The 72,089-nt window shown below is 36.9% G+C and overlaps 1 long non-coding RNA gene across 1 annotated transcript; it reads right to left on the bottom strand.

The window, feature by feature from the left end:
- Window positions 1-20,344: 20,344 nt before the first annotated feature.
- LOC138808704 (uncharacterized) lies at window positions 20,345-49,009 on the bottom strand. The gene is made up of 3 exons (XR_011366584.1): window positions 48,922-49,009; window positions 45,581-45,628; window positions 20,345-20,422 (listed from the first exon to the last, which is right to left on the bottom strand). It is a non-coding gene; the product is annotated as an uncharacterized lncRNA (long non-coding RNA).
- Between the last annotated feature and the right edge of the window lie 23,080 nt (window positions 49,010-72,089).

Here is a 72,089-nt window from a genome sequence, read left to right as displayed (position 1 = left end):
CTTTCCGTCTACTGGATTGGGGTTTATCTTGCTGCTCTTTTTCAAGGAGGTTTAGATGTGTCATTAAATTGTTAGTTTCGGATCTCTCCAATTTGTTGATGTAGGAGCTCAGAGCTATAAACTTGCCTCTGAGTACTGCCTTTGCTGTGTCCCAGAGGAGCTGGTAATTTGTGTGTTCATTTTTGTTGAATAGCATGAACATTTGAATTTCCTTTCTAATCTCTTCCATGACCCACTCTTGATTCAGCAGTGTGTTGTTCAGCCTCCATGTGATACCGGACTTTCTTTGGTGGCTTTTGGTGTTGAGTTCTAATTTTATTCCCTTGTGGTCAGAGAGAATGCAAGGTATAAATTCAATGTTTCTGAATTTAGACAAGTTTGCTTTGTGGCCTAAAATGTGGTCTATTTTAGAAAACGTTCCATGTGCTGCTGAGAAGAACGTGTATTCTGATGCTGCTGGGTGAAATGTTCGATAAATGTCTGTTAAGTCTAGTTGATCTATGCAGCTGTTTAGATCTGCGGTTTCTCTGTTGAGTTTTTGCCGAGTTGATCTATCTAGTGGGGAGAGTGGTGTGTTAAAATACCCAACGATTAATGTCTTTGGATTTATCTGGGATTTGAGGGAAAGTAGTGTTTCTTTGATAAATTTGGGTGCTCCATTGTTTGGCGAATAGATATTTATAATTGTAATATCCTCCTGAAGGAGAGATCCTTTAATTAGTATTTAGCGACCTTCTTTATCTCTTCTCACGAATTTTAATTTGAAGTCTATTTTATCTGATATTAGTATTGCAACTCCCGCCTGTTTATGAGGGCCGTTTGCTTGGTAGATTTTGTTCCAGCCTTTAACCTTGAAAATATGTTTGTTTTTACGGGCAAGATGTGACTCCTGCAGGCAGCAGATAGAAGGGTCTTGTTTTTTAATCCAACTAGACAGTCTATGTCGCTTAATTGGAGAGTTCAGTCCGTTAACGTGAAGAGATAGGACTGAGAGGTATTTGGGAGTTCCTGCCATGTTATCCAACTTCTTGGAAGCTGTGAAAACTGGGTTCTTCCTAAGGTTCTTGGATTCTCAGTTTGGGTGCAGTTTCTTGGCCTTTGTTGCGTTCTTGTTGGTTTTCTATGTGTAGGACATCTTTTAGAATCTTTTGCAGGGCTGGTTTGGTGGAGATGTATTGTTTCAATTTTTCTTTGCTATGGAAGGTTTTTATTTGGCCTTCAGCTATGAAGGAGAGTTTAGCTGGGTACAGTATTCTTGGTTGATAGTTGTTTGGTTTTAGGGCATGGCATACGTCATTCCAGGCTCTTCTTGCTTTGATTGTCTCTGCTGAGAAATCTGAGGTAATTCTAATTGGTTTCCCTTTATAGGTGATTAACCTTTTCTCCTTGACAGCTTTAAGGATCTTTTCCTTGGTCTGGGTTGATCCTGTGTGGATTATAATGTGACTGTGGGATGTCCTATTCTGGTCTGGTCTATTTGGGGTTCTAAAAGCTTCTTGTATCTGAATAGGCCTATCTTTTTGTATGTTTGGGAAGTTCTCTGCTAGGATCCTGTTAAACAAATTTCCTAGACCATTAGCTTCTGTTTCTAGGTGCTCCTCTACACCCATTATCCTTAGATTTGGCCTTCTGAAGGTGTCTTCCAGGTGTTGGATAGACCTATCATATTTCTTGGACTTGTCTTGGATGGTTGTATGTTCTTTCTCTATAATATCTAGGCTGTCTTCAATCCCTGAGATTCGATCTTCTGCATGGTCTAACCTGCTGTCAAGACTCTCTACTTTGTTTTTTATCTCTTTTCCTTCTAATTGGTCAGCTTTGATGGCTTCAAGTTCTTTGTTGAAGCTCTGTTTTAGGTCTTGTATGAATTTCTTTACTTCCTTAATTTGGTGTTCAGTGTTTGTTCTCAAATCACTTAGTTGATCGGTTATGGTTTCTTTGGACTCCCATTCCTTCTGTTGGGTTCCATTCAGCATTCCCTTTGTGGTCTCCCTGACTTCCTTCAGCTCTTTGTTAATGGATTCCATGAATGCCTTTAGTGATCTTTGTGTATTCTCTACCTGGTCTCTTAATTCGTGAATTACTCTTTGATTAGTTTCCTCCCTTCTGTGGGATTCCTGCAGTTCTCTTTGAGTGTTCTCTGCCTGCTCACGCTCCCTTTCTCTTTGAGTATTCTCAAGTTGTTCACGCAAATCCTGTATCAGTTTTTGAGAAGCTTCCTCATGCTTATGATATTCCTGTATAAACTTCTGGGATGCCTCCTCTCTCTCCCTATCACGCTCATACAGAGTCCTTTGTATATTGTCAAACTTCTCATTTATCATGTTTGCTATTAGTGTTTGTAGAGCTATTTGGGAACTCTCCTCTGGATTATTCTTTATCTGTTCTAATCCCTGATTATCAAGGTTGGGAATTGAGATACCCGAATTTGCCATTTTTCTTGTGTTTTTCCGGCTTACTCGGCCCATTTGAGATAAAGATTGCACCAGTTTTGTGCTAGAACACTATCTTAAGGCAACCATCAACCAAAGTTTGCATTTGTACAGTCAATAGTCTACAGATACAATCTAGTTCAACAGATACTTCTATTCAACATCAAACGACTATATGTTAAAGGACTTCGAACTGCAGAAAAGAATTTGGAAAACCAGAAATTATTAGGATTAGGGAGAGATGTGGGTAAAAAATAGGAATAGATTGGTGTGGGGAGGCCCAGGGAGAGTTAACTATGTCCTAATCACAGTGCAGGAAATGGGTTGGGTAGGATGCAAGTAGAGAGAGAGAGAAAAAGAAGAGACGGAAAGGGGAATAAAGAGAGACCAGAAAAAGAATAGAAACGTAAAAATTAATGTTATTATAGAGGTTAAAAGACCGTCTATTTAGAGAGGAATGTGAATATGTTCAGAGAAGGGGAGGGACATAGAGGAGATGTGAAAAGCTTTAAGGATGGGAACGAGAGAAGAAAAGATCAGAAGTTCAATAGAGCTAGATAAAAAACAAAAAGATAATTAAGAAAGAGAGAAAAAGAGAAAGAAGACAAGAAAAGAAAGGAAAACTCTCATTCACGTATTCCTAAAATAAAAATTATAAGATGAGAAAAAAAAAGTTACTGGAAAACAATTATTTTTTCAGAAGAGGCAAAAATTAAAGATTAATAAAAGTTTTAGAAGGGAAAATATATATATATATATATAAGGTAACAAAAAACAAAAAACAAGCAAAAAAAAGAAAAGAAGAAGAAGAAAAAAAAAAAGAAAAAAAAGTCTTTTGATTTTTTTTGGGGGGGGTGGGGAGGACTGGGAAGAATCCTGTATCTCCCTTTTGTCTGCAACCAGTCTCTTGTTGGAGTCTCTGGTCAACTTGAGGTCCTGTGGCTTGATTGGTTTCTTAAGTCGGTTGGTTGGAAGAGGCAGAAAAATGCTCTGCTTTACCCAAGATTTTGAGATCCCCCTCCCAGGTTAGTTTTCTGGGAGGGTGGTCTGCTTTGAGAGTCACAAAGGAGGGGGATGTGGTGATGAGGCTAGGTTCTGGGTAGAGTTGAGGCCTTTCAACAAACAGTAGTTCTTCCCTGGGGCTATTTTGTGATAAAGCTCACAGCGCCCAGCCTGGAGCCATTCTCAGGGTTTCTGTTTTTCAATTGATTGTGGTGGCTGCTAGAGGGAGGGGCAGCCTCTGGCTCTGGTTACCCAGTGAGGTAAGGCACTCTGATGGCTGGCGCCTGAGCTGGGTGACTTTTCCCTGGTTGGAGCTGAGTCTGGCAGGTCACTTCGGCGTTAAGTTCTTGTGACCTGCTAAATGACTCATTTTATTCCAAGGCCTGAGCTGGAGCTAGCAGCAACTCCGAGCTTTGTCGGTATCCAAGATGGAGATCACCGGTGCTGGGGGGGGAGGGGTGGCCTTCCCTCTTCTGCTCCCTGAGGAGTGAGGATGTCGGCTTGTACTCACGCCGAGTCTTGGATCCTGGGTTGTCTCTGGTCTGCAAACAGCAGGATGAAGATGTTCGCTCCTTGTTGGTTCTTGTTGGTGTTGAGTAGAATCCGCTCGTCCGCTGCGTCTGGCTCCTTCGTCCCCGACTCTCTGTGTCTCAGGTATGACTCTGGCGGTGGTCGCCGCCGCGACCCCGCCGCCGGAGCGGCAGCTGGTGCGTTTCCTTGGCTTCCCCTCTCTTGTCTAACTCTCTGTCCTGTGATGACACACTTGGTGTGATTCTCTGGCTTAGGACTGTTCACTGGAACTCTAAACCTACTTTCTATGCGAGAGCTTGTTCAGATTCCAGCTTCTCCTCCCCCATCTTCCTGGAACTCCCTATCCTAGACATTTCTAACTTATTACAAATGAGGAAACCACGGAATCTGTTTCTTTGTGTCTTGTTTATTTTACTTCATAGGATTTTTCCAAGTCTTTCCAGTGCATACATAAACCACATTTTGTCAATTCGTTCATCTACTGAGTGGCATATTGGTTTAAAACATGACTGCATATAACTATCACTTAGTGTCATTCAAAAATGAGAGAAGCCACTTCCCCAGACATTCTAAAAGCATGATTTCTAAGTAAGATAGGATTTTTATGGTGGTACGAGTTTTGAGATATCTGGATGAGTCTCGTGTATATCTTGCACTGAATTAGGCAGGAAGATATCCAATATCATAGAGGATAAAAATGGTAGTGACAAAAATATTTCCCTTGAGAAAGATATAGAAGGCTGCCAGAAGTATAAAGTAGTTCAGATAATTTTGAAGAATTTAGAAATGCAAGCTTAAGTATGTCTCTTTAAATAACAATTATGTAAGTGGAAGGGCAAAAGAAGGGGAAGAGAAAAAAATGACTGACCGCATATCATTGTCCCAAGATAGAGTAGAAAAAGACATAATGTATAACTTTCAAGTTAAAGAGAGACCAATAGAATACATCCTACTTAATTTAGGTTCATGCAAAATAATTACTTGGTTTTTTCCTATTTTAATGCTCCAAAACAATTGAAGAATTATAGAAAAGTTATGTGATTGCCATTGCTTTAACCTGAACACTAACTGTGATGAGCCCTTTTTTTCTCATTTGCAGTTGGAAAATAGTCCCTGGTTGATGATGTTGTGGCTGATTAAAGTCAGAGTTAAGGGCTTGTACTTGTACAATTATCCCAGAATAGGTTAAAGCAGTTTTTTCCCTAAGATATCCAAGTACATTGTCTGAATTTGTACTTTGAACACACCCTCACACCTGAGCACATTATTTGAAATTATACTTCAGCATTTCTTGGCACATTCTATTTTGTGCCCTTGTCTTCTTTGCACATTCTTTTTGAGCTCATATTTGCTCTATTTCCATTTCATCTGTAAAAACTGATAAGAAAATTGTTCAACTACCACTTCTTCTTTGCACATGCCCTGTCTATGTATGAAGGTACAATGTCCATGTTAAGCAATAGTGTAGTTCTAACTCTCTGAGGAGAAAAGTTCCACAATATGACCCTATGTCCACATTAGAGTGTGTAGAATTTAAAGCATTTTAAGACAAACCGTGATATTGGAATTAGAAGGCTCCTTATGGACATTTTCTTGGAGCTCATTAGTTTTCCCAAGAGAAATATAAATACCCACAAAATCTGGATTGATATTTTTAATGTTACCACTTTGCATGCATCCATATTAAAAATTTGCACAAATAAAGAAACAAAAATACTAAACCATAACAGGTAGATTGACTACATGCTTATATCAAATTATGGAATAGATTTTGGAAGCATTGCAAATTCCTAACCAGTATGAAATAACTTCCTCTCTCCCCATCACTACACACAAAGATTTAAGAGTGTGAACAGAATTATTTCAAGTAATATAGTATAAATGTTACTGCAATATCATGTGTATATCTAAAATTACCTTGAAAGGAATAGATTCTACATTCTATTGAAATATTAGTGAGTCTATTCTAGGAAACTTTTGGAACAATAGACTGTATGTCTTTGAAATGAAAAAGGTAAAAAAATAGCATAAAAGTTTTAGAGTAAGTCTGTGTTCAGCAACATATATATATATATATATATATATATATATATATATATATACATATATTATATGTAGAAAGACATACATTTTTAGAGATTATTTGTCATCAGAAATATATACATATATATGCATTTATGTGTAGAACGATGTATATTATAGTGAAACAAAAATCTTAAAACATAATTAAAATTTAAAAAATACATCCAACCAAGCGCCAGGGACTCATGCCTATAATGTAAGTTGTTCCGGGTAATGAGATCTTAGAATTGTGTTCGAAAGTAGTTCAGACAGGAAAGTACTTGTTAGGGGGCTGGGAAGGTGGCTTAGTGGTAGAGCCCTTGCCTTGCATGCATGAAGCCCTGGGTAAGATTCCTCAGCACCACATAAGCAAAAAGAAAAAAAGCTGGAAGTGGCTCTGTATCTCAAGTGGTCGAGCGCTAGCCTTGAGCTGAAGATCTGAGGGACAGCCCCCAGGCCCCACTACTGGATCCCCCCACTAAAGAAGTACTTGTTAGATTCTGATCTCCAATTAACCACTAAAAACCGGAATTACCTCTGTGCCTCAAGTTGTAGAATGCTGGCTTTGAGCATAAAAAGGCTTAGGAATAATGCCCAGGCCTTGCAAACAACAACAACAAAATATATCACATTAATTTCACAAAAGCACCATTTAACTGCTGTGAACATTTCTTACAAACATGAATACATGCCCCTGGAAAATGTTAGGTAAAAAGTATAGAATATTTATGTTTATGTTAAAGACATGACTATTTAGTTTGATTAAGATATTAAGGTAATAATTAAGAATTAAGAATAATGATAATTTATTGGGACTGGTCTTTTATTATATTTTACTATAGTAATAAAATGATATTTGTAATGATTGTATAAAAATACTCTTGTTTGGTATTTGAGTTATAATAAGTAATAAACACTTTTAATTGATTTCCAAAAAAATCATTTTCTTAATGGTATCAATCCTTTTGTAATTTCAAAACAATTAAAAAAATTAGTCCAGTGCTGGTTGGCTCCAAGGCTATATTTGTTTTCTTGTTCTAGTTTTAATATGTTGGTAGAAATTAAAATTCCAAAAATTCATTGGATGTTGATATTCAGGAACATCTTCATAGGTACTAATATTGGAGTCGCTTAAGTGGAATTGTTTTATTTCATTTGTTATTTTCACAAATAAATAAAGATGATTATGTATTTTGTTTCTTTTCATTGCTATTGGCTCTTACCTTGAGAATAATTTTTTTCCTAGCAAAGTAGAGAAAAGCAATTGAATTGAGGAAGTAACATATGACTTTCATAGAATGCAGATGCATGGATTTGGGTCTTCTGTCATTTGCTAAAAGTTTCTTGCGGAAAAGGTTATCAATTACTTATATGTGATGCATAACTCCTAGATATTACAGTTATCACATACACTTTTTGATTGAGTTATCTCTGTATGAACTCAAAAAAAAACACTCAAAAACACTCAAAATACACAAAATCACATATTTGTTTTAAATGCTGTAGTTTACAAAGAATTTTTAGTCAATATTGAAAACATCTTTTTAGGTATTCTGCAATTTATGTGAAGTATTTTAACAATTGTTTTGTTTTTGTTGCCATGAAATTTACATGCAATATTTAATCTCCTTTTATTGTATAGATTTAGTGCTTTGGAAGTAAATTATACAATGATAGGTTTTCCAAGCCTAATTTTCACAAACTTGCATTTCTTCAAATAGAAATGCTGTAAATTTTAGAACAGACATTAAAATAGATATAAAATTCACTTATAGGAATTTGTCCAGCATACATCCTCTATAGTGTGTCTTTTCAAATTTGTTTTTGGGGATTATTTCCAGGGTCTCACACATATTACTCAAGTGCACTGTCAATGAACTACATTCCCTGTCCAAACAAGATTTTTACTTCTCTTTAATACATACATAGAAGTGTAATGGCTGGATCATATACAATTCTCTTTGACCTTTTGAAGAATTGAAATCTTGCTTGCTAAAATGATCGAACTATTATACAAATCATTCTCCTATGTAGAGCTTATCATTTTCTCCACAAATGCATTACTATATTTTGTGTCATCTTTTTATATTAGGTTCAGACTAGTGAGTTTTCTTTGTCTTTTTTCTTAGATACTAAAGAGGAACTTATTTTATATGCTCCTTCTATTGACTATTAATTTGCATATGTTCTTCAAAGAAATATCTTATTCAGGAAAAAATTTATATAGAATTAGAAGATATAAAAATACTTAAGATTCAGAATCATTGTAGCATTAACATTGGAGCATTAACACATATGTTCCCTGTATCTGTTGGATATGTTTTCACTTCGGTTATAGGGTCCTTTGAATTATGAAATGCTATCAATTGATATAATCCAGTTTATTCTTGCTTATCTTTAGCCACTAATGCTTTCCATGTCAAAGTTTTAGAAACCTTTACTGATGTAATGTCATGAATTTTTATATTTATATTTTATAGGTTTTCACATCTCACATTTAGTTTGATAATCATTTTTTATTTTAAATTTTTGTGTAAGGATGGAGGTAGGACGTGTGCCTGAGGCTCATATCTGTTACCCTAGCTACTGAGGAGTCTGAGATCTGAGGATCACAGTTTAAAGCGAGCCGTGGCAGGAACGTCCATGAGACTCTTATATCCAATAAACCACTAGAAAACCAGATCTGGTGCTGTGACTCAAGCGGTAGGGCACGCGCATTGAACAGAAGAGCACACAGACAGCGCCTAAGCCCAGAGTTGAAGCCTCATGAATGACAAAAAACAAAACAAAACAAAAAAGTATTGAGGTAGTAGTCTAAGATCATTCTTTAAATCTCAAGAGACAATAGTGCCAATACACCATTTAAGATTTTATTTTTATTTCATAAAGTTATAGGATAGTTTTCAAAATTTATTGACCATAAAACTAAGAATTTATTTTTGACAAATCTGTTACAATCTTCTATGTATCTGCTCTTATAGTAGAACTATTTTGTCTTCACTAGTAAACATGGTAATAAGATTCAAAGCTAGAATGAAGGCTGAAGCTACATCATTTTACATGATTGTTCTGACTGACCTGTATTCCTTGAATTTACATACAAGTTTATTGAGCAGGTGGACCAATATTCTACAGAGATATCTAGATGTTTGATAGTCACTCATATTTTGTACCTTGTAAAAACACAAGACCCCAGATATTATATATCGAGAAATGTCTTTAGAGAATACTTGAAACAACTAAAATTAATTTAGGAATGAGTTAAGATTTAGATAATGCTGTAGCATAATAAATCTGAATGATAACAACTTGAGCTATACAACAGAGGAGAGTGAGAGGGGAAAGAATGATGGACCATGTAGGAGCTATATGACATTGCTATTGTGTTTCAAAAAACAGAAAGATTTCAGAGAAGAGAAGGAGAAGAGTAATTGTCCTAAGTCAAGTTTCTTTTTAATCCATCTAATAGTTTGGACCAAAAGTCAGTGAAAATGGAAAAATAAAATAAAAAATAGAGCATTGTATATACCTGTAACAATGTAAGGATATTGTAATAAGAATATGATAATTAATTCTCAAAGAAATAAGAGAAAGAGTAGCTAAACTCTAAAGGAAAAAAAATGAAGAGAGAAAAGAAGCAAAGTAAAACCTTTATCAATAACAAACACAAGAGTTTGGAAGTGGAAAGGCAGTGGGAATATTCTAAGTAACTAAATATTGCTAGCGTGGATAGAATATGGATCACGTTTTATCATATATTATTTTGAAAAAACATACTAGGAATGAAAGTTTCAAAGTCATGATTTAAAACACTATTTTGATTATAACTAGGCAGTATAGCTCAGTGGTAAAACATTGGCCTAGCATGTGTAAAGCAATGGTGTGACCTCCCAAACATTACAAAGTACACAGAAAGTGCACACACACAAAAACCATATAAACACACACATACACACCACATACACATATTTGGAATATAGATTTTATCATATTAAACAGAGGAAATTATAATAAATAGTAAAAGTATGTTATATGATATCATAATATTGCTTGTACTATTTAAAAGTTTAGTAGAAATAAAATAATCACAGTATGCTTGGATTTTAATAGCTTAAGTAAATTGAAAATTAATACAAGAAATGAGAACCTTTGCAAATAAGTTTTAAATAATAAACATTTTGAAACGTGTCCTTTTATTTTGAAAAAAGATTGATGTTACTTGTATTTTAACTCAAGATTTAGAATATGATAGCGAGGTGCTGTATATAACACTAGCGATGGCTATATCTCTAATCAGTTCACTATGAATAGTTTTATAATAAGGTCACAGAGTTTCTCAGTATCTCCCGAATTACAAACTCTATTTACACTTCCCACCATAGCTAGAAAATGGATTCCACAAATCAACATGCCGAGCTCAAACATTTTTTTTTTATTTCAAGTAAAAATATTTCCAAAAAGTGACCAAGTAATGAAGCCTTTCTTTTTTTTTTTTATAAAATATTATTTTATTTTATTTGAGAACATACTGTACAGAGGGGCTACAATTACGTGGGCAGGATAATGCATACATTTCTTACCAAGCATTGCAGCCTCCTCCTTTGTTTACCCTTCACCTCCCTTCCCAGCCTCCCCCCTCCCCCCACCCAATTATACCCCCGTCCCCCCCCCCCCCACCGACATTGTAAAGCTGGTTTTGACATGACATTTTGTTCTTCTCATTGTTGCAACAGGTCCACCTGAATCCTTAAACGACTTGTTTGCCCCCATCTCCTCCACATGTTATACTGACATCAAATATAGTGAAAGCGGGGGTTACACTGTGGGGGAGGGACATACAAAGCAACAAAGAAATAATCTTATAAATGCATTAGAAACATATGCATGAAGGAAACGAAAACATTAAAATACATATTTAAGGGTTCATTTTCCTAACATCACATTATCTGACCTTTTCTGCTTGACTCATACCTATACTAGATATTGCAAATAAGGGAAACCATGGGACCTATGCTTCTTTGGGCCTGGCTTACTTCACTTAATATAATTTTTTCCAAGCCTTTCCATTTCCTAACAAATGGGGAAATGTCATTCTTTCTGATGGAGGCATAGAATTCTATTGTGTATATATACCACATTTTCTTGATCCATTCATCTACTGAGGGGCATCTGGGTTGGTTCCATATCTTAGCTATGGTAAATAATGCTGCAATAAACATAGTTGTACTGGTAGCTTTAGTGTGGTCTTGTTTGTAAACATTTGGGTAAATGCCCAAAAGTGGGATTGCTGGATCATAGGGGAGATCTATGTGAAGTCTTTTGAGGAACCTCCATACTGCTTTCCAAAGTGGTTGAACAAGTTTACATTCCCACCAACAATGAAGTAAGGTTCCTTTCTGTCCACATCCCCTCCAGCATCTGTTGTTGTTAATGAAATTGAAAGAGAAAGCTCCCTACCGAACACATTCTATGAAGCCATCATAACCCTCATCCCAAAACCAGGCAAGGACTCATCAAAGAAAGAGGACTATAGACCCATTTCTTTGATGAACATTGATGCAAAACTTCTCAACAAAATTTTGGCCAATCGACTTCAACAATTCATCCAAAAAATCATACACCATGATCAAACAGGATTCATTTCAGGGATGCAAAGCTGGTTCAATATACGCAAATCAATTAATATTATTCATCACATCAACAAGCCTTTCTTAATAAAGTATGTGCTTCCTGAAAATACAGTAAGTATTTGTTACCTGGACAAATATGTTCATAAGTATAAGAAAATAAATTTATTTAACATCATTAACATTATAAAAATTAAGAAAACAATTTTTAAATAGTCACATGTTAAATATTATAAAAGCAAAATACATGTCTGAATAATTTACATGTGTAAAAATCATGCAAAAATAAATAAACTAATTCTACAACTCTGAAAAAATGAATTATCCTAAAGAAACAAATGAAAACATTTAAGCACAAAATATGAAATTTAGAAAATAAAATGAAGTGTACTCTTTAGTTGACTTAATTGAGTGTAAACCCTTTGTATATCAACCCATTGATCAATAGCAACAGCAAAAGTATCCGTGGTTCTTGTTTTGAGTGTACAAAAATATCGATGGAAGATATAACAATGTTCCTTCCCTAGGAAATGTATTCATTACCTCATTTATGTAACTTTAACTCCTTTGTACATTACCAATACAATAAAATTAATTGAAATTTAAAATAAACCTATATATATATATATATATATATATATATATACCAATTAAGAATTCTTAGAAGCCATTGGTTAAAAACTTTCTAAAAATCTTCCCTAAATATGCAAGGAATATACTTTGATGATACTATTTAAATACTTCAACTTTAGCAGAAAAGCAAAAAAGTTTAAAAACTATTACAAAGTAAAGTAATAAATCAGAATATATTACTATTAATAATAATCATAAGACGAATTTATAGTGGTAGTCAAATATGTAAGAAATGAGGCAATTTGCCATTCATTTGCACTTAATAAGTGTGAAAGAATTTTCTAGGACTTTTTAAATTGTCATAAGTTTAATGAAGAAACTATTCTGTCACATCATATGATAATCAGATAAAGCTGATATTAAAGAATAGATTGTACTAAGTTTTAGATTGTTCATGTATATACTTAATTTGGTTGTGGGAAATTGTGGGTATTTCAAACTGGAGTATATTTTTCTTTCTAGGCCAGCATCATATCAGTGGTTAATTTTAGGATAGGGATTTTCTTTCCACAAGAACATGCACCTGATCTGTCCTTTTAGCCTTCCCATCATCAATGGCATCTGACATGAACACCAACTTGTCTAGCCTGCTACCTTGACTGGCCTGGATCCGCAGTCCTTCCAATGTTAGTAACTAGATAGTTAAGGATGTTGGAAATGATCCAATGCACCCAGCTGTAGATTGAGAAGGAATTCCACTAAACTTTTGGCCTGGGTTCTATTCTCAAGCCTCCTAAGTAGGTAAGAGTATAGATGGGAACCCCTGGTACCAAGCAGTAACTATTTTTAAAGCAATTAGACATATATATATATATATATATATATATATATATATATATATATATATATATATATATATATAACTTAGGCTTGTGATTACCTCAGGAAATGAATAAAAGAGCAGTGAAGCATAGAGGACACCCAGAATTTTAACTAGGTACTCAGAGGCTGAATAAGCTTAGCTAGCAACTAGGGAGTCTGAGATCTGATGACCACTGTTCAAAGCCAGTCCAATCATGAAAATACAAGCGATTATCTAAAAATAAAAACAGAAGTGGCTGAAGTGGTAGACCACTATCCTTGGGCACAGAAGCTGAGGAATATATCCCAGGCACTATCAAGCCTCAAGAATGATGAATGCATGCATGAGCACATGCACATATGAGTTTGCATACTCACATGCGCATGAACACACACACACAAATGAGTATTTCAATGTGAAATTCTTTAATTTTTACCTTGCTGTACTTTATTTCCCTGTATTAGGTCACAAATTAACAAAATCAGCTAAGGACCTATTTACATAAAATTCATCATGTTTCTCTAAAATCTACTCTCATTTTGGAAGCCTGCTTTTATTTGACCCAAAAGTAAATTATTCAGGTAGTCAAGTCATCACTCTCAAGTCTACAGTATTAGATGATTGTTTAGGTTCCTCCTAGCAATATGATTTTGTGAAATCCTGCATCAAGTAATATATTTCTTTCACTAGAAGGGAAGCTTCTGTCAAACAATTAATAATAAGGTTTTCTCCTCTTGGCATGCATCTGTAGTTATATTATCTTCATATATTTCATGATCTGTGTATGACAAAGACTACCGTGAAAGTAACAACACCCTTCTCAGCGTTTAGCATTTGTATACCATTCATAGATATGAAGGTGTTTAAATGTTACTGAAATTTCTTTGGAATAAATAATGTTCACCCTATTTTGAGAAAGAAGAATTGGTTTCACAGCACTTTAGGTAAGAACTTGAGGGAAATAAACAAAAGGAAAAGTAAGGAACAAATCAATACATACATTCAAATGAAACAAAACAACACAAGAAAACACAAATTAATTCAGTACTCAAGAACCTGCAGGAAATGAAAAGATTTAAAAAAAATCAGCTATGACAAACTTTTGAAAATCCTAACTACATGGGAGTGCACTGTTGTGAGAACAGTGGCTAAAGCCCAGACTAGACAGAAAGATCTGTACATAATACCATGCACTTATTATTCTAAATTGCAGGAAGAATAACATAAAGTGGACTGTGGCCAAGATCATACACAAGTAGGAAGCCAGTTTCTATCTGAAAAAATAATCTTGATAATTTAGGGCTGGACACATGACAAAGTGGTAAGAACACCTATTTAGGGGGCACAAGACACTGAATTCAAACTGTAATATTAGGGGTATTAAAGATAAAAGCTATGATTTTAAATAATTGGAATAATTGTAACACTTGAGTATTTGAGTCGAGAAAACTCCATGAGAGAGACAGAATGAACCTATGTTCCAATGCTTTCTACTTAAGTGATAATATTTATTGGTACTTCAGACAAAACAGAGTTACCTTGCAAATGAGCATGGATGTACATTTGGGTGATGGAAATACTCTACTTACACAGGTGTAAATTAAATAATTTTTTGGGGTAGATTGTAGTTCTTGAACTAAGAGCCCGGGTGATGTCCCTTAGCTTTTTCTCTCAAGGCTACCACTTTATTACTTTGAGCCACAGTTCCAATTCTGATTTTCTGTTGGTTGTTTGGAGATAAGAGGCTCATGTACTTTCCTGCCCAGGATGGTTTTAAACCATGTTCATCAGATCTCAGCCTCCCGAGTAACCAGGATTCCAGGCATGAGCCATCGAAGTTTTTAATAATTTAGTAAATTGTATAGTTACAGAAGTTATAATTATCATTGTAACCTGTGTAATATATGTATGTGTGTATTTATCAATATATACGGATAGAAATAGTTTAACATATTTTTGTATCTACAGTACATATATGAAATCATCATTATAAAATAAAATGGAAACAAAAGTTAATGAGGAGGAAAACAAAGGGAATTGTTACACGTTTCTTTTTGTTGAATGAAATATGAATCAGTTTGGGAAAACCATCTCTACTTTAACAAAATGGATAATTGCTATTAATTCCAATCCATCTATTTACCCATATTGTACATCCTCGCACATGCGTGTCAAAATCAAACCACACTTTTTGTCTTTATTTAACTCACCTGTTATAATTTAGGGGCTAGATGAAGTAATCAAATAAAGATTAAAAGAATAGTAAGTGAGGCTATGAGTTAGAGCTGAAAAAGATTTTAAATATGATAATAGCTAATTAAAATGCATATTTCTTACTTTTACACTGTTTTTATGTCTCTCATTCCCACATTAGGAAAGTACATAGAACGTTCTCACTAAATTTATGTAATTATTAAAAATGTATTGAAAGAATATGGGCACAGTGTGGTTTTAGCTTATTGAGACCTGTATGGGGTAGTTTGTTTTTGAGGATTTGCAATACGTTGTGATGGAGATGAAGGGAAGGATGTGCTTATTCTAAAAAACTGGCTATAGGATTGCTCCCAGAAAGATAATGATGAATTCTTCTAAAAGGTTACAGTAAAATCACTTTCACAATCATCTTCATTACTGCACTATTCACCATAGCCAAGATGCCCTTTGGCAGAAGGATGATTGGAGAAAGTGTGTCATATATACACAATTGTATTGCACCTATCCATTATGAGGACTGTTACATTATTTGCAAAGAAATGGATAGATCTAAAAATATGTTAAGTAAATGAAGTCAGATCCAGACACACAAAGGACCCATGTTCTGTCTCGTATTTGGAAGCCAGAATTATATGCAAGTTAAACAACAATATTAACCAAAGCTTTCATTTTTCAGAGCAATATTTAAAAGGTGTAATTTCTTATAAAATTGAATTTTAATCCCAAAAATTGAATACCAAGAAACAATCACTTGGAAGATGTGAGGGGAAGTCAAATGGAAGGAATAAAAAGAGTTATGGAGTAACAGTGAAGACATTATATTCAATGGAAATAATATGAAACTAGAAAAAATTAAAGTGGGGTGAGGTTTGGAAGGGTAGGAAAAGTTATATAAAGATCCATTATACTTAAAAAACTCATTTATTGAATGGAAATTCCCGTGTACAACTAGTTAAGATAATAAAAACATGATTAAAAACAATGGAGACATTTGATCTTAAACTGAATTCTCTTAAGCCATGAGTCATTATAATAGTTTCCTCCTCAGAAATTTTCTTTGCAGGTATTTTCCTCATAGTGACAGAAAAGTGATCAATGCAATGCATATCAATACATCACATTGCACATATAAAATCACAGTAAAAATGCTTGATTTCATCACATGATAAAATAACAGGTAGAATGTGCCAAATGCTAATTGATTGTTTTTCCAAGTACTTTACCTATGGTATATAATTTAATCCTCACAATAATTGCATGAAGTGGAGCTCCTTACATTTTTAATTCTCAGATGATTATATTGAAGTCTTCAGAGTTGGAATTACTAGTACAACATTGCAGACATGGTGTTAGCCTGAGGTTCATCTCCCACTGTATCAATTATCCTCATTCGATTTTATGACTAAAATACCAGCACTTAGTCTACAAATTCTAGGAAAATTTCCCAGAATTATTGTGTACACTCATAATATTTTACTTTATCTTAGAAAATAGGGAACTGTAATATGAATACTCAAAGTTCATAATCAATGCATACCTCCCTTGTGAAAAGAACTGCTAAAGTATAACATTCTTGATTTCTAGCTCAAAATAGTAGAAATCATATTTTAACCCTTCACTAAACACTGAACTGCCTGGGGACCCTATCTCTATTTAACACTGTCTTACTGAAAGAATGACCTCCATAATTCCTGGTGGAAACAGACTGCAGGTCTTATGGACCAATCATTTCCACATTGTAGCTCAACTAAGTTGTTTACCATTAGAAGTATTTTGATTGCTTTTTATACCCAACATTTTGAGAGAAAGGTACTACTTTAAAATGCTATTAAAGCAAGACTGATATAAAAATCACCTTTGACCCTAGATAAATATTTTATCTTTCCTATAACCAAAAATGCACTCTGACCTATCATTAATGTTAGGAATGAGAGGTTTAAAATCATAGACATCAAGGCCTAAGTATGAATTAAAGACTCTCCATTTTGTGAATACTATTGGTTTAAAAAGACATGAAGGGCTGGGAAGGTGGCTTAGTGGTAGAGCGCTTGCCTTTCATGAATGAGGCCCTGGGTTCAATTCCTCAGCACCACAAAGGCAAAAAGAAAAAAGCTGGAAATGACGCTGTGGCTCAAGTGGTAGAGCGCTAGAATTGACCTGAAGAGCTGAGGGATAATGCCCAGAGTTCAGGCCCCACTACCGAACGCCCCCACAAAAAAGACATCAATACTACCAAATTTTTCAAAATTTCTTATGATGCTGAAGATTCAATTATAAACTATTAACACTTGATCATAACTCATTTTCATGGGAGTAGAACACAAAACACAAGATTAATCCTAATCATTTTAAAAGACCTTTATTTATACTACAAATTCATTCTTATAACTACAAATAATCTAAAAATAACAAGCACAGTGAGACAAAAAATAATTTAACTGCATCATCTACATTCAAAGGACTGTGCTAATAGAAAATAAAATTATACTAATAATTAGGTTACCCAATTCACTTACATTCTTTTATTCTATTTCTTTTAGTTTCATAAAAACTGGCTTTTCATGAAATGATGCATGAAAAGCCTATATACCCACTTACATTTTCAGATCTTAACAATATTTATTTCAGAAATGTCTTTAGCTGTATAGTCAATGAACTAAAATAATAGTAAAATATTTAAATGTTTTTCAGAAATTGCAAAACTCGCTCTGGGATGTTATTTATATTGGAAAAGATATTCGAAAAGCCTTATTTGTTAAAGTTGTGATAGTTACTCCCACAAAAGAACTATTAATGAAGAAACCTTTGTATGTACAAACTTCAAATGCATCCACAATCTGGAGGTGACACATGTTTTTGTTTTTGTTTTTGAAATATATATCTAACACGCATAGCCACAATACTGATTTTCAGTCAATATGATGGGATATTCAAACCTTAAAAATACGGATTTTATTATCTTAGTGTGAATAGATACGATCTTACAAAGAAAGTTATTTTTAACAGAAATCCGGAGTTTACCTACCTTGAGTTTCACAGAAATAACCAGAGAGTAATACTTACTTGTTCAAGTCGGTCAAAATCACTCCATGAGTATTTCTTAAAAATATAATCAATTTAAGAGGTCAAATACATATTTTGAACTGACAGTCATAACTTACTACCCAATTATATGTGTATCTTTTTACCTAACACATACTAAACGCTGAAAATGATCTCTTTTATCTAACTTAATGTTGTAATTGCTTCGATTATGATGATGTTATTAACAAATAAAATGTACAGAAGGGTGTTTCCACTGAAATGACAGGACAGAACACTGATAAATAAAAAAACATTTTAAAAAACATTTTAACACAGCTCTTTTCAGCCTCACCCTGTTCATATTTGCAAGCAACATTGCAACAGCACACACACACACACACACACACACACACACACACACACACTTAAACACATATGTGTGCACATGTACACATATACACGCATGCCAAATTCAGAGTTTATTGTACAAAAAAGTTCAAATAAAATATGAGTGATTAGGACAAATTATAATTTGTCTTATTACAAAATAATACATATTCCAGTCACCAGGGTTGTTACATTTTACCTGCCCCTCCACATGTCACCACTTATTTTATTTTAGGTAATTAATTAACTAATTCATTCCTTCATTAGTTAAATACTAATACTAGAGCTTGAACTCAAGGCCTAGCTCTGTCCCAGAATTTGTTATTTTTTTGTTTTAGTTTTCTCAAGGCTAGCATTTTACTGCTTGTAAGACAGCTCCATTTCTAGCTTTTGCTGGTTACTTTCAAACCAGAATCTAATGGACTATTTTTCTTGGTCTGGTTTCAAACCACAATCATCAGATTTCATCTTTCTGATTAGCTAGGAATAATGACATGAACCACCAGTGTGGCTCCTACTTTTTCCTATACTTATCTATTGCATATACTTCGATAGCAATTAAATATTGAGAGTATAGAAGCAAGATGTACACTGATTATACTCTTCTCTCAGAAATTCAAATTAGTAATGTAAATTTCTTCTTAAGATCATACACAAAAATACTTAAGAAGAAATCTGATGATGATGATGATGATGATGATGATGATGTGTGTGTGTGTGTGTGTGTGTGTGTGTGTGTGTGTGTGTGTGTGTGTGTGTGTGCTGCAATATGTTTCACATATAAGCACTGTGCAGGGGTGTCCAGCCATTCAGATTTATCGCATAAATATCTGCCTTGAGCTACTAACTCATGGACAATGTCTAAGTGTCCGCTCTAGGCTTCCTGATGAAGAGGGGTATACTCATCCTCATCCCTAGTATTCATGAGTGGCCTTTTTGGAAAGTAGTGTCCGCACTGTAGTAAGCTACAAGAAAAACACTCTACCACTTATCACCTTCCCAGCCCAAGGATTAAGATTCTTGTCTGTAATTTAGTCAAAGCTATGTCTCTTTATGTAGGTGACTAAAAATGTATGTGCTAATTTCAAGTAAATACATAAATTCTATTTCCATCTCTTTTAACAAATAAAACAATAAAACTGCTTTATAAATAGATCAGAAGCATTGATTTTGTGGATAGCTAGGTCATTGCACATCTGTATCTCTCTTCCTCTCTCTCTTTCATGATTTTCATAGACAATATGGTTGCTCCATAATTGTCCTAATTTATTTTGCTTTTATATTTTTGGTTGCATTATTTCACTTTCTGCTCTATCATTTCCCATATCAGCACCACATAAACAGAACCACAGAAGTGATTCTGTGGTTCAAGTAGTAGAGCGCTTGCTTTGATTTGAAGAGCTCAAGGACAGTGCCAAAGCCCAGAGTTCAGGCCCCACAAGTAATGTTTTTTTTAAAAAAGAATCTAAATCCTTGATAACTCTAGGAACAAATATGACTGAAATCAGTTGAATCACACTTTTCCTGCCCAATGAAAGAAAAGGTCCAGGCTAGGAAAGCTGCTAGAGAAGGCAGGCAGATTGTATCTGTGAAAAAAAACTTTGAGGAAAATGGTATCGAGGATTACTTACTGGTGATCCACTTGCATTGGAAACATGATGCTGAACTATTACTTGCTGATTCTGAAATATTGCTTCGATCATTATATTCTCCAAGAAGAAAAAATGAAATTTAATTGATATCAAAGGAATACTAATACATTTTGACTTCTCATTAAGCATCTTCAATCATCAAAATCACTTGAAAACAGTAGATAGGCCAACTTTTTTAGATGAAAACAAGTGTCTTTAAAAAAACAAGGAATTTAAATAGTCATGCAAAGGACTTCTATTTTACTACTGTATTATACATTTTTTTTCTAATGTTGGGTACCAATAAAAAATTCATCTATTAGAAAGCTCTTAAAGCTCATATATTGAATAGTAAGTTCTCTTACACTATATCATAGTATTTCCCAAATCATATACATAGAAGGCATTGTTTCCTATTTTCTCCTTCCTAGAATAAGCTGCACATGAAGACACCACTGGTCCTCATTTTCAGTCTGTGCATTTGAATACGGAGTGAATATCAATTCACTACTATCCAGTTAGAATAATTTAGAATAGTAAAAATGGAAAAAGAGAAAATAAATCATGGTGAAAAACATATGCAGAAAATTCACCGGATTTTCTGACCATGTCAACCAACGTGAGCTACTGGGGAAATACATGGACACCTCATTCCCACTATTACTCAAAGTCTCTGGTTAGGCAATTCTGATGAAGACAAGGAACAAGATGAAAACGTGAGGAATGGTATCAATTGCAAGAAAATAATGGAGAAGAATCCATGCAAATTTCTTCTTTGGGATGCCGAAATTAATCGACTTATTAGAGTTCCGAGACTACTTTCCCAAAAGGCCACTCATATGTATACTAGGGATGAGGTAAGTATACCCCTCTTCATCGGGAAGCCTAGAGTGGACATTTAGACATTGTCCATGAGTTGGTAGCTCAAGGCAGATATTCATGCAATAACTCTGAATGGCTTGGCACCCCTGCACAGTGCGTATATGTGGAATAACACCAGAATGGATTCTTTCTTACTTCATCATGATGAAGATACCAATCCCCAAACTAAAGGTCTCTTGACACCCTTGCATCTTGCTGCTGGGAATAGAAATAGCAAAGATATGCTGTATCTCCTTCTGTTGAAACATTATATCAAACCGGGTCTGAAGAACAACTTGGAAGAAACTTCATTTGATATTGCCAAAAGGATAAGTATGTATCACTACCTCTTTGAAATTGTGGATGGCTCTACAAATTGTTCTCCTACATAGGAGTTTGGTTAAGTTTCTTAAATTTCAAAAGTGCCAGTCCATCCTTTGTGTCCCTACAACATATTTTCATATACAAAGCAACAGCAATATCTTAATTTAAAAATTCATGGATTCCATAGTATTCTTCCACGTGAATTGCCAGACTTTGATATCGAAATGTATTTGAGTTGTTTGTATGCATCTATAATGATTGCTGCAGAGGTTGAGAGTTTTTTAAATTTTAACTTATGGTTGAAATGAATAGTATAGAAATTAAAGATATTCCTGGTGCTTGTCTAAAAAAAGTATCTATGTTTGTATAAAGTCCATAATATATTTCATTGTCTTCTATATATAATACGTTGAAGTCTACATTGATTTACAATATATAGGTTCATTCATAAATGTGTCCTTTCAGATTACATTCCATAAAGTAAAACTTTAAGATTCCTTTTTCCTAGGTCCTTATATTATTTGTTTTTTATTTTTTTATTTTATTTATTTTTTAAAAATTACGATTTTTTTATTGTGAAAATACCATACAAAGGAGTTACAGTTACTTGGGCAAGATAATGAGTACATTTCTTAGCAAGAATTGTTGCCTCCTCTTTGTTTCCTTCCCATCTCTTCCCATCTCACACCCCCAACCCCTCACCTCCGCCTACTCTCCCCCTACTCCTTACCCCGGCCTCCCCTCCACCAGGCCAAAGTTGTAAAGTTCATTTTTCAACATAATGACTTGTACATATCGTTGTTGCAAGGGTCCACCTGTATCCCTATTTAAATTATTTGTTTTTTTCCCTTCCCCTCCACAACTTATCCCAACATCAAATACAGTGAAACCAGGGGTTAGACTGTGGGGAAGGGACATAGAAAGCAACAAATAAATCATGTTATAAATGTGTTAGAAACAACATGAAAAAAAAACATTTTTATTCCACCTTCCCATCCCTTCCCATCCTTCCACCTCCTTCCCACCCAGCCCTCCCTGCCCCCCTACCAAAGTTGTAAAGTTCATTTTCGACATAACAACTTGTACTTGTCATTGTTGCAACGGGTCCACCTGTATTCTTATTTAAAGGACTTGTTTTTCCCCTTCCCCTCTACAAATTATACCGACATCAAATACAGTGAAAGCAGGGGTTATACTGTGGGGGAGGGACATACAAAGCAACAAAGAAATAATCTTATAAATGCATTAGAAACAATCACATGAAAGAAAAAGAACATTTGAATACATATCTTAGGGTTCATTTCCCTAACATCACCTTATCTGACCTTTTCTGCTTGACTCAGACATATACTAGATATGGCAAATAAGGAACACCATGGGACCTATGTTTCTTTGGGCTTGGCTTACTTAATATAATTTTTTCCAAGTCTTTCCATTTCCTAACAAATGGGGCAATGTCATTCTTTCTGATGGAGACAGAGAATTCTATTGTGTATATATACCACATTTTCTTGATCCATTCTTCTAGTGAGGGGCATCTGGGTTGGTTCCATATCTTAGCTATGGTAAATAATGCTGCAATAAACATAGTTGTGCTGGCAGCTTTAGTGTGGTCTTGTTTGTAAACATTTGGGTAAATGCCCAAAAGTGGGATTGCTCGGTAAGAGGGGAGCTCTATGTGGAGTCTTTTCAGGAACTTCCATACTACTTTCCAAAGTGGGTGAACAAGTTTACAGTCCCATCAACATCCCCTCCAGCATCTGTTGTTGTTAGAGTTCTTGATTTTTGCCATTCTAACTGGGATAAGGTGGTATCTCAATGTTGTTTTGATTTACATTTCTTTTATGGCTAGGTAGGTTGTGCATTCCCTCATGTGTCTATTGGCCATCCTTCTTTCTTCTTCAGAGAAGTTTCTCTTTAAGTCTTTAGCCCACTTATTTATTGGGCAGTTGTTTCTTTGAGGATTTGTTGTTGGGGGGTTTGATTTTTTGAGCTCCAAGTATATTTTAGATATGAGACCCTTGTCTGTTGTATGGTTAGTGAAGATCTTCCCCCAATCTGTGGGACTTCTATTGATCTTGCTAGCTATGTCCTTTGCCATAGGGAAGCTCTGCAGCTTCATGCAATCCCATTTGTCCAAACCTTCTTTGATTTGTTGTGTTTCTGGATCTCTATTAAGAAAATTTTGGCCTGCGCCAAGGAGACCTAGGGTTTCTCCTATTCCATCCTGTAATGTTTTTAGAGTGTCTGCTTTGACTCCAAGGTCTTTGATCCATTTGGAGTTGCTTCTGGTGCACGGTGATATATAAGAATCTAGCTTTGTTTTTATACAAGTAGTTAACCAATTTTGCAATCACCATTTACTGAAAAGACTTTCTTGCATTCTATCTTTTTAGCTCCCTTATCATTAGATGGCTATAGGTCTGTAGGTTCATTTCTGGGTTTTCAATTCTATTCCACTGGTCCTGAGGTCTGTTCTTGTGCTACTATCATGCTGTTTTGATTACTATGGCTTTATAATAGAGTATGAAATTTGGTATTGATATTCCCCAGCAGTGTTCTTTCAATTGAGGAGCGTTTTTGCTATTCGGGGTCTTTTATTGTTCCATATGAATTTTTGGATTGCCTCTTCTATTTCCTTGAAGAATGAGGTTGGAATTTGATTGGCATCGCTTTGAATTTGTAGATAGACTTGGGAAGTATTGCCATTTTCACGATGTTAACCTTTCCAATCCAGGATCATGGGCATTTTCGCCATTTTCTTAGTTCTGTTTTTATATCCTTTTTCAAGTTTTTAAAGTTTTGATCATAAATGACCTTCACTTCTTTGGTTAAGTTAATTCCTAGGTATTTTATTTTTTGTGGGGCTATTACAAATGGAGTTGCTTTCCTGATTTCAGCAACACTTTACTCATTATTGCCATACAGAAAAGCCATTGATTTGGGGGTTTAATTTTATACCCCGGTACTTTGCCAAAGTTTGGAATCAACTTCAGTAATTTGGGAGTGGAGTCTATCGTATTCTTTAAATACAAGATCATGTCATCTGCAAAGAGGGAGAGTTTTATTTCTTTTTTCCCTATTTGGATCACTTTTATCTTTGCATCTTGTCTTAGTGCTGTAGATAGGAATTCTATTACTAGATTGAAGAGAAGTGGTGATAGTGGACATCATTGTCTTGTTCCTGAGTTAAGAGGAATGACTTTAGATTTTCACCATTAAGTTTAATGGTGCCTGTAGTTTTGTCATGTATAGACTTTATTCTATTGAGGAATGTTCCATGGATTCCTAATTTTTCCAGAACCTTCATCAGAAAGGGGTTTTGGATCTAGTCGAATGCTTTTTCTGCATCTATTGAGATAACCATGTGGTTCTTATCCATGCCCCTGTTGATGTGATGAATTATATTAATTGATTTGCGAATATTGACCCAGCTTTGCATCCCTGAAATGAATCCTGTTAGATTGTGTTGTATGATTTTCTGAAGACGATTGGCCAAAATTTTGAGAAGTTTTGCATCAATGTTCATGAAAGAAATGGGCCTATAGTTCTCTTTCTTTGATGAGTCCTTTCCTGATTTTGGGATGAGAGTTATGATGGCTTCATAGAATGTGTTGGGTAGTGAACTTTCTCTTTCAATTTCATTGAAGAGTTGGAGTAGTATTTGTGTGAGTTCTTCTTTTAACGGCCTTGTAGAACTCTGCTCTAAACCAACTGGACCTGGACTTTTCTTAGCTGAGAGGTCTCTATTGCAGTTTCTATTTCAATGCTTGAAATGGGCCTCTCAAGATGGTTTAACTAATCTTGGTTTAGTTTTGGCATGTCAATATTTGCTAGGAAAAGGTCCATTTCTGCCACGTTCTCAAACTTATTAGCATAAAGTTTTGCGAAATATTCCCTTATAATGTTCTGAGTCTTGGTTGTTTCTGTGGTGATGTTTCTATTCTCATCTCTGAGTTTTATTTGGGTGTGTTCTCTTCATTTTCTGATAAGATTTGCGAAGGGCCTGTCAATTTTGTTAATTTTTTCGAACAACCAAGTCTTTCTCTTGTTGATGTTTTCTATAGTTTTTTTGTATTCTAATTCATTTATTTCTGATTTAATTTTAATTAAAATGAATTAATTGAAAGAATTATTTCTTTCCATCTATTACATTGGGGTATATCTTGCTGCTCTTTTTCAAGGAGGTTCAGATGTCTCATTAAATTGTTACTTTCAGATCTCTCCAATTTGTTGATGTAAGATCTCAGAGCTATAAACTTGCCTCTAAGTACTGCCTTTGCTGTGTCCCAGAGGAGCTGGTAATTTGTGTGCTCATTTTTGTTGGATAGCATGAACATTTGAATTTCCTGTCTAATCTCTTCCATGACCCAATCATGATTCAGCAGTGTGTTGTTCAGGCTCCATGTGTTACAGGACTTTCTTTGGTGGCTTTTGGTGTTGAGTTCTAATTTTAATCCCTTGTGGTCAGAGAGAATGCACGGTATCACTTCAATGTTTCTGAATTTGGACAAGTTTGCATTGTGGCCTAAAACGTGGTCTATTTTAGAAACTGTTCATGTGCTGCTGAGAAAAATGTGTACTCTGATGCTGATGGGTGAAATATTCGGTAGATGTCTGTTAAATCTAGTTGATCTATGAAGTTGTTTAGATCTGGGTTTCTCTGTTGTGTTTTTGCCGAGTTGATCTATCTAGTGGGGAGAGTAGTGTGTTAAATCCACAACAATTAATGTCTTTGGACTCTATGGGATTTGAGGGAAACTAGTGTTTCTTGGATAAATTTGGATGCTCCCTTGTTTGGCGAGTAGATATTTAAAATTGTAATATCCTCCTGAAGGAGAGATTCCTTAATTAGTATGTAGCATCCTTCTTTATATCTTCTCATGAATTTTCATTGGAAGTCTATTTTATCTGATATTAGGATTGCAACTCCCGCCTGTTTATGAGGGCCATTTGCTTGGTAGATTTTTTTTCCAACCTTTAACATTGAAAATGTGTTTGTTTTTACTGGCAGGATGTGACTCCTGAAGGCAGCAGATAGAAGGATCTTACTTTTTAGTCCTACTAGACAGTCTATGTCGCTTAATTGGAGAATTAAGACCGTTAATGTTGAGAGATAGGACTGAGAGGTATTTGGGAGTTCCTGCCATGTTATCCACCTTGTTGGGGTCTACAAAAACTGGGTTCTTCCTATGGTTTTTGGATTCTCAGTTTGGGTGCAGTTTCTAGGCCTTTATTGTGGTCTTGTTGGTTTTCTATGTGTAGGACATCTTTAAGAATCTTTTGTAGGGCTGTTTTGGTAGAGATGTACTGTTTCAATTTTTCTTTGCTATGGAAGGATTTATTTTGGCCTTCAGTTATGAAGGAGAGTTTAGGTGGATACAGTATTCTTGGGTGCAGGTTGTTTGTCTTTAAGGCATGGCATACATCATTCCAGTCTCTTCTTGCTTATGATTGTCTCTGCTGAGAAATCTGAGGTGATTCTAATTTGTTTCCTTTTATAGGTGATTGATCTTTTCTCCTTGACATGTTTAAGGACCTTTTCCTTGTTCTCAATTCATCCTATGTGGATTATAATGTGACAGTGGGATGTCCTATTCTTGTCTGGTCTATTTGTAGTTCTAAAAGCTTCTTGTATCTGAATAGGCCTATCCTTTTTCATGTTGGGAAGTTCTCTTGTAGGAGCCTGTTAAACAAATTTCCTAGACCATTAACTTCTGTTTCTAGGTGTTCCGCTACACCCATAATCCTCACATTAGGCCTTCTGATTGTGTCTTCCAAGTGTTGGATAGATCTATCATATTTCTTGGACTTGACTTGGATGGTTGTATGTTCTTTCTCTATAATATCTAGGCTGTCTTCAATCCCCGAGTTTCGATCTTCTGCATGGTCTAAACTGCTGTCAAGGCTTTCTATTTTAAAATTTCTTTTCCTTCTAATTGGTCAGCTTTGATGGCTTCAAATTCTTTGTTGAAGCTTTGTTTTTGATGTTGTATGAACTTTTTTACTTCCTTAATTTGGTGTTCAGTGTTCATTCTCAAATCACTTAGTTGAATGTTTATGGTTTGCTTAAATTCCCTTTTTTTCGGTTGGGTTCCATTCAGTATTCCCTTTGTGGTCTCCCTGACTTTCTTCAGCTATTTGTTAATGGATTCCATGTATACCTTTAGTGATCATTGTGTATACTCTCAATTCCTGTATTACTCTTTGCTTAGCTTCCTCCTGTTCACGCCATTCCTGTAGTTCTCGTTGAGAGTTCTCAGCCTGCTCATGCCATTCCTGCCTTTTTCTTTAAGTATTCTCAAGCTGTTCACCCAAATCCTGTATCAGTTTTTGAGTAGCTTCCTAAGCTCAGAATATTCCTGTATAAACCTTTGGTTTGCCTCCTCTCTCTCCCTATCACACTCATACAGAGTCCTTTGTAAGTTTTCAATCTTTTCCTGTATTGACCTTTTGTTTGCCTCCATTGAACTTTTGTTTGTCTCCTCTCTCTCTCTCTCTCTCTATCATGCTCATACAGACTCCTTTGTATATTTTCAATCTTTTCATTTATCATGTTTGCCAGCACTGTTTGTAGAGCTAATTGGGAACTCTCCTCTGGATTATTAATTATCTGTTCTGTCCCCTGATTATCATGAGTGGGAGTTGAGATACCCAGGACTTGCCATTTTTCTTGTCTTTTTCTGGCTTATTCGGCCCATTTGGGATGAAAATAACACCAGTTTAGTGCTAGAACACTAACTTAAGACAAGCATCAACCAAAGTCTGTATTTGCACAGTCAATAGTCTGCAGATACAATTTAGTTCAATAGGTACATCTATTCAACGTCAAATGGGCTAACAACCACAAATATGAATTTGACAAACGAGAAATTATTAGGGTTAGGGAGAGATATGGGTAAAAAATAGGAAGGCACAGGGAGAGTTAACTTAACTAAGTCCTAATCTCAAAGCAGGAAATAGGTGGGATAGGTTGAAAGTAGAGATAAAAGAAAAAGAAGAAAGAGCAAGGGGAAAAATAAGAGACCAGAAAAAATAGAAAAGTAAAAATTAAAAATATTATGCAGATTCAAAACGAAATATTCAGAGAAGCACATGCATATAATGCAGAAGGGGAGGGATATAAAGGAGATGTGAAAAACTTAAAAATAAAAATACTGAAAATATTATATAGGTATAAAGAGGTAATACTGCCATTAAGGAATTTAAGTCTAAGAGGTTTTGAACTGAATAATCAATTCTTGGATTAAGTGTGTACACAATAAAGGATAAGGTCTAATAATCAACTGTGGGCATGTCTGAGGATGTGCAGAAAAACAATTAACTCACATAAAAGAGAATGAAAGAAAAGAAAAGGGGAAAAGAATAAGAAAGAAAGAAAAAAGATCAGAAATTCAATAGAGCAAAACAAAAAACAAAAAAAAATTTAAAAGAAAAAAAAAGAAAGAAAAACGCATACACACATATACCTCTAAAAAAAAATAATAAGAGGGAAAAAATGTTACTAGGAAACATTTTATTTTAAAAAAGGTAAAAATTAAAAATTAAAAAAAAAGTTTTAGAAAAAAATTTTTATAAAATGTACAAAAAGAGGAAATAAAATAGTTCTTTATTTTGGGAGTGGTGGGAAAAATCCTGTATCTCCCTTGTGTCTATAAACAGCCTTTTGTTTGAGTCTCTGGTCCGCTTGTGGTGTTTGATTTTCCTGTGGCTTGGTTGGTTTCTTAAGTCAGTTCGTTTGAACAGGCAGAAAAATGCTTTGCTTTACCCAGGATTTTGTGATCCTCCTCTCAGTTTAGTTCAATGGGAGGGATATGCTTTGATTATCCCAAAAGAGGGAGATGGCTTTTTCCTCAAGTTTGGAGATGCTGTGATGAGGCTAGGTACTGGGTAGAGTTGAGGCCTTTCAGCAAACAGTAGCTTTTCCTGGGAGCTAGTTTGTGAGAAACTCACAGAGCCCAGCCTGGAGCGACTCTCTGGATTTATGTTTACTGAATTTCAATTCATTGTCAAGGCTGCTAAAGGGAGGGGCAGCCTCTGGCTCTGATTACCCAGTGAAGAAAGCCACTCCTGGGGCTTGCGCCTGAGTTGGATTACTTTTCCCTGGGTCGAGCTGATTCTGGCAGGTCACATAAGCAAAAAGAAAAAAGCCAGAAGTGGTGCTGTGGCTCAAGTGGTAGAGCGCTAGCCTTGAGCTGAAGAGCTGAGGGACAGGGCCCAGGCCCAGAGTTCAGGCCCCACGACTGGACCCAAAAAAGCCACAACAACAAAAAAATATAATTGTTCATTATACCTATAATTTCAAAAGTAGCTAAAGCCAAGAAGATGAAAAAGTTGTTCATATGCATGTTTACTTAATGTCCTGGCCTGTCTACCATACAACCAGGCAGGAACTTACACTAATGACTTTCTATCACCAAATATTTCCATAGCTCCTGGAGAAGTCTATATATTTCTCCTCGATATTAGGCTTTAAATGGGTAATGTTTTAATCTAAGTGTTTCCTCTTGCCTCCAGGCTTTAAATTTACAAATGGTAAAGCTTTAGGTCTAACTCTACCAAAAACTGAGGTAGAAATAATGGGATAATACTTTAAAACAGAGTTGCCTTTGATACACTAACCACACAGAACAATGCATAACAATTTCTTATATTATATCTACTTATATATTTAATATTTATATGTGCTGATCTTAAATTTCACACAGTGAATCTAACTAGAATTAATTTATAAATTGACAAATAAATTGAAATTTATTCCCATAAATAGATTGGAACATAAATAATTAGGTTTAGAATATATATTCGAATATAAAAAGTATCAATTCATTGTCTTTGGTATAAGCTTGTGATACCTTCTAAGTGTTCTTGATCTTCTGAATTCACATAATAAAAAAAAAACAGTATTGTTTTCCTCTAATCTTGAAGAGATTTTACACTGCTGCTGTGTTTATTGTAATAACTCGCTGGTCCCAAAGTGTTTTTCTCCATATGATGCCTAAAAGCTATTATTCTTCTGCAGTACCCACGGGTCCGAGGATACCAGATCCCAGTTATCTGCATCATCAGATAACAATGGCAAGTCTTCTCACCTTGGCCCATGCAACATGCTAACAGAAAGTAATTGAAGTCCCATCTCAATTTCTCATTTCCTATAATATTTCAGGGCTCCAATTCCTTGCAGTAATTAGCAGTAAGCAATTGTGAAATGTAAGGCAACTTAAAATAAAAGAGGAAACCACAAGATATGAGAGAAAGTATTGTAGTTCAAACTTTCAATTTACAGATGACAAGCCCATATGAGTAAACAAAATCACAAATGTCACAAGATTTTTTTTAATACCTCTCTCCTATTGATGAATGAAAGATTTCAGCCCAGCATAAGTAGGCCAAAAAAATTCCTGGAATGATAGATCCATAATTGTTCTACCAAGGCTAGGAAACTTGACTTCGATGTCAAGTATAATTTAGAAAAACATTGAGAAGACCCTAGTGCTTCAAAACACTGGCACTTCAGTAAAACTTGGTTCTGTAGTATAAAAATGTTGTCATTCTCAAACCAATGTAACTTACATTTAATCTCCTGAAAGTATGTTCCTTTTCAAATAAACTTTTTAGAATCATATTCACCAAAATAACACTTGACAAGTAGATGATAGTGATATTAAAAGTTTCTCAAGTGTAGGAATCAAGTTACAATAGAGTTGATTTATTTACCGAGCACTAATGCCAAATAAGTTCAACCATTCATTAAAGTGTGGAAATAGTATCTCCCACCATTTGCGTTGTTCAGTAGGTGCCTTCCAGAAATGTGTTAAATAGATCAGCCTCCCATATTTCAAACCCAAATATTATCTAATAAAGTAAATTTCATCACATAAGAAGGTACATTTTAAAAAGTCACTAATAGTTGCCTTATCATGTGTTGCCTTATCATATATTTTCCCTATCTGTAAACATAGTAATAAATATGACTGTAAGTCTTGAATATGGGTACTGATCAGAGATGTGACAAACATAAAATCTATCTTCTATTTCTATCATATTCCTCTAAGTAGTAAATTTTAGTTTTCTTCTTTTTCCAAAACTTATAGGTAGTAGAAAATATCATCCCATGTAAAATCAAATAATCACAGACCATTGCACAAAGCCATTTATAAAAACTGGTAGTTTTATAAATTCTAAGCAATTTTTAAACTTTCTTGTTGACTGTTTAGGTGCTTCACGTCTCCAGTCTTGCAAATTGTTATTACAGATGAATGAATTATGGAAGTATATGCTGACATCAGTTCAAGTATATGCAGGATTGAAACTCCATGGAATATATATAAACATTTCAAAGTATTAACAGACAATTTAACAGAATAACTATCAGGAAGTTGAAACCAGAAAGAAATAATAGTAAAGACATAGAATGAATGAAAAATGGAACAAGGGGCAAGTACAGCTACAATACTCAATGTACACATATAATAAAAGAAGTGGTAAATCTGAAATAAATCTTGAAGAAAGTGTTGGTTGAGAATGATAGAAGGAGTGACTCTGATCCAGGAGCATTGGACAATTAGATGGACATATTTAATTGTAACACAATTGCACAACCTATTGAACTTCAGTTTAAAACACAACTACAAACAAAAACACACAAAAAGCACAACCAAACAGCAATCTCTAGAAAGTATGTATATGACCTCACAAAATTTTAAGCAGTTAATGAAGGGCAATCTTGGGAAAAGCAAACAAAGCTGTTCAAAGAGGGCAGTTTAAGGTAGGGGAGAATTTTGAACAGATTTAAATAGATTGTCTAAGGTTATAAATCACCTACATCTACTGCACATATTTTCTTCTGTGAGTATTTCTTTTTTTTGGTCTGGTCATGGTGCCTGAACTCTGGGTCTGGGCGTTGTCCCTTAGCTCTTCAGCTCAAGGCTAGCGCTCTACCACTTGTACCACAGCTCCATTTCCGGCTTTTTTCTTTTTGCTTATGTGGATCTGAGGTATCGAACCCCCATTCTGTGAGTATTCTTTGTCTGAACTGTTTACTCCAGTCCTGAGCTGTGGCTTTATAGCTTATGAAGATAGAATGGAAGAATCAAGATCAAGAACCCATTACACCACTGGAGAGAAAACAGTACCCTATGGTTTCTCTCATCTCTCTTCACTAATCTTTTCTCATACTTTTAATAAAGTCAAGTGATTTTGAATTATATTCCCTTCTTTTTCAGAGAATTATTGTTTGGTAATTAAATGTCAATTCACAAATTTTGATGTCTTTTTTTTAAAGAACTTTGAATTTAAATTCCACTACAACTTTGTTTCACACAGTGAGAGTATATTTCCTGGGTAAGGACAATTCTCAAGGGAACCTACAGGATTTACAGCAAGGTTTGTGAGGTTTGTTTGTTTAGTGTGAAAATGAGCCATATTCACCCACATTGTTCCCTCTCAGCTAAGTCTCCATGGATTTCTTTGCATTAAAGCCTATTTTCTCAGACAATTTTAAATTTTCTTAATAGGCTAAGTTGTTAAAATGTTTGAACAATTAAAATTTACCTGTCAAAAATTTTTAACTCTTTTTAAATTCCTTTATCAGAATCATGAATTCACCAATCTTAATCCCACCTTTACCATCAAAAACAGTTAACATGTTGTTTTAATGATATAGTGTCCATGAAACTACTATTTTCCAGTGGGTTTGTATTGCGTATATTTGACCACATAAGCTGATGCTGAACAAAATGAATTCCATGATATGGAAACAGATATTTATTTGCAGTTGGTTTTTTATGTACTATGTGATTTCTAGTTTCTTTGAGATTTTCCCCTATGGTTTATCCCCTGCTGTGTTTGATTTTGGTACCCTGTGTATTGTGTATACATTTACCTTAATAAGGAAGGGAACAGGAACAAAAACAATGGCGAGTCAAAGGACAAACAGCAAACCAATGCAATAGCAATTCTCACAAGACAATAAGTTGCAAATGTACATTACAACTTGGGAGGGTTATTAGGGTGAAAGAAAAACTTAGAAAATTGAGTGAAGGGATAACAAATTTGAAAAGTTATGTACTCACTACCTTACAATGGCTGTAACCACAGTGCACATCATTTTCACATTAAAATTAAAAAAAAATAAGCTGATGAAATAAAATTTCACTGTTTTGGTATAGTAAATATTATTCTTTATGTAGTAACTTTTAAAAAATCAGTCTTATTGGCATCTAATTTGAATTAATTACCTCTTCTTTATCAAAGGGTCATCAACTTGAACGATATCCAACTAGAAAATTTTTTCCCAATATTTTGAAAATAAAATAAATATAGTACTTTGTAATACTAAAACAGAAAACAGTTTAATTCTATGAAATCCCATAACTTTTAAAAGTAAATAAGTTGTTAAGAGGACAGAATGTATGTGTTCTTCAAAATTCTTATGACTAATAAATACTCATTTTCAAATTCTGAACCTGTTTGCATGTTATTTAATTCTGCAGTAGATGCAGTTTCCAATGGGGTGTTACAGACTGAAATGTGAATAGAAAAAGAGCCACATTCTGATATGGGATAAAACTATGAAGCATCTTATAATTAATTCTTCAAGATTAAGCAGTTGTTTATCAGATTAAGCTATTATTTCTATGACCATCAATCACAAAATTTATGCCATAAAGTCATCCTAGCGCACCAGTTTCCAACTTGTAGGGTGCACCTCAAAATTCCCTTAATTTACATCAAAAATAGCTTATGTCCATTGTGAAAATACACTGCACCTATGCTAATGTGATGCCCAATATATTCTGAAAAGAACACCACTATAAACAGGGTTGTATCATTTTTCCTTCACTGGTATTCTTACAAATATTATTTATATTTATACTTTTTTAACTATCATAGATAATCAGGATGCGAAGATTGGAAGATTACAGTTCAAAGACTGTGAAGACTCAGTGTCTATGTTGAAGGGGCAGAATGATGCAGGCTCTGGCCTCAGGATTATCTGAGGACTGTGTTTGAGTATTAGGAAAGCTCTTGGCATTCCGGGCTAGAGAGAGAAAATGTTCTCTCTCCCTACCTCAAAACACATGTCACAGACTCCTGGGAGCTGAGGAAGTGGCTCTTCTGCTTGCTTAAGCATAGATGAACACCTGGTCAAGCATTTTCCTGAGATTGGAGAAGTGGTTTGAGCTTGCTCTAAAATAGTTTAGATAATAATATTCCAAGACATTATCTCAAAAGTCAAGTAAAAATGTGTCTGTTGAAATATTTGTGTGAATGTCTTCTGACCACATCTTGGCAAAGATCATGCTTGCTTGTTACAATTGGTGCCCAAACAGGGACCCTGCATTGTTGAATTCAGGAAAGGATATTCAGGAAAGTACTTTTAATTACAGGGTGATGGGACAAGTTAAATCTACTCTGTACTTACATATGCTTAATCATTTACTTGCTGCTTATGCTGTAAATATGTCTTCTTATGACATAGAAATGTGTATTAATGTAGTTAGGGAATGGAATCCTTGGTTCCCCGAGTAAAGAATAATGTAGAAAGAGCTGTTCGAGAATGGGAAAAGATTCCTATTATATTTTTGTCCATTTGGGCTATTTTACATACCCTTTTTAAAGCTTTGAATGAGGAAAGATTAATAGCAGATGTAAAGAAAGAGTTCCCCCCTTCTTTTGTAGATTTACAATTGGACTCTGAGGTTAAAGATGCAATAGATAAGGATGCATTGCAATTAACAGAGAAAAAACAAGAGCTAAAGGCTGAAAAGGAATAAACTGAAAGTATAAATAAAATGTCTGAGCAAATGGAATTGATTTTATCAAGATTACAACATATGGAGTTGGAAATTAGCAAAGTGAATGGAGAACCTGAGAAAGTGAAAGTAAAGCAGCCTTCGGCTCCTCAACTGGCTGATGCAATTTTTACAGCATCACTCCCTCCCAAAACAGAGGGCTCAGACAGTGAGTTTGATGATGAAATGCCTATTTTTTCTTATCCTGTAACTCAACCACCCCCTATGAATGGTATAGCTCAACCAGCCAGATATGAAAGTGTTGCTGTTTATGATATTGGTAAACTTAAGAAGGCAGTTGTAGGGTCATCAGTCTCATTAGGTTAAGGAATTGCTTAATGGGCTTGCCCGACATTACAATAATTTTGCTCCCATGGATTGGAAGATGCTTTGTAGAGCCTTGCTTAAGAAACCTAAACACCTACAATGGCAAATGTGGTTTACTGAGTTATGTACAAAAAGGGCTAGACAAAATGCACAGAGCAGTAATCCATACCTTTCCCATGTTAGGTGGAACAGAACAATATGCGGATGCTCATATAAAAGTAAACTCTCCTGAAGAAATCCATGAGCAGTTAAGAGACATAGGTATTGAGGCATAGGAAAGGATTCCACCGGTAGGAGAGCATTATGTCTCTTGGACTAAAGTAATTCAAAAACCTAGTAAACCCTATGTTGAATTTTTATCACGATTGAAATTGACCTTGGAACTTACTGTTGTGGGAGAGGCTGCATGGCAACAACTCCTGCGCATGTTGGCTTATGAGAATACTAATGAGGACTGCAGATGAGCCCTATTGCCTATTAAAGAATCTGGGGATGTGAATACATATTTAAGGGCCTGCAAAGACTTTACATCTGAATCCAGGCCTATGCAGGTGTTTGCTGAAACTATGGCCACTACCTGGCATGCTATGCAAACAAACCCTCTAATCTAAAGTGTTTTGGATGTGGTCAAATGGGACATATAAAGAAAAATTTTAAAAAGGCTACTGATGTTAACAAGAGAAGACCTGGAATTTGCCCTAAGTGTGAAAAGGGGAAGCACTGAGAAAGGGAGTGTAGAGCAAAAAGAGACAATAAAGGAATTCCTATAAAATATGCTTACCCTATGCAGGGAAACTCTCCATCCGGCTAGCCCCGGAGTCCAGGATTAATAACCGAGGGCAGCCAACCATCTTTTCCCTCGTCCCTGCCACAGCCCACAGCACCGCAGTGGACATACCAGCCTTAAAAGATTTTATTTTGAAAGGTGGTGATAAGCCACAAAAAATTCCTACCAGAATTTATGGGCCTTTACCTGAAGCAACATTTGGCCTATTGACCGGTAGATCCAGTCTTAATACAAAAGGAGTTTTAGTACATTTAGGAATTATTGATGCTGACTATATTGGGGAAATAAAAATTTTAATGTCAGCTTCTGCAGATAATTCCTTTAAAAAGGGAGAATGAATTGCTCAAATTTTGTTATTACCATAGATATCTATTGGAAAGTTATTTAAACCCCACATTGGGGGATTTGGAAGTATTAACCAACAAAAATGTGTTTGGACTACTCATATTACTAAAATGCACCTAAGATTAAGATTAATATTCAGGAAAAGATATTGACAGGACTAGTAGATACTGGCTAAGATATTACAATTATTAACACTCATGAATGGCCTAATCATTTATTATATAAAATAATCTCCTGTAATATTAAAGGAGTTAACAATACTCTTGTAAATTTTATAGGACAAGCAGTGTTGTATGTTTCTATAACCTCAGAAGATAGACAGACAGCTGTCCTTAAACCTTATATTATGGAAGTTCCAGTTAACATAATTGGTAGAGATGTACTGGAACAATGGGGAGCTCATATTCAATTTTAACATTTTTAGATGGAGCCCATATTGATATTATGGAAATCTGAGGAACCTCTTTGGATTGAGTAATGGCATTTATCGAAAGAAAAATTAGAAGCAGCTTATCAATTAGTTGAAGAACAGTTAACCAATGGACATATTGAGCCGTCTATGTCACCATGGAATTCTCCAATATTTGTTATTAAAAAGAAGTCAGGGAAATGGAGATTCCGGACTGATTTACGAGGAGTAAAGGCTTCCATGTACCCTATGGGAGCTTTACAACCTGGTTTACCATCGCCTGCAATGCTTCCTAAAAATTGGCCAATAATAGTAATAGATTTACAAGATTGCTTTTTTACCATTCCTGTACATGTAAAAAATTGTAACAGGCCGGGCGCTGGTGGCTCACGCCTGTAATCCTAGCTACTCAGGAGGCTGAGCTCTGAGGATCGCGGTTCAAAGCCAGCCCGGGCAGGAGAGACCGTGAGACTCCTATCGCCAATAATCCACCAGAAAACCAGAAGTGGTGCTGTAGCTCAAGTGGTAGAGTGCTCACCTTGAGCTGAAGAGCTGAGGGACAGCGCCCAGGCCCAGAGTTCAAGCCCCACGACCGACAAAAAAAAAAAAAAATTGTAACAGACTTGCCTTTTCTTTACCACAAATAAATCATCAAGGCCCTTATCAGCGCTTCCAATGGAAGGTGTTGCCCCAAGGAATGATGAATTTTCCAACTATGTGTTATATGTTGATAAGATATATGTTGATAAGGCCTTAAAATCTGTTAGACAAAAATGGCCTCACATTTATATTTTTCATTATATGAATGATATTTTAGTTGCAGAACCAAATATGACAGAATTAGAAATGGTGTTACAGTGCTTACCATCTATATTTAAAGAATTTGGATTAATAATAGCACCTGAAAAAATACAAAAAGACATGTTGGTAAAATATTTAGGATATGTTGTCTGTAGACAAACATTCGCACCTCAAAAAATATCTTTATGACGTGATCAATTACATATGTTAAATGATTTTCAAAAGTTCCTATGAGATATTAATTGGATGGAACTGGCCTTAAGAATTCCTACTTATCAATTACATAATTTGTTTTCATTGTTACAAGGGGAGCCTGATTTACATAGCAAAAGAACTTTAACTAAGGAAGCAGAAAGAGAAGTACAATTTGTAGAACAGAGAATAAAATAAATGGTTATACATCGAGTAACGCTAAGTCAACTCATAAATTTATATATTTTAGATACATGGAAACACCCAAAAGGAATTATAGGACAAAATGAGATACCATTAGAATGGATTTATACACTGCATAGATTTACAAAAAATATGCCTTATGAACAACAGTTGGCAATTATTATTCAACAGGCCAGGCAATGGGTATTCACCCTATCAGGGTATGATTTATTTGAAATTATCCTTCCTTTGCCAAAAGACCAAGTAAAATATTTGTTAAACATGTCTGAAATGCTATAAATTACATTAGTAAATTTTACTGGGCAATTTTCCTATCATTTTCCCAAAGGTAGATCGTGGAATTGCTTGCTTAAACAACAATTTGTATTTAATAATATAATTACCAAGGTCCCTATTTCCACTGCTCTTACTGTTTTTACAGATGGCTCCAAAACAAAAAGTGTTTATTGGACAACAAATACATATTGGGTTCAAACAACTACTTACTTTAGCATCAGTTCAACAAAATGAACTTTTTGCTATTATTAAGGTGTTACAAGATTTTGTGGGAGATGTTAATATTGATACTGATTCTGCCTATGCTGTAGGGGTTGTGACTAATATAGTCACTGCTGTTCCTTATTCATCTAAACCCCAGCTAAACCAATTATTTAAACAATTACAAGCATTACTGCAACAACATAAGGCCAAAGTGCTAACTCACACTAGGGCTCACTCTTCGTTACCTGGGTACCTTGTATATGGCGATAATCAGGTTGATAAATTAGTTTTGCTTCTGCTAAACAAGATCATGCTCATTTACATACAAATGCTGGCCATTTACATATGCATTATAAAATACCTTATTCTCAAGGTAAACAAATTATAAAAAGGTGCCCCATCTGCAGACCAATGCATTTGAGAGTTGTACCTGCTGGAGTAAATCCTCAGGATAACAACCTAAGGAGCTCTGGCAAATGGACATAATCCATGTACAAGCCTTTGGCCATTTTTCCTTTGTACATGTTACAATAGATACTTATTCCAAATTTGGGCTTTTGCCCTTACGGGAGAAACTGTTAACCATGTAATAGAACACTTATTGGAAGTTTTTGCCATTATGGGAGTGCCTGCCAAATAAAGACTGATATTGGATCAGCCTATAAAAGTATCAAATTTAAAAGATTTTGTGAACTTTATGATGTGGTACATATTACCGGAATAGAATATAACTCCCAAGACAATCCATTATTGAACGAGTTCATTGCACACTAAAACAACAAATCAAAAAATTAAAAAGGAGGAAAAGGTTGGATGAAGGTATGGATATTTTGTGGTTTTCCATGCAAAATCCTAAAATAATTTTACATCAAGCTCTTTTTGTTCTTAACGTTTTTAACTTACCACAAGGAGATATTTTACCTAGAGCTGAGCGCCATTTTGAACAAATATCACAAAAACCTTATTTAAATGCTCCTACATAGATTAAGATTACATTGAAAGCAGAATGGCAACTAGGAACATTACATAAGGGATGAGGATAGAGTTTTGTGTCTACACAGGATGGCAAACAATACTGTCTTCCTGCACAATGGATACAGACGCGGCCCAGTGAGGACAGCCCCATATCCTGCAACGAATCAGCCACCAGTTGAGGAAGAAGAAATCCCCACTGCCCACCTGGGGACAGGTAAAAAAGTTGACTGGAGAAGGACAGAAGATGTTACAATGCACTGGTAAACCTGTCATGGCTGAGAACTTGTTCTAGCCATGTGTGCCCTGCTTGCTGTAAACCCTGTCCATGCTAATGCTAATGTAAGTTATTCGGGCTTTTGTTCCTAACCCTCCTTTATTGGAACCTGTTGTTTGGGGAGACATGGATATAACCATCGATAATGTTCCTGCTGTTTAATCTCTCCTTGGAATAATTTGACATTTTGCAATAAGGATGATGGTAGCTTTTTAAATTTTACTTACTATACTCATCCCTTGCCTGTTTGTCTGGGGGCTCCTCCATGTTTAGTTATGAATTGGCAACATTGGGTTTTACCTGGGAAACGCACTTCCAATTCTACAACACAGCTGAAGCGATTAACTACTTGGTCCATAAATAGTAGCTGGGAAAGTGTCACCTTTGATGGCAAGTTATCCTTACCTATGTGTCCTGATTTTACTTATATTGATTTATAATATCAGCCTTTTGTGTGGCAAGAGTGTAGAGGGACATTTGGAAAAGTGTTCAATAATTTTATTAATTAGGGACCTTTTGGACAGTTTATTAACACATGTTAAGAATGGAATAGTACCAGATGTGATTTATCAAATGTTACTAGGATGCTGGAGATCGACTGATGGCTTAGGGAGATGGAGGCATTGCAGATGCATGCTGGGTTTCATGGCTGTACTCACTGCTTTTCAGACTCAATTTGGAAGGTCAGAGCAGTGCTGAAACCCGTGATGCTATCAAATGGATCGTTTTCAGGGACGTCGAACTCTGCATCCACTTATAATTTTACTTTGTACAAATCTTATGATGTTACTGCTTGTGTACCTCTGCCTTATGTATTTTTAGTGGGAAATTTTACATTTTCTCCTACTATTTCTTGTTTTAATTGTCGCCTATATTCTTTTTTTTATAATTTTATTTTATTTTATTTGTGAACATACTGTACAGAGGGGTTACAATTGCATGGGCAGGATAATGCGTATATTTCTTACCAAGCATTGCAGCCTCCTCCTTTGTTTACCCTTCACATCACTTCCCAGCCTCCCCTCCCCCCATCCCAATCCTTCTCCTTCCCCTCTCCCCCCCCCCCCCCCGCACCGACGTTGTAAAGCTCATTTTGGACATGACAACTTGTACTTCTCATTGTTGCAACAGGTCCACCTGTATCCTTAAAAAAACTGGGTTTTCCCCATCTCCTCCACAAGTTATACTGACATCAAATATAGTGAAAGCAGGGGTTATACTGTGGGGGAGGGACATACAAAGCAACAAAGAGATAATCTTATAAATGCATTAGAAACACATGCATGAAAGAAAAAAACATTAAAATACATATCTAAGGGTTCATTTTCCTGACATCACATTATCTGACCTTTTCTGCTTGACTCATAAATATACTAGATATTGCAAATAAGGGAAACCATGTGACCTATGTTTATTTGGGCCTGGCTTTCTTCACTTAATATAATTTTTTCCAAACCTTTCCATTTCCTAACAAACGGGGAAATGTCATTCTTTCTGATGGAGGCATAGAATTCCATTGTGTATATATATCACATTTTCTTGATCCATTCATCTACTGAGGGGCATCTGGGTTGGTTCCATATCTTAGCTATGGTAAATAATGCTGCAATAAACATAGTTGTGCTGGTAGCTTTAGTGTGGTCTTGTTTGTAAACATTTGGGTAAATGCCCAAAAGTGGGATTGCTGGGTCATAGGGGAGCTTTATGTGAAGTCTTTTGAGGAACCTCCATACTGATTTCCAAAGTGGTTGAACAAGTTTACATTCCCACCAACAATGAAGTAAGGTTCCTTTCTGTCCACATCCCCTCCAGCATCTGTTGTTGTTAGAGTTCTTGATTTTTTGCCGTTCTAACTGGAGTGAGGTGATATCTCAGTTGTTTTGATTTGCATTTCTTTTATGGCTAAGGATGTTGAACATTTCTTCATGTGTATATTGGCCATCCTTCTTTCTTCTTCAGAGAAGTTTCTCTTTAAGTCTTTCACCCACTTATTTATTGGGAAGTTGTTTCTTTGAGGATTTGTTGTTGGGTGGTTTAATTTTTTGAGTTCCAAGTATATTTTAGATATGAGACCCTTGTCTGTTGTATGGCTAGTAACGATCTTCTCCCAATCCGTGGGCTTTCTATTGATCTTGCTAGCTATGTCATTTGCCCTGCAGAAGCTCCTCAACTTTTTGCAATTCCATTTGTCCAAACTTTCTTTGATTTGTTGTGTTTCCGGGTCTTTATTAAGAAAATTTCAGCCTGAGCCAAGGAGACCTAGGGTTTCTCCTATTCCGTCCTGTAATATTTTCAGAATGTCCGCTTTGACTTCAAGGTCTTTGATCCATTTGGAGTTGATTCTGGTGCAGGGTGATATATAAGGATCTAGCTTTAGTTTTCTACATGTAGTTAACCAATTTTGCCAGCACCATTTACTGAAGGACTGTCTTTCTTCCATTCTATTGTTTTAGCTCCCTCATCTAAGATTAGATGGCTATAGGTCTGTAGGTTCATTTCTGGGATTCCAATTCTATTCCATTGGTCCTGAGGTCTGTTCTTGTGCCAATACCAAGCTGTTTTGATTACTAGGGCTTTATAGTAGAGTTTGAAATTTGGTATTGATATTCCTCCAGCAGTGTTCTTTCCATTGAGGAGCGTTTTTGCTATTCGGGGTCTTTTTTTGTTCCATATGAATTTTTGGATTGCCTCTTCTATTTCCTTGAAGAATGAGGTTGGAATTTTGATAGGTATTGCATTGAATTTGTAGATAGCCTTGGGAAGTATTGCCATTATCACGATGTTAATCTTTCCAATCCAGGAGCATGGGAGGTTTTGCCATTTTTCAAGTTCTGTGTTGATTTCCTTTTTCAAGATTTTAAAGTTTTCATCATAGAGGTCCTTCACTTCTTTGGTTAAGTTAATTCCTAGGTATTTTATTTTTTGTGGGGCTATTACAAATGGAGTTGCTTTCCTAATTTCAGCCACACTTTTCTCATTGTTGGCATACAGAAAAGCCATTGATTTTTGGGGGTTAACTTTATAACCTGCTACTTTACCAAAGTTTTGAATCAGCTTGAGTAATTTGGGAGTGGAGTCTATGGGATTCTTTAAATACAAGATCATGTCATCTGCAAAGAGGGAGAGTTTTATTACTTCTTTCCCTATTTGGATCCCCTTTATTTCTGCATCTTGTCTTATTGCTGTAGCTTGTCGCCTGTATTCTTGCATTAATTCCTCTCTTAATTTTAATGACAGTAATAGTACTATGATATTACAACAAAGAACTCATATTTGGCTACCTGTTAAATTAGGAAGAGAATGGTCCCAAAATCCTTTGGATAGTGTTGTTATTGAATTTTTTTACCAAACTACTAAAACGTACAAAGCGTATGATTGGAGCCATTATATGTGATCTTAAACTTAATTGCTATTACCACTGTTGCTGCAGTGTCTGGAATTGCCCTATACACTTCCTTACAAACTAAGCACTTTGTGGAAGAATGGCACTGGGATTCACATGAATTGTGGGTCTCACAGGTAGAAATTGATGCTCTAATATAAACACAGATTAATATTCTTAAACAGACAGTGGGATGGTTAGGAAAAATATTATTGGTTGTGGAAAAACAGTTATTATTAAAATGTGATTGGAATTTTACTACCTTTTGCATTACTAATATAAAATATAATAAATCTATACATGATTAGAATGTAATACAGTAGTATTTATCTGGAAATTCTACAGCTCCTCAATTGATTGCTCAGTTATAATTTAATGTACATGATATTTTTGGTAAACAATTTACAAATGATGATGCTTCTAATATTGCTGATGCATTTATTAAACAATTGGAAGGGTTGGATCCGAAAGAAATACAACATAGCATTTTAAATACTACTAGTAGTATGGGAATCATTATTGTTATTATTTTGTTTGCACTTGTACTGTTATATTTGATTTTTATGAAACCAATGCAAGCGTCTATGATAACGCTGTGGAAAGCTTTTCTTTTAAAACAAAAGAAAAAAGAATAAAGTTGTGAAGACTCAGGGTCTATGTTAAAGGGGCAGAATGATGCAGGCTCTGGCCTCAGGATTATCCGAGAGCTGTGTTTGAGTATTAAGAAAGCTCTTGGATGCCGGGCTAGAGAGGGAAAATTTTCTCTCTCCCTGTCTCAAAACACATGTCACAGACTCCTGGGAGCTGAGGAAGTAGCTCTTCTGCTTGCTTAAGCATAGATAATCAGCTGGTCAAGCATTTTCCTGATATTGAAGAAGTGGTTTGAGCTTGCTCTAAAATAGGTTAGATCATAAAATACCAAGACATTGTCTCATAGGTCAAGTAAAAATGTATCTGTTGAAATTTTTGTGTGAATGTCTTCTGACCAAATCTTGGCAAAGATCATGCTTGCTTGTCTTTAAATACCACTGACAATAAAGCACAGCATTCAGTGGCAATTGCTGTTTGCACTCTGCATCCCTTATGTCTTGGTGATTTCGTTACCCTTACCCAGGGACCCCAACGCAGTAGATGTTGACAAAAGCCCACTCGGGCAGGAAGGTTCCCTAGATTCTTATCTCCAATAAACTTCTCAGCAAAAGACAGACACAAGTGATCTGAGGTTGAAATAGTAGGGCACACGCCTTGAGAATAAATAGGCTCAGAGAGAGTGTCCAGTCCCAGAGTTCAAGCCCTAGGACAAACCAATAAAACAAAAACAAAAATAAAAACAAATCCCAAACCTAGCATTTTTCTCACTGTATACAGAGGAAGTAATTAAGGGAAATTGCTTCCTGTGTTACATACAGTTAGAAGAAAGAAGATGTCACACAATTATTCTCTTCATACCATGTTATATCAAAGCCTCAAAAAATTGCCCTTTTTCGGGCTGGGAAGGTGGCTCAGTGGCAGAGCGCTTGCCTTGCATGCCTGAGGCCCTGGGTTCAATTCCTCAGCACCACATAAGGAAAAAGAAAGATACCGGAAGTGGTGCTGTGGCTCAAGTGGTAGAGGGCTAGCCTTGAGCTGAAGAGCTGAGGGATAGCACCCAGGCCCAGAGATCAGGCCCCACTACCGGACCAAAAAAAATTGCCCTTTTTCTAAATTTATAAATTAATATCATCCATTTGTTGGCAACTCTCTCTACATTATTCACATTATAATTTTATACATGAAGTGTTGTAATTATCTATTAGCTGAGTTCTAATTATAACTCTTATGAAAGAATATTCTAGGCAAATAGAATGCAAGAAACATTTGTAAATTTGTCAATTAAACACTGTACTTAAAAAGAATTTTGTAAGTATCTTATAGAATATGAAATTACAAACAAAACCAAAGTATTTATTTTAAATCTAAACTCCAATTTAGCAAGATCTACATAGTCCTTCATTAGATTAACTTTGCTATTTCCCCAGGCTTAAGTTTTTGTAATCCTTCATCCTTTCCTTGGAATCAAACAGAGTGATGATTACTTACTTTTTCAAATTTTGGATGGGAATCATGATCCATTTTGCATCTAAGGTTCTGTAATGAAGAGTGCATTTAAAACACAACTGAGGATTATATATGAGTTGCACTTCAATAGGAAACTTGACTTCTCAAAACATAATGACAAAATTAGCCCAAACGTCCAACTTTGTATTCCTTTCTTGTTTGGTTTATTTTATTAAGACAAAAGTATACTACCTGGTCCAGGGAAGGTATCACTGTGTAATTCCACTATCTAATCTCCTATCTTAATCTCAGTGCTAGAATTCTAGCCTTGTATCACATTGCCCCTCCATAGATTCTTGGTTTATTTAATCTAGATACAGACTAGCAATTCTGAACTTCTCCAGTAATATTATGCACTGCACTGCTCAGAGTGTTCATGTACTCTTCAAAGATGTTCTAACATTTGACACAGGATATGAATATTTTCAGATGCACCTGCAGGAGTCTCTGATTCATTCCTCCATGGATCTGATCCTTTTAATAATGATTACTTGACTCTCTTACTATCTCTGGTCCCTATCTATGTAGTATTCTTAAACTTTTTTGAAGAAAGTTCACTTGAGGATTTTCTAACATTAAAAATTATCAATTGATTCTAGTCTTACTCAGGACATGTTTTCTATTGTTTTCTAACTTTTCCACATATTCTGAGAGTTGCTTCATATGTGTGTTTGTGCACATATAAGTGCCTCTGTATATATGTGTATGATTGCATGTATGTATGCAAAGCCTCAACATCTTATTCAGCAACCTTGCTCATGACTGGTATTCCAATAGTTGAGCCATTCTTCCAATCCAACTTTTGGCTGGTTAATTATATATAGTTTCTCAAAGACTGTTCTGCCCAGGCTGGATGCAAACTGAACTTCCCAGACTACTTTACATTCTTAGGTTGTATTGCTCCAGTAGTATCAAATTTTAAATTACAAATATTTTGTGAGTGAAAAGACTAAGGTGTAGCATAGATTTTTAACTAAAGAATTTATATAAAGATAGATGAACATGCACATTACATATGCTGAATGTACACTGTTAGAAATGTGATCCTAAGCTTGGTGGTGGTGAGATCTTCAGATAGGGTTAAAAGCCAGCCTGGACAGGAAAGTCCCAGAGACTCTTTTTCCAATTAACTACAAGAAAATTAAAAGTGGCACTGTGGCTCAAGTATAGAGCATTAGGCTTGAGCTGAATAGCAGAGGGACAGCTCCCAGCCCTGTGTTCAAGTGCCAAGACCACCACCAACAAAAAATATATAAGTAAAGGAAAGAAAATAAATGTGATCTTATCCACCAGTTGACGGCTAGTATAATCCCTGCTCTCTCAGGATGGACTTTTTTTCCAATTAAGTCCATGCTCTTATATCTGGTTTGCATTGGAAACAGAATTATGCTTCCATTCTACTGTCTACAAAGTTGCGTGATTAGCAAGCATGATTTAGAAAGGGAGTGGCCTCATACTTCGTGTTCCACGTAGGAGTAATGCTAAGTGACATCAACTGTATAGACGTCTCTTCAAAGAAGAAATATTAGATGTTTATTGGAAAGCTAGTATTTGACTTTTTTTATTGTGAGAATACCGTACACAGGAGTTACAATTACACAGGCAAGATAACGAGCACATTTCTTATCAAGCATTGTTGCCTCTTCTTTGTTTCCCCTTCCCTTCCATTCCCATACCCCCTCTCCCCTCACCCTATCCTCCCCCCCCCACCAAAGTTGTAAAGTTCGTTTTTCAACATAATGACTTGTACATCTCATTGTTGCAATGGGTCCACCTGTATCCCTAAACGATTTGTTTTTAGAGAATATGTACAGCAAAGATTCTATAACATAACTCAGCAAAAGCAGGTGCACTGAATCATTTTGGAATTAATTTTTTTGCTTGGGAAGATTATTGATCTTGTCGTTCTTTTTGGGAAAACTTAAAGTCATATTTCACTTTTTGTTGGTTGTGTGGCTTGAATTCTGATCCTGGGCAATGTCCCTCAGCTCTTCAGTTCAAGTTGAGCGCACTACCACTTTAGCTACAGCACCACTTCCGGGTTTCTGGTGGTTAATTGAAGATAAGGGTCTCGTGGACTTTCCTGACAAGGCTTGCTTTGAACCACAATCCTCTGGTCTTAACCTCCTGAGTAGCTAGGATTACAGGTGTAAACCACCAACACCCAGCTCATATTTGCATATATGTGCACTGAATGACACTGTGTAGACAAAGAATGGAATTTTTAACCAAATGATAACATAGTAGATTTTCAGAAAAATTGAGGTAGCAGTAAATATGTCCTCCTTTTCCATTTTGTTACATTAATGACTCATGAGCTATGGGACCCTTACATTAGCATCCTGTGACATCTGTATAGGTGTATTTAGTATCAGGAAATGTTCATAGAGAAATGTAGAAAGAATGAGATTTTTAGAAAACAAAGGAGATAAGGTATGAAAGAACAGCATAGAAGGAGATACATTTATCATGCAGAGATTAAGAACTAGCCTAAGAGATTTAGAATGCTAAAGGCAATGAGGAAAAGCCTACTTGACAACTAGCTCTTCAGTAACCAAAAATGGTTCTCTAGACCAGTTTCTGGTAAACTTAGTTACTATCATTTTTTCCTTCCATCTGGAGTTATTCCTTATTTTCTGTCACAACTATTAATTAGCTTCTGCCTTTTTGGTGCCAAAACTGACCAGAAAGTTTTCAAAATCACACTTAGACTATTTTCACTTTGTGATTAGCAGTGATGACACAAAATCCTGGAATCGTTGAATTTCCAGAATTAATCTTCACCTAACATCTAAGCACATTCCTGGCATTAATTGCTGTGACTTAATGAACAAACCTTTTTTCAACACAGTATCCTAACATAAGTAAAATACATGAATTAGGGGCTATAGTCAGGTGTCAGTATGAAAGGAGCAATTATATATTTCAAGTATGGGTTCTTTATTTTCCAATTACTCTTTTTTTGCCAGTTCAGGGGCTTAAACTCTGTGGTAGGGAATTATTCCTGAGCTTTTTATTTTCTCAAGGCTAGCACTCTACCACTTGAGGCACAGCATTCCTTTCAGTGTTTTTCTTTTTTATGTGTTACAGAGGAATTGAACCCAAGGTTTCATTCATGCTAGGCAATCACCATACCATGAAGCCACATTCCCAAGCCCTAAGAGAATTTCTTAAGAAGGCATTACATTTTCATTCCGTAAGTATGTATCATAAGTTTGTCCAGGTGCTAGAAAATGATGCAGAAAGCAATACAATATAATAAGTCCAGTAAGGCTGGATGGACAATGAATTTCACAGTCTAGCCAGGGCACAGTGGGTCTTACCTCAGGGAGCTGTTTCAACAGGCTAAGCGAGACAGCTCGTGACCCAGAGCCCACCTCCAGAATGAGAGGGTCACCGTGGATTCCAGCCATATGGGGATGCTGGCCCTCCTCCTCCAGTTTTGTGAAAAGAGAGAGAAAAGTCAGAATTACAATTAAGTCGGGTGGCGGTGGCTCAGAACTCTAATCCTAACTACACAGAAGGCTGATATATGAGGATCATGGTTCATAGCCAGCCCCGGCCGGAACATCTCTGAGACTCTTATTTCCAAAGAACCACCAGAAAACCAGAAGTGGTGCTGTGGGCTCAAGTGGTAGAGCACTAGCCTCTTGCTGAGGAGCTCAGGAACAGCGCCCATGCCTAGGGTTCAAGCCCCACAACTGACAAGAAGTGGACTTCCTACCACAAGAAGTGGATTGAATAGCACCCATTGTCCTTGGGAGGATGGTAATGAAGTCAGGACGAGTTTCCTGTGAAGTTAAAATGATAAGGAGATCACCTGACTTCTCTGTGCCTCGGTTTCCCCAGATGCAAAACTCAACACAGTGAAGCATCCCCTTCCTCATGGGGATAGGGTAATGATGAAAGAGAGCCATGTTTTGTTTCAAAATCCCCACCTGTTGCATGATTAATAACTGACCCCACCTGAGCCCTTTTCGGGTATCTTCCTGTCATTTGCTAACAGAATAGCCAAGAACCTTCTCTAAAGGCCACTCCCTCCATGCCAAGTCATGCTCCAGAGATTCCCTCTGTATAAATCCCTTGTTTCCTCAAAACTGTCCTGTGAAGAGAATGAGGTCTGATGGTTGTGGCCCTACCCAGAGCTTCACCTGTGGTCAAGAATCGGCTGCTGTGGACTAAATGTTTGGGATAATCCATCTAAATCGATGACTGAGCATGGTGCTACATGTCTACCATCCCAACTACAGAGGACCAGGTCTGGTGGAGCGGTAGAGCATACCTGTCCCAGATAGGAGGACCTCAATCCAGTCCAACCAGAATCATATATTGAGTCTCTGTTTCAGAAATGCACAAGGCAGAAAGGTGGCTCCTCAGAGCCAGCGTGAGGAAACAAGCAGGGGGTCATGGTGCCCCCAGAGGGGTGTCTGACCTCGGGTAGTGGTGATTTGGGTGCAGCCACTCACCTGTGCTGCTGGGAAAATCTGCTGGAGGCTGCTCCAGGTGGGGCAAGCATCAATGGCAGTGGCATTGCAAACAGATGGGCCAAGAGCAAAGAACCAGGGCCAGGGACCAGGTCAGTGCTTTAGGAGGGCTGGCAGGCAACTTTACCTGAGGTTTGAAATCCCACACCTGGGGAAGGGGGGAGGGAGCCAGGGTGTGGGCAGGCTTCTCAATTTCCTACTATAATCCAAAGTCGCTTGAGTCTCTTCCTCATCACTCAGCCACCTCTACCTTCCTCAACTGCTGGTAATGTTGTAAACTAACAGAGGGAATCCAGGTGCTACTGGGCATCACAGAATGTGGGCGTGGTCACCATTCTTGTATCCCATTGGTCAGAAAGAACCACGAAATAATGGGGGTGTGGCTGGATTTCTGTGATGCAAGCAGCATGGGTGGAGTCAAAAAGACAGCAGCTCCCGCAGCCCTTTTCCCAGGGACCAATTCAGTTGGAGACAAGAGGGTGACCTGCTTTATCTGGATGGCTGCACAGATTGTTGTGTATGTCTGTTTGTTACCAGACCCGGACCTTGAACTCAGGATCTGGGAACAGTCTGTGAGCTGCTTTTGCTCAAGGCTCGCCTTCCACACTGGAGCCCTGGGCTTCTGGCTTTGTTGGAACTGAAGTTGGACAGAGGTCTCAAGGACTTTCCTTCCTAGGATGACTTTGACCATGATCCTCCCATTACAGCCTTGTAAGTATCAAGGAGGACTGTTGAGAGCCACTGGTGCCTGCCTAATCATTGGTCTTGCTGATATTCTTGGACAGACCGGTGAGTACCCTATCCCCAGGTTGAAGTGTTGGGAGCTGGAGCCCACAGTTGGAATCCTGGTCCTGCCACCTCCAAATGGCAGGAGATTCTAAGGAACTCATTCCTATCCATATGAATACCAATGGAATGTGATGTATGTCCTGATTGAATGGGCAGTTCTTGAATGATTCTAGGATAAAATTATATACAATATATTATAGGACACTGATCGATTTTAGTTAATTCTTTATTAAGCATTTAAACAATCACATTCATAAAATTTAGACATAATAAAATACATAAGAATTGGGCCTCACATACTGCAAAAGTGCCATTTTTCTGCCAGGTCTGGGTTTGAAACTCATGGTCTTAGTAACTCTGTTGCACTGTGTGGGAATGGGAAGCTGGCCTCCTTGAAGTCAAGAAATTCCGGTCTGTTCCTTATGCCTAAAATAGATCCTCACCACTAGAAAATATCCTATTCATGTAGAATTTACATATATGATTTATATTTATATACATTGGTTGACTCCATATTGCATTCAGTATAGTTATTTTATTTTTTGTTTTATTCATGTATTGACCATTTATTTTATTGACTATTATGGAACATAAAACATTGATTACATTGATTACACAGGATATAGGTCTGCATATGTATTCCACTTCATACCTTACACCCAGAACTTTCAGAGAAAAGGAAAACATGTGTCACCATCATCTTCTTCCTCCACGATTCATTTTTGGTAGTGCTGGCATCTTAACTCAATGCCTACAAGCCTACAAGGCCCAATTCATGAATGGGTGAGTGTTAGCATGCCATCCTGGGGCAAATTGAGCTGACAGGGTGTTCCCAGGACCTCAGATCAAGCCCCAGGGGTTACCAAAATAAGAAAAGATTGACATGCAGATGGCAGTACGCTAATAAATATATATCTTTATAGAGTGTCAAAGATGTTAGATAAACTACATTCTTACCAATTCCTGGGTATTAATTGTGCCTCAATGTAGTTAATGTAATTAATGTAATGTAATTAATAAATTGTTTCCATTCTTAAACTATTAATGAAATCAATGTCCTGAATTTATTGCCTTCCTTTAAGTAATAATATTCTTTCAATGCTTCATAAAAATTAAATCAAATCAATCAGCCTCCTGAAATGATGCTGTCTAATTTTATAAAGCATCATCCATGATCAATTCATTCAACCCTGACATTGACAACATTCCATTGTTAATCCTGATAGTCTGGCAGCCTTCAGCAATGCAAGGTGAAGTACCCTTTGCAACAGTGTCATTCAAACCCATGATGGTCACCATGCAAAGGAAGAAAACGTAAAATGGCCATTTTTGTGCATTGCTTTCCCTTCAAGGCCTGGGGGTCTAGGATCCCAGGAGGAGCTATAGATCTAGTGGCTGTACCCCAGCCTAGGGTTATCAAAGCTGAGGCAGAGTTGCCATAACCTGAGTTCAAGCACCGTATTGAGAAAAGTAAAATAAAAAAATTAGCTCCCTGGCTTGCAATTCATGCTGTTTATTCTTCCAGGCTTTGGATTCGAACTCAGGATCTGGGTAAACCTGCAGCAATGGGGATGAAGATAAAAAAGTCAGGCCTGTTCACTAGTACTGAATTCAAGCCCCAGCTCTGGAAACATACTATTTATATACATTGTAAAGATAGGATATTTACTTACCTATAGATGTTCAACCATACATGTTTGCTGTGGTTGTTCTTGTATCTTTTGTTATATTCATTTATTTACCATCGATTGTACTATGATGAAACCCCTTCCATGTATTACATTGATGACATCCTTTCACAAAGCATATAGATTTATAAAAATGTTCTCCATCATACCAGGATTCTCAGGATCACCAAGGATATTCAGAGAAAAGGAAAACAAGTTTTACACTTCGCTTCTTACTCCACGATTCACTTGTTGGTAGTGCTGGGATCTTAACTCAGGGCCTAGTAGGACCAATTGGCCAATAGGTCAAGGTGAACACACTAACATGTGAGCTACTAATGAGCTAGGCCATTCCCAGGATCTGACAGTGATCACCAGGGTGGTCCACTACGGTCATGAATTCATAATTTAAACATACGATCTATATTGACATACGTGTGTGTACAACATCTTGTGTTCAGTGAATTTCTCCTTATTTTGTTTCTACTTTATGGAGGTATTGTGTATTTTACTAAGTAAGGTGACAGGTTTAACTGTGCTGACATGGAGGACAACCTGTTCCCATGGTTATAGGGTTGCCTATGAATTCCCCTTCCTAGTTGAGACTCAGGACTTACACAGGAGATGAAAATATTTAAAACAAATGGCTTCTGACATCAGGATGAATATTTTTGTGAGTGACGGGATTTGAACTGAGGTTTCAATAGCTCTGTTGCACTGAGGGGGAAGGGGAAGCTCACCATCCTTGAAGACTATAATGTCAGGCCTGGTACAGGGCCTGATTTAAAGCCCCAGGACTGAACAAAATAGCAAACGCACCTTTTTATTTTTTTATTTTTATTTAAATTTTATTTATTTTATTTGTGAACATATTGTATGGAGGGGTTACAATTACATGGGCAGGATAATGCGTACATTTCTTACCAAATATTGCAGCCTCCTCCTTTGTTTACCATAGACATCCCTTCCCAGCCTCCCCCCTCCCTCCCCAATCCCAATCCTTCTTCTCCTCCAAAACCGACATTGTAAAGCTCGTTTTGGACATGACAACTTGTACTTCTCATTGTTGCAACAGGTCCACCTGTATCCTTAAACGACTTGTTTTTCCCCATCTCCTCCACAAATTATACGGACATAAAATATAGTGAAAGCAGGGGTTATACTGTGGGGAAGGGCATACAAAGCAACAAAGAAATAATCTTATAAATGCGTTAGAAACACATGCATGAGAGAAAAAAACATTAAAATACATATCTAAGGGTTCATTTTCCTAACATTACATTATCTGACCTTTTCCGCTTGACTCATACAAATACTAGATATTGCAAATAAGGGAAACCATGGAGCCTGTGTTTCTTTGGGCCTGGCTTACTTCACTTGATATAATTTTTTCCAAGTTTATCCATTTCCTAACAAATGCGGCAATGTCATTCATTCTGATGGAGGCATAGAATTCCATTGTGTATATATACCACATTTTCAAGATCCATTCATCCATTGAGGGGCATCTGGGTTGGTTCCATATCTTAGCTATGGTAAATAATGCTGCAATAAGCATAGTTGAGCTGGTAGCTTTAGTGTGGTCTTCTTTGTAAGCATTTGGGTAAATGCTGAAAAGTGGGATTGCTGGGTCATAGGGGAGCTTTATGTGAAGTATTTTGAGGAACCTCCATAATGCTTTCCAAAGTGGTTGAACAAGTTTACATTCCCACCAACAATGAAGTAAGGTTCCCTTCTGTCCACATCCCCTCCAGCATCTGTTGTTGATAGAGTTCTTGATTTTTGCCATCCTAACTGGAATGAAGTGGTATCTCAATGTTGTTTTGATTTGCATTTCTTTTATGGCTAAGGATGTTGATCATTTCTTCATGGGTCTATTGGCCATCCTTCTTTCTTCTTCAGTGAAGTTTCTCATTAAGTCTTTCTCCGAGTTATTTATTGGGCAGTTGTTTCTTTGAGGATTTGTTGTTGGGGATTTAATTTTTTGAGTTCCAAGTATATTTTAGATATGAGACCCTTGTCCTTTGTATGGCTATTAAAGATTTTCTCCCAATCCGTGGGATTTCTATTAATCTTGCTAGCTATACCCTTTGCCATGCAGAAGCTCTGCAACTTTATGCAATCCCATTTGTCCAACCTTTCTTTGATTTGTTGTGTTTCCGGGTCTCTATTCAGAAAATTTTGGCCTGAGACAAGGAGACCTACGGTTTCTGCTATTCCATCCCATAATGTTTTCAGAGTGTCTGCTTTGACTTCGAGGTTTTTGATCCATTTGGAGTTGTTTCTGGTGCAGGGCTATATATAAGGACCTAGCTTTAGTTTTCTACAAGTAGATAACCAATTTTGCCAGCACCATTTACTGAAGAGGTTGTCTTTGTTCCTTTCTATTTTTTTTAGCTCCCTTATCTAACATTAGATGGCTATAGGTCTGTAGGTTCATTTCTGGGTTTTCAATTCGATTCCATTGGTCCTGAGGTCTGTTCTTATGCCAATACCAAGCTGTTTTGATTACTAGGGCTTTATAATAGAGTTTGAAATTTGGTATTGATATTCCTCCAGTAGTGTTCTTAGCGTTGAAGAGCGTTTTTGCTATTTGGGGTCTTTTATTGTTACTTATGAATTTTTGGATTGCCTCTTCTATTTCCTTGAAGAATGAGGTTGGAATTTTGATAGGTATCGTGTTGAATTTGTAGATAGCCTTGGGAAGTATTGCCATTTTCACGATGTTAATCTTCCAATATAGAAGCATGGGATGTTTTGCCATTTTTTAAGTTCTGTGTTGATTTTCTTTTTCAGGATTTTAAAGTTTTCATCATAGAGGTCCTTCACTTCTTTGGTTAAGTTAATTCCTAGGTATTTTATTTTTTGTGGGGCTATTACAAATGGAGTTACTTTCATAATTTCAGCCACAAGTTTCTCATTGTTGGCATACAGAAAAGCCATTGATATTGGGGGTTAATTTTATAACCTGCTACTTTGCCAAAGTTTTGAATCAGCTTGAGTCATTTGGGACTGGAGTCTATGGGATTCTTTAGATACAAGATCATGTCATCTGCAAAGAGGGATAGTTTTATTTCTTCTTTCCCTATTTGGATCCCCTTTATGTCTGCATCTTGTCATTGCTTTAGCTAGGCATTCTAATACTAGATTGAAGAGAAGTGGAGAGAGTGGACATCCTTGTCTTGTTCCTGAGTTGAGAGGAAATGGCTTTAATTTTTCACCATTAAGTATAATGCTGGCTGTAGGTTTGTCATATACAGCCTTCATTGTATTGAGGAATGTTCTATGGATTCCTAATTTTTCCAAAACCTTCATCCTAATGGGTGTTCGATATTGTCGAATGCTTTTTCTGCATCTATTGAGGTAACCATGTGGTTCTTATTTTTGCTCCTGGTGATGTGATGAATAATATTAATTGATTTTGGTATATTGAACCAGCTTTGCATTCCCGAAATGAATCCTGTTTGCTCATGGTGTTTGACTTTTTGGATGAATTGTTGGAGTCGGTTGGCCAAAATTTTGCTGAGAAGTTTTGCATCAATGTTCATCAAAGAAATGGGTCTATAGTTCCCTTTCTTTGATGAGTCCCTGCCTGGTTTTGGGATCAGGGTGATGATGGCTTCATAGAATGTGTTCGGTAGTGAACTTTCTATTTTAATTTCATTGAAGAGTTGGAAGAGTATTGAAGTGAGCTCTGCTTTGAAGTTCTTGAAGATTTCCGCTGTAAAACCATCTGTTTCTTGACTTTTCTTAGTTGGAATGTCTCTTATCGCTGTTTCTATTTCAATGCTTGATATGGGCCTGTTAAGCCTGTTTAACTCACCTTGGTTTAGTTTTGCCATGTCAATATTTGCTAGGAAAAGGTCCATTTGTGTCAAGTTCTCAAACTTATTAGCATAAAGTTTTGACAAGTATTCCCTTATAATATTTTGAATCTTGGTTGTTTCCGTGGTGATGTTTCCATTCTCAAATCTGAGTTTATTTATTTGGGTGTGTGCTCTTCTTTTTCTGATAAGATTTGCTAAGGGTCTGTCAATTCTGTTAATTTTTTCGAAGAACCAACTCTTTGTTTTGTTGATTCTTTCTATAGTTTTTTGGATTCTAATTCATTTAATTCTGATTTAATTTTAATTATTTCTTTCCATCTACAGTATTGGGGTTTATCTTGCTGCTCATTTTGAAGGAGGTTGAGATGTCTCATTAAATTGTTGGTTCCAAATCTCTCCAATTTGTTGATGTAGGAGCTCAGAGCTATAAAATTGCCTCTGAATACTGGTTTTCTGTGTCCCAAGGAGCTCGTAATTAGTGTATTCATTTTTGTTGAATAGCATGAACATTTGCATTTCCTTTCTAATCTCGTCCATGACCCACTCGTGATTCAGCAGTGTGTTGTTCAGTCTCCATGTGATACCGGACTTTCTTTGGAGGCTTTTGGTGTTGAGTTCTAATTTTGTTCCCTTGTGGTCAGAGAGAATGCAAGGTATAACTTCAATGTTTCTGAATTTAGACAAGTTTGCTTTGTGGCCTAAAATGTGATCTATTTTAGAAAATGTTCCATGTGCTGCTGAGAAAATCGTATATTCTGATGCTGCTGGGTGAAATGTTCAGTAGATATCTGTTAAATCCAGTTGATCTATGCAGCTGTTTTGATCTGCAGTTTCTCTATTGAGTTTTTGCCAAGTTGATCTATCTAGTGGGGAGAGTGGTATGTTAAAATCCCCAACAATTAATGTCTTTGGATTTATATGGGATTTGAGGAAAACTAGTGTTTCTTGGATAAATTTGGGTGCTCCATTGTTTGGTGAGTAGATATTTAGAATTGTATTCTCCTCCTGAAAGAGAGATCCCTTAATTAGTATGTAGCGACCTTCTTTATCTCTTCTCACGAATTTTAATTTGAATTCCATTTTATCTGATGTTAGGATTGCAACTCCCGCCTGTTTATGGGGGCCGTTTGCTTGGTAGATTGTGTTCCAACCTTTAACATTGAAAATGTGTTTGTTTTTACGAGCAAGATGTGACTCCTGAAGGCAGCAGATAGAAGGGTCTTGGTTTTCAATCCAAAAAGACAGTCTATGTCGCTTAATTGGAGAGTTCAGTCCGTTAACGTTAAGAGAAAGGACTGAGAGGTATTTGGGAATTCCTGCCATGTTATCCACCTTCTTGGGGGCTGCGAAAACTGGGTTCTTCCTATGGTTTTTGGATTCTCAGTTTGGGTGCAGTTTCTTGGCCATTATTGTGTTTTTGTTGGTTTTCTATGTGTAGGACATCTTTAAGAATCTTTTGTAGGGCTGGTTTGGTGGAGATGTATTGTTTCAATTTTTCTTTGCTATGGAATATTTTTATTTGGCCTTCAATTGTGAAGGAGAGTTTAGCTGGGTACAGTATTCTTGGTTGATAATTGCTTGTTTTTAGGACATGTCATGCATCCTTCCAGGCTCTTCTTGCTTTGATTGTCTCTGCTGAGAAATCTGCGGTGATTCTAATTGGTTTGCCTTTATAGGTGATTAATTTTTTCTCCTTGCAGTTTTAAGGATCTTTTCCTTGGTCTGAGTTGTTCCTGTGTGGATTATAATGTGATGGTGGGATGTACTATTCTTCTATGTTTTATTTGGAGTTCTAAAAGTTTCTTGTATCTGAATAGGCCTATCTTTTTGCATGTTTCGGAGGTTCTCTGCTAGAATCCGGTTAAACAAATTTCCTAGGACATTAACTTCTGTTTCTAGGTGCTCCTCTACACCCATTATCCTTAGATTAGGCCTTCTGATGGTATCTTCCAAGTGTTGGATACATTTATCATATTTCTTGGACTTGTCTTGGATGGTTGTATATTCTTTTCTATAATATCTAGGCTGTCTTCAGTCCCTGAGATTCGATCTTCTGCATGGTCTAACCTGCTTTCACGTCATTCTACTTTGTTGTTTATCTCTTTTCCTTCTAATTAGTCAGCTTTGATGGCTTCAAATTCTTTGTTGAAGCTTTGTTTTAGATCTTGTATGACCTTCTTTACTTCCTTAATTTGATATTCCGTGTTTATTCTCAGATCACTTAGTTGAATGCTTATGGTTTCCTTGGACTCCCATTCCTTCTGTTGGGTTCCATTCAGCATTCCATTTGTGGTCTCCCTGACTTCCTTCAGCTCTTTGTTAATGGATTCCATGAATGCCTTTAGTGATCTTTGTGTATTCTCTTCCTGCTCTCTCAATTCCTGTATTACTCTTTGATTAGCTTCCTCCCATTCGTGGAATTCCTGTAGTTCTCTTTGAGTGTTCTCAGCCTGTTCACGCCATTCCTGCTTTTCTCTTTGAGTATTCTCAAGCTGTTCATTCAAATCCTTTGTCAGTTTTTGAGTAGCTAACTCAGGCTTATGATATTCTTGAATAAACTTTTGGATTGCCTCTTCTCTCTTCCCATCACGCTCATACAGAGACCTTTGTATGCTTTCAATCTTTTGATTTATCATGTTTGCCAGCAGTGTTTGTAGAGCTATTTGGGAATTCTCCTCTGTTCTGTTCCCTGGTTATCAAGATTGGGAATTGAGATATCCAGATTTGCAATTTTTCTTGTGTTTTTCCTGCTTGCTCTGCCCTTTTCAAATGAAAATAGCACCAGTTTTGTGCTAGAACACTATCTTAAGGCAAGCATCAACCCAAGTCTGAATTTGTACTGTCAATAGTCTACAGATACAATCTAGTTCAACAGATACATCTATTCAACATCAAACAACTATACGTTAATGGGCTATAAACCGCAAGGAAGAATTTGGAAGACCAGAAATTATTAGAGTTAGGGGGAGATGTGCGTAAAAAATAGGAATAGATTGTTGTGCGGAGGCTCAGGGCTAGGTAACTAAGTCCTAATCTCAAAGCAGGAAATAGGTTAGGTAGGATGAGAGTAGAGAGAGAGAAAAAAAAAAGAAGAAAGGGAACGGGAAAAGAAAAGAGACCAGAAAAAATAGAAAGGTAGAAATTATTCAAAATATTTAGATTCGATAACAATCTATTTAAATAAGAACGTTAATTTATTGAGAGAAGGGGAGGGATTTAATGCAGATGTGAAAAACTTAAAAATAAAAATGTTTAAAATATTATATAGGTATAAAAAGGTAGTACTGCTATTAAGGAGTTTAAGTCTTAGAGGTTGTGACTTGAGTAATAAATTTGTGGATTAAGTGTGTTCACAATGGGGGATAGGGTATAACAGTCAACTACGGGTTTATCTGAGGATGTGCAGTACAAGAATTAAGTCACATAGGGAGTTCCGGGAAGATGGCGGAGGAGAAGCTGGAATCTGAACAAGCTCTTGCATAGAAAGCAGATGTAGAGTTCCAGTGAACCGTCCTAAGCCAGAGAATCACACCAAGTGTGCCATCACAGGACAGAGAGTTAGACAAGAGAGGGGAAGCCAAGGAAACACATCAGCTGCCGCTGCGGCGGCAGGGTCGCAGCGGCAACCACCGCCACGGGGTCATACCTGAGACACAGAGAGTCCGGGACGAAGGAGCCAGATGCAGCGGATGAGCGGATTCTACTCAACACCAACAAGAACCGACAAGGAGCGGACATCTTCATCCTGCTGTTTGCAGACCAGAGACAACCCAGGATCCAAGACTCGGCGTGAGTACAAGCCCGACGTCCTCACTCCTTCTCAGGGAGCAGAGGAGGGAAGGCCACCCCTCCCCACCAAGCACCGGTGATATCCATCTTGGATACCAACAATGTTCGGAGGAGCTGCTAGCTCCAGCTCATGCCTTGGAATAAAACGAGTCATTTAGCAGGTCACAAGAACTTAACGGCTAAGTGACCTGCCAGACTCAGCTCCATCCAGGCAAAAGTCACCCAGCTCAGGCGCCAGCCATTGGAGTGCCTTGCCTCACTGGGTAACCAGAGCCAGAGGCTGCCCCTCCCTCTAGCAGCCACCACAATCAATTGAAAAACAGAAACCCTGAGAATGGTTCCAGGATGGGCACTGTGAGCTTTATCACAAAATAGCCCCAGGGAAAAGCTACTGTTTGCTGAAAGGCCTCAACTCTACCCAGAACCTAGCCTCATCACCACATCCCCCTCTTTTGTGATTCTCAAAGCAGATCACCCTGCCAGAAAACTAACCTGGGAGGGGGATCTCAAAATCTTGGGTAAAGCAGAGCATTTTTCTGCCTCTTCCAACCAACCGACTTAAGAAACCAATCAAGCCACAGGACCTCAAGCTGACCAGAGACTCCAACAAGAGACTGGTTACCGACAAAAGGGAGATACAGGATTCTTCCCACTCCTCCCCACCCCACCAAAAAATCAAAAGACTTTTTTTTCTTTTTTTCTTTTTTTTTCTTCTTCTTCTTTTCTTTTTTTTGCTTGTTTTTTGTTTTTTGTTACGATATATATTTTTTCCCCTTCTAAAAGTTTTATTAATCTTTAATTTTTGCCTCTTCTGAAAAAATAATTGTTTTCCTGTAACTTTTTTTTCTCATGTTATAATTTTTATTTTAGGAATATGTGAATGAGCGTTTTCCTTTCTTTTCTTGTCTTCTTTCTCTTTTTCTTTCTTTCTTAATTATCTTTTTGTTTTTTGTCTAGCTCTACTGAACTTCTGATCTTTTCTTCTCCCTTTCCTATCCTTAAAGTTTTTCACATCTCCTCTATGTCCCTCCCCTTCTCTGAACATATTCACATTCCTCTCTAAATAGACGGTCTTTTAACTTCTATAATAACATTAATTTTTACGTTTCTATTTTTTTTTCTGGTCTCTCTTCATTCCCCTTTCCGTCTCTTCTTTTTCTCTCTCTCTCTACTTGCATCCTACCCAACCCATTTCATGCATTGTGATTAGGACATAGTTAACTCTCCCTGTGCCTCCCCACACCAATCTATTCCTATTTTTTACCCACATCTCTCGCTAATTCTAATAATTTCTGGTTTTCCAAATTCTTTTCTGCGCTTCGAAGTCCATTAACATATAGTTGTTTGATGTTGAATAGATATATCTATTGAACTAGATTGTATCTGTAGACTATTGATTGTACAAACGCAAACTTTGGTTGATGGTTGCCTTAAGATAGTGTTCTAGCACAAAACTGGTGCAATCTTTATCTCAAATGGGCCGAGTAAGCCGGAAAAACACAAGAAAAATGGCAAATTCGTGTATCTCAATTCCCAACCTTGATAATCAGGGATTAGAACAGATAAAGAATAATCCAGAGGAGAGTTCCCAAATAGCTCTACAAACACTAATAGCAAACATGATAAATGAGAAATTTGACAATGTACAAAGGACACTGTATAAGTGTGATAGGGAGAGAGGAGACATCCCAGAAGTTTATACAGGAATATCATAAGCATGAGGAAGCTACTCAAAAACTAATACAGGATTTGTGTGAACAAATTGAGAATACTCAAAGAGAAAGGGAGGAATGGCGTGAGCAGGCAGAGAACACTCAAAGAGAACTGCAGGAATCCCACATACGGGAGGAAGCTAATCAAAGAGTAATTCAAGAATTGAGAGACCAGGTAGAGAATACAAAAAGCTCACTAAAGGCATTCATGGAACCCATTAACAAAGAGCTGAAGGAAGTCATGGAGACCACAAAGGGAATGCTGAATGGAACCCAACAGAAGGAATGGGAGTCCAAAGATACCATAACCAATCAACTAAGTGATTTGAGAACAAACACTGAACACCAAATTAAGGAAGTAAAGAAATTCATACAAGACCTAAAACAGAGCTTCAACAAAGAACTTGAAGCCATCAAAGCTGACCAATTAGAAGGAAAAGAGATAAAAAACAAAGTAGAGAGTCTTGACAGCAGGTTAGACCATGCAGAAGATAGAATCTCAGGGATTGAAGACAGCCTAGATATTATAAAGAACATACAACCATCCAAGACAAGTCCAAGAAATATGATAGGTCTATCCAACACCTGGAAGACACCATCCTAAGGCCCAATCTAAGGATAATGGGTGTAGAGGAGAACCCAGAAACAGAAGTTAATGGTCTAGGAAATTTGTTTAACAGGATCCTAGCAGAGAACTTCCCAATCATACAAAAAGATAGGCCTATTTAGATAAAAGAAGCTTTTAGAACCCCAAATAGACCAGACCAGAATAGGACATCCCACCGTCACATTATACTCCACACAGGATCAACCCAGACCAAGGAAAAGATCCTTAAAGCTGTCAAGGAGAAAAGGTTAATCACCTATAAAGGGAAACCAATTAGAATTACCTCAGATTTCTCAGCAGAGACAATCAAAGCAAGAAGAGCCTGGAATGACTTATGCCATGCCCTAAAAACAAACAACTATCAACCAAGAATACTGTACCCAGCTAAACTCTCCTTCATAGCTGAAGGCCAAGTAAAAACCTTCCATAGCAAAGAAAAATTGAAACAATACATCTCCACCAAACCAGCCCTACAAAAGATTCTTAAAGATGTCCTACACATAGAAAACCAACAAGACTGCAACAAAGGCCAAGAAACTGCACCCAAACTGAAAATCCAAGAACCTTAGGAAGAACACAGTTTTCGCAGCCCCCAAGAAGGTGGATAACATGGCAGGAACTCCCAAATACCTCTCAGTCCTATCTCTTAACGTTAACGGACTGAACTCTCCAATTAAGCGACATAGACTTTCTTTTTGGATTAAAAAACAAGACCCTTCTATCTGTGCCTGCAGGAGTCACATCTTGCCCGTAAAAACAAACACATTTTCAATGTTAAAGGCTGGAACAAAATCTCCAACGCAAACGGCCCTCATAAACAGGCGGGAGTTGCAATCCTAATATCAGATAAAATAGACTTCAAATTAAAATTCGTGAGAAGAGATAAAGAAGGTCGCTACATACTAATTAAAGGATCTCTCCTTCAGGAGGATATTACAATTATAAATATCTATTCGCCAAACAATGGAGCACCCAAATTTATCAAAGAAACACTACTTTCCCTCAAATGCCACATAGATCCAAAGACATTAATTGTTGGGGATTTTAACACACCACTCTCCCCACTAGATAGATCAACTTGTCAAAACCTCAACAGAGAAACCGCAGATCTAAACAGCTGCATAGATCAACTAGACTTAACAGACATTTACCGAACATTTTACCCAGCAGCATCAGAATACACGTTCTTCTCAGCAGCACATGGAACGTTTTCTAAAATAGACCACATTTTAGGCCACAAAGCAAACTTGTCTAAATTCAGAAACATTGAAGTTATACCTTACATTCTCACTGACCAAAAGGGAATAAAATTAGAACTCAACAAAAAAAGCCACCAAAGAAAGTCCAGTATCACATGGAGGCTGAACAACACACTGCTGCATCATGAGTGGGTCATGGACGAGATTAGAAAGGAAATGTAAATGTTCATGCTATTCAAGAAAAATGAACACACAAATTACCAGCTCCTCTGGGACACAGCAAAGGCAGTACTCAGAGGCAAGTTTATAGCTCTGAGATTCTACATCAACAAATTGGAGAGATCTGAAACTAACAATTTAATGACACATCTAAACCTCCTTGAAAAAGAGCAGCAAGATAAGCCCCAATCCAGTACACGGAAAGAAATAATGAAAATTAAATCAGAATTAAATGAATTAGAATCCAAAAAAACTATAGAAAGAATCAACAAAACAAAGAGTTGGTACCTCGAAAAACTTAACAAAATTGAGAGACCCTTAGCAAACCTTATCAGAAAAAGGAGAGAACACACCCAAATTAATAAACTCAGAGATGAGAATGGAAACATCACCACGGAAACAACCAAGATTCAGAACATTATTAGGGGATACTTCTCAAAACTCTATGCTAATAAGTTTGAGAACTTGACAGAAATGGACCTTTTCCTAGCAAATATTGACATGCCAAAACTAAACCAAGATGAGTTAAACCAGCTTAACAGGCCCATATCAAGCATTGAAATAGAAACAGCAATAAGAGACCTCCCAGCTAAGAAAAGTCCAGGACCAGATGGTTTTACAGCGGAATTTTACAAGGCCTTCAAAGCAGAGCTCACACCAATACTCCTCCAACTCTTCAATGAAATTGAAAGAGAAAGCTCACTACCGAACACATTCTATGAAGCCATCATAACCCTCATCCCAAAACCAGGCAGGGACTCATCAAAGAAAGAGAACTATAGACCCATTTCTTTGATGAACATTGATGCAAAACTTCTCAACAAAATTTTGGCCAATCGACTTCAACAATTCATCCAAAAAATCATACACCATGATCAAACAGGATTCATTTCAGGGATGCAAAGCTGGTTCAATATACGCAAATCAATTAATATTATTCATCACATCAACAGGAGCAAGAATAAGAACCACATGGTTATCTCAATAGATGCAGAAAAAGCGTTTGACAAGATCAAACACCCCTTTATGATGAAGGTTCTGGAAAAATTAGGAATCCATGGAACATTCCTCAATACAATAAAGGCTGTATATGACAAACCTACAGCCAGCATTATACTCAATTGTGAAAAACTAAAGCCATTTCCTCTTAACTCAGGAACAAGACAAGGATGCCCACTCTCTCCACTTCTCTTCAATCTAGTATTAGAATGCCTAGCTACAGCAATAAGACAAGATGCAGACATAAAGGGGATCCAAATAGGGAAAGAAGAAATAAAACTCTCCCTCTTTGCAGATGACATGATCTTGTATTTAAAGAATCCCATAGACTCCACTCCCAAATTACTCAAGCTGATTCAAAACTTTGGCAAAGTAGCAGGTTATAAAATTAACCCCCAAAAATCAATGGCTTTTCTATATGCCAACAATGAGAAAAGTGTGGCTGAAATTAGGAAAGCAACTCCATTTGTAATAGCCCCACAAAAAATAAAATACCTAGGAATTAACTTAACCAAAGAAGTGAAGGACCTCTATGATGAAAACTTTAAAATCTTGAAAAAGGAAATCAACACAGAACTTAAAAAATGGTAAAACCTCCCATGCTCCTGGATTGGCAAGATTAACATCGTGAAAATGGCAATACTTCCCAAGGCTATCTACAAATTCAACGCGATACCTATCAAAATTCCACCCTCATTCTTCAAGGAAATAGAGGAGGCAATCCAAAAATTCATATGGAACAATAAAAGACCCCGAATAGCAAAATCGCTCCTCAACGGAAAGAACACTGCTGGAGGAATATCAATACCAAATTTCAAACGCTACTATAAAGCCATAGTAATCAAAACAGCTTGGTATTGGCATAAGAACAGACCTCAGGACCAATGGAATAGAATTGAAAACCCAGAAATGAACCTACAGACCTATAGCCATGTAATCTTCGATAAGGAAGCTAAAACAATAGAATGGAAGAAAGACAGCCTCTTCAGTAAATGGTGCTGGCAAAATTGGTTAACTACATGTAGAAAACTAAAGCTAGATCCTTATATATCACCCTGTACCAGAATCAACTCCAAATGGATCAAAGACCTTGAACTCAAAGCAGACACTCTGAAAACATTACAGGATGGAATAGGAGAAACCCTAGGTCTCCTTGGCTCAGGTCGAAATTTTCTGAATAGAGACCCGGAAGCACAACAAATCAAAGAAAGGTTGGACAAATGGGATTGCATAAGATTGCAGAGCTTCTGCAGGGCAAATGACATAGCTGGCAAGATCAATAGAAAGCCCTTAAATATGTATTTTAATGTTTTCGTTTCTTTCATGCATGTGTTTCTAACGCATTTATAAGATTATTTCTTTGTTGCTTTTTATGTCCCTCCCCCACAGTGTAACCCCCGCTTTCACTATATTTGATGTCAGTATAACATGTGGAGGAGATGGGGACAAAAAGTCGTTTAAGGATTCAGGTGGACCTGTTGCAACAATGAGAAGTACAAAATGTCATGTCAAAACCAGCTTTACAATGTCGGTGTGTGGTGGGGAGGGGGGTATAATTGGGTGGGGGGAGGGGGGTAAAATTGGGTGGGGGGAGGGGGGAGGCGGGGAAGGGAGGTGAAGGGTAAACAAAGGAGGAGGCTGCAATGCTTGGTAAGAAATGTATTCATTGTCCTGCCCATGTAATTGTAGCCCCCCTGTACAGTATGTTCTCAAATAAAATAAAATACAATTTAAAAATAAAAAAAAAAGGAAAAAAAAATTAACCACCCAACAACAAATCCTCAAAGAAACAACTGCCCAATAAATAAGTGGGCGAAAGACTTAAAGAGAAGCTTCTCTGAAGAAGAAAGAACGATGGCCAATAGACACATGAAGAAATGTTCAACATCCCTAGCCATAAAAGAAATGCAAATCAAAACAACATTGAAATATCACCTCACTCCAGTTAGAACAGCAAAAATCAAGAACTCTAACAACAACAGATGCTTGAGGAGATATGGACAGAAAGGAACGGTACTTCATTGTTGGTGGGAATATAAACTTGTTCAAATACTTTGGAAAGCAGTATGGAGGTTCCTCAAAAGACTTCACATAGATCTCCCTATTATCCAGCAATCCCACTTTTGGGCATTTACCCAAATGTTTACAAACAAGACCACACTAAAGCTACCAGCACAACTATGTTTATTGCAGCATTATTTACCATAGCTAAGATATGGAACCAACCCAGATGCCCCTCAGTAGATGAATGGATCTTGAAAATGTGGTATATATACACAATGGAATTCTATGCCTCCATCAGAAAGAATGACATTGCCCCATTTGTTAGGAACTGGAAACGTTTGGAAAAAATTATATTAAGTGAAGTAAGCCAGGCCCAAAGAAGCATAGGTCCCATGGTTTCCCTTATTTGCAATATCTAGTATAGGTATGAGTCAAGTGGAAAAGGTCAGATAATGTGATGTTAGGAAAATGAACCCTTAAATATGTATTTTAATGTTTTCATTTTTTTCGTGCTTGTGTTTCTAACGCATTTATAAGATTATTTCTTTGTTGCTTTGTATGTCCCTCCCCCACAGTGTAACCCCCGCTTTCACTATATTTGATGTCAGTATAACATGTGGAGGAGATGGGGACAAACAAGTCGTTTAAGGATTCAGGTGGACCTGTTGCAACAATGAGAAGTACATAATGTCATGTCAAAACCAACTTTACAATGTCGGTGTGGGGGGGGAGGGGAGTATAGTTGGGTGGGGAATGGGGGGAGGGTGGGAAGGGAGGTGAAGGGTAAACAAAGGAGGAGGCTGCAATGCTTGGTAAGAAATGTATGCATTTTCCTGCCCATGTAATTGTAGCCCCTCTGTACAGTATGTTCTCAAATAAAAAAAAAAAAAAAAGATTTAAGTCACATAAAGAAGAATGAAAGAGAGGAGAAGGTGAAAAGGATAAGAAAGGAAGAAGAAAAAGATGAGAAGTTAAGTAGAGCTAAACAAAAAACAAAAAGATAATTAAAAAAGAAAAAAAAAGAGAAAGAAGACCAAAAAAGAAAGAAAAACGCACACTCACGTATCCCTAAAATAAAAGTATAAGAGGAAAAAATATATTTCTGGAAAACAATTTTCTTTTCAAAAAAGACAAAGATTAAAGATTAAAAAAAGTTTTAGAAAAGAAAAAAAATTTTTATATAAGATACCAAAAATAAAAAATAAAAAAAAAGAAGACAAAGAAGAAGAAGAGAAAAAAAACTTCTTTGATTTTTTTTGGGAGAAGTGGGAAAAATCCTGTATCTCCCTTGTGTCCTTAACCAGCTTCTTGTTGGAGTCTCTGGTCTGGTTGTGGTCCTGTGGCTTGGTTGGTTACTTTTTTTTTTTAATTTTATTTTATTTGTGAACATACTGTACAGAAGTGTTACAATGACGTGGGAAGGATAATGCGTACATTTCTTACCAAGCATTGCAGCCTCCTCCTTTGTTTACCCTTCACATACCTTCCCAGCCTCCCCCCTCCCCCCAATCCCAATCCTTCTCCTTCCCCCCCCCCCACCGACGTTGTAAAGCTAGTTTTGGACATGACAACTTGTACTTCGCATTGTTGCAACAGGTCCACCTGTATCCTTAAACAACTGGTTTTTCCCCATCTCCTCCACACTAAAGCTACCAGCACAACTATGTTTAGTGCAGCATTATTTACCATAGCTAAGATATGGAACCAACCCAGATGCCCCTCAGTAGATGAATGGATCAAGAGAATGTGGTATATATACACAATGGAATTCTATGCCTCCATCAGAAAGAATGACATTGCCCCATTTGTTAGGAAACGGAAAAACTTGGAAAAACTTATATTAAGTGAAGTAAGCCAGGCCCAAAGAAACATAAGTCCCATGGTTTCCCTTATTTTTAATATCTAGTATATGTATGAGTCAAGCGGAAAAGGTCCGATAATGTGATGTCAGGAAAATGAACCCTTAGATGTGTACTTTAATGTTTTTTTCTTTCATGCATGTGTTTCTAACACATTTATAAGATTATCGTTTGGTTGGTTTCTTAAGTCAGTTTGTTCTAACAGGCAGAAAAATGCTCTGCTTTACCCAGGACTTGGCGATCCTCCTCCCAGGCTAGTTCATTGGGAGGCAGATCTGCTTTGAGCATCACAAAAGAGGGGGATGCAGTGATGAGGCTAGGTTCTGGGTAGAGTTGAGGAGTTTCAACAGACAGTAGCTTTTCCGGGGCTACTTTGTGAAAACCTCACAGAGCCCAGCCTGGAGCCATTCTCAGGGTTTCTGTTTACTGATTTTCAATTGATTGTCGAGGCTGCTAGAGGGAGGAGCAGCCTCTGGCTCTGATTACCCAGTGAAGAAACCCACTTCTAGGGCTGGTGCCGAGCTGGGTGACTTTTCCCTGGGTGGAGCTGAGTCTGGCAGGTCACGCTGCCGTTAAGTTGTTGTGACCTGCTAAATGACTCGTTTTATTCCAAGGCCTGAGTTGGAGCTAGCAGCTCCTTCGAGCTTTTTCGCTATCCAAGATGGAGAACACCGGTGCTGGGGGGGGGGATGGGTGGCCTTCCCTCCTCTACTCCCTGAGAAGGAGTGAGGATGTCAGGCTTCTACTCATTCCAAGTCTTAGTTCCTGGGTAGTCTCTGGTCTGCGACCTGCAGGATGAAGATGTCTGCTCCTTGTCGGTTCTTACTGATGTTGAGTATAATACGCTCCTCTGTGCGTCTGGCTCCTCTGTCCCGGAATCTCTGTTGCTCAGGTATGGCTCCTGGGCTCGCCCACTGCCACAGCTGCCGCCGCCATGGCTGCTGCTGGCAAGAGCTCAGAAGTGTCTTCTTGCCCGGGTTTCTTTCTCTGGCCTAATTCTCTGTGCTGTGATGGCACACTTGGTGTAATTCTCTGGCTTAGGTCTGTTCAGTGGAACTCTAAAACTGCTTTCTATGAGAGAACTTACTTAGTCTCCAGCTTCTCCTCCGCCATCTTCCTGGACTCCCCAAGCCCACCTTTTTAAATCATAGGATCTCTCTTTACCTACAGGTGTGGTATGCATCTTGCATTCAGTGTAGTTATACTTTTTATTAATTTTTATTTATCTTATTCATGGATGTATTGTGCATTTTATTGAATATGTTGACAGATACAACTGTGCTTACATGGATGACAACCTATTCCCATAGCTATTGAGTTGCTTATATAGTATTTTCGATCCTCAAAGAGACCCAGGACATTCACCGAACAGGAAAACATGTGTAACCCTAGGCTTTTCACATCAGAATGAATCTTTGGCAATGCTGGAATTTGAACTCAAGGCCTAGCAGGCCCAATTGGTGAATGGGTCATGGTGAGCACACCAGCCTATGAGCCACTAAGGAGGTAGGCCATTTCTGGGACCAGAGATGGAGTCCTGGTGTGGGCCAATATAGTCATAAATTCATAATAAAAACAAAAGATCTATATTTCCAAACATGGCATCTTGCATTTGTTGTAGTCATTCTCTTTATTTTGTGTCTTATTCATTGATATATTGTGTATTTTCATTTTTTTGCTTCTTTTTTTAATTTTAATTTTCTGTGAACATACTGTACAGAGGGGTTACAATTACATGGGCAAGATAATGAGTATATTTCTTATCAAGCATTGCAGCCTCCTCCTTTGTTTACCCTTCATATCCCTTCCCAGCCTCCCCCCCCATCCTCCCCCCCCCCACCAAAGTTGTAAAGTTCGTTTTCGACATGACAACTTGTACTTCTCATTCTTGTAACGGGTCCACAGTTATCCTTAAACGACTTGTTTTTCCCCTTCTCCTCCACAAATTGTACCAACATCAAATATAGTGAAAGCAGGGGTTATACTGTGGGGGAGGGACATACAAAGCAAATAAGAAATAATCTAATAAATGTATTAGAAACAAATGTATGAAAGAAAAAACATTTAATTACATATCTAAGGGTTCATTTTCCTAGCACCACATTATCTGACCTTTTCTGCTTGACTCATACATATACTAGATATTACAAATAAGGGAAACCATGGGACCTATGCTTCTTTGATCTTGGATTACTTCACTTAATATAATTTTTCCAAGCCTTTCCATTTCCTAACAAATGGGGCAATGTCATTCTTTCTGATGGAGGCATAGAATTCCATTGTGTATATATACCACATTTTCAAGATCCATTCATCTACTGAGGGGCATCTGGGTTGGTTCCAGATCTTAGCTATGGTAAATAATGCTGGAATAAACATAGTCATGCTGGTAGCTTTAGTGTGGTCTTGTTTGTAAGCATTTGGGTAAATGTCCAAAAGTGGGATTGCTGGGTCATAGGGGAGCTCTATGTGAAGTCTTTTGAGGAACCTCCATACTGCTTTCCAAAGTGGTTGAACAAGTTTACACTCCCACCAACAATGAAGTAAGGTTCCCTTCTGTCCACATCCCCTCCAGCATCGGTTGGTATTAGAATTCTTGATTATGGCTATAATCAAGATATATAATTCTAACTGGGCTGAGGTGGTATCTCAATGTTGGGTTGATTTGCATTTCTTTTATAGCTAGAGAGGTTGAGCATTTCTTCATATGTCTATCGGCCATCCTACTTTCTTCTTCAAAGAAGTTTCCCTTTAAGCATTTAGCCCACTTATTTATTGGGCAGTTGTTTCTCTGAGGATTTGTTGTTGGGGGATTTATTTTTTTGAGTTCCAGGTATATTTTAGAAAAGAGACCCTGGTCCATTTTATGGCTATGGAAGATCATCTCCCAATCCGTGGGCTTTCTATTGATCTTGCTTGCTATGTCCTTTACCTTGCAGAAGCTCTGCAATTTCATGCAATCCCTTTTGTCCAACTTTTGTTTGATTTGTTGTGTTTCTCTTGTGCCAAGGAGACCTAGGGTTTTTCCTTTTGCATCCTGTAATGTTTTCCTTTTGCATCCTGTAATGTTTTCAGAGTGTCTGCTTTTACTCTGAAGTCTTTGATCCATTTGGAGTTGATTTTTGTGCAGGGTGATATATAAGGATCTAGCTTCAGTTTTCTACAAGTGATTAACCAATTTTGCCAGCACCATTTACTGAAGAGGCTGTCTTTCTTCCATTCTAATTATTTAGCTTCCTTATCGAAGATTAGATGGCTATATATCTTTAGGTTCAATTCTATTCCATTGGTCCTGAGATCTGTTCTTGTGCCATTACCAAGTTTTTGTGATTACTA

The sequence above is a fragment of the Dipodomys merriami genome, unplaced genomic scaffold (genome assembly GCF_024711535.1).
Source record: "Dipodomys merriami isolate MVZ:Mamm:240054 unplaced genomic scaffold, mDipMer1.0.p SCAF_47, whole genome shotgun sequence".
Taxonomy (NCBI): domain Eukaryota; kingdom Metazoa; phylum Chordata; class Mammalia; order Rodentia; family Heteromyidae; genus Dipodomys; species Dipodomys merriami.
Note: the sequence above shows the minus strand (reverse complement) of the source record. Positions and strands in the feature narration are given on the sequence as shown.